This window comes from Erithacus rubecula, assembly GCF_903797595.1.
Source record: "Erithacus rubecula genome assembly, chromosome: 3".
Taxonomy (NCBI): domain Eukaryota; kingdom Metazoa; phylum Chordata; class Aves; order Passeriformes; family Muscicapidae; genus Erithacus; species Erithacus rubecula.
Genome location: NC_136689.1, coordinates 140600713 through 140671841, shown reverse-complemented (window position 1 = coordinate 140671841; position 71129 = coordinate 140600713). Strand labels below are relative to the sequence as shown.

General features: G+C 49.5%; 1 protein-coding gene across 1 annotated transcript; it reads right to left on the bottom strand.

The window, feature by feature from the left end:
* Positions 1-24035: 24035 nt before the first annotated feature.
* PTP4A3 (protein tyrosine phosphatase 4A3) lies at positions 24036-65770 on the bottom strand. Its single transcript, XM_079301416.1, has 6 exons — positions 65616-65770; positions 34245-35048; positions 32867-32959; positions 29476-29606; positions 29069-29143; positions 24036-28631 (listed from the first exon to the last, which is right to left on the bottom strand). The coding sequence occupies exons 2-6, from the start codon at positions 34347-34349 to the stop codon at positions 28514-28516; spliced, it is 522 nt and encodes a 173-aa protein (XP_079157542.1). The 5' UTR covers positions 34350-35048; positions 65616-65770; the 3' UTR covers positions 24036-28513.
* Positions 65771-71129: the final 5359 nt, after the last annotated feature.

Genomic DNA, 71129 nt, shown 5'->3' with positions numbered 1-71129 from the left:
TTGAATTCTGTGCCAAGGCCAGACCTTGTTTACTGTAACCCTTGTTATATGGCAGATATGCAAACACTTTAAGGAGAAATGTCTGTCTTTATAGGGAGGCATTTCTATCAGAAATAATTAACATCTGAAAAGACTCATCTACAATACACATGGGATGGTTAGTTCAGATACTAAGAGAAAAATTTGAACGATGGATTAATCTTTAATGCCTAACTGTTGGAGGCCTGTTGTAAAGTGAAATGAATGTTGCTCTCTTGTTACTGCAGCAGTGCCTTGTTTGTTTTCCAGATTTGGCTTTTATTCTACCAGAAAATGGTAATCTACTGAAAGAGAAGGACATGGGGAGATGGAACAAGGGGTGAACTGGAGGAGGACAGGTTTAGATTAGATATTAGCAACACATTCTTTACTGTGAGGGTGGTGAGGATCTGGCACAGGGTGCCCAGAGAAGCTGTGGCTGCCCCATCCCTGGCAGTGTCCAATGCCAGGCTGGACTGGGCTTGGAGCACCCTGGGATAGTGGAAGGTGTCCCTGCCCATGGCAGGGGGTTCAAAACTGGCTGATTTAAAAGATCCTATCCAACTCAAACCATTTAAGGATTCTATGAAACTTTGGGAAGCTCTTGTGAGATGCCATGAGCAAAACAGTCAACACTGCCTTGGGAAGGAAAGAGCTGAAACTGCAGCCCAGAGATTTGTGCTGTGGAGAAGAAGAATGCCTGCTTGTGCCCTCTTTCCTGTCAGATAACCAGCCAAAGAAGGTCTGTTTTGCAAGGATTAAAGGAAGATAATCTGGGGAGTACAAGCAGCAGGAAGAGCAGAAAGGAACAGTCTGAGAGGTGTCTGGGATTTCTAAAAGCAGGGCTGGGTGTTGGTGGGTGGGAAGCCCAGGAGAACAACTTTGGAGGAGGAGAAGCAGGGAGATGGAACTTGTCTGATCACAGAGGCAGCAGAGAACAGGTCTGCTGGTCACAGCAGCTGGGAACTGCTGTGAAGGGTGAGGTCCAGGTGCTGGTTTTGTGGGCAAACATGGAGCAAAGGCTGGGTGCCACTCTGGGACTCCTGGTCCCATTAGGAATAGCTCTACAAAGCTCTAAAGTTTGAGCCATGCTTGGGCAAGAAGGGCAGCAGATCCAAAGCCAACACATCTGCACAGGCCACTGATGCTTCCAACAGTAAATTCTGCTGAGTCAGGGAATTTCCTGCTACCCTGAGCTCTCTGGGATTGGCCAGGGCAGTTGTGGTCAAGGCTGAACACTCCTTATGTCCAAGATAAGGCAAGTTGTATGGTGGGAAAGCCTGGATTTAACTCCTGATTTTTGTGTTAGGGAATCATGTAGGAGAGTGCTGGCTGTGTCAGTGGTTTGACAGTATAAAAAATGACATTCCAGTGTGATCCCAGGAGTATTTTCCTGCTGACATAAAAACAGGGACTCTTGGGCTTGGGTTAAAGAAGCAGGATCAACTCAACTTGGCTGAGCTCTTGTGGGTTTTATGAAGATCCCTCTGTCCCTCTATCCCTCTAGTTATTCAAAGGTGGTTAAAAAACCAGCATTAGTTACATCAGGTGTGCAATTAGGGATTATTCTGCTTTCTTAGCTGCAAAGATCACAGGGTGCAAGCAAGGAGAGCCTTCCCTGGCTCTGGAGCTTTTCCCATTGCTGGTCTGGGACTGTGAGGCAAGGTGCAGGGGTCTGGAAATGAATGAGCTTTCCTCTGGAATTAATTTAATGCATGATGCCTTTTAAATCAGTCACTAAGGCTTGCCCAGGGGAGGGGCTGGGGCATCCCATGGTTGGGTGGGAGCAGGACAAAGCTCAGCTCTGATGGCAGCAGGGTCTCACTGGGGAATTAGAGCAGCATCTGTGAGCTTCAGCTCAGGCTGGGGTGGACTGTGAGAGGCTGACTGATGAACTCTCTGGTCAGATGAAGATCTCAAAGGAGGTCATCATTTCAATTGAATTGTGAGTTACAATGTGGGCTCTTCACTCAGCACATTCTTATTAGTAACTCCTTCTCCTGGCAGGTTATTCTGGTGGGTTCCCTCCAGAGAACAGGCCAGCTCACAAAACCTGCCTCTTCTTGTTATTTTTATCCAGGAGCAGCTGACAGTAAAAGTGACAAAAGAATTGATGAGGGGAAGTGGTCCAGAGCGTGAAAAATCCGGTCATAAAAGCCAGAGTGTTTGCAATAAAACATCTATACATAAAAGGAGGGGAGGGAGGGGGGATTAGAAGCAGGGCTGGACGGAAAGCAGAGCAACAAGCTGTGAAGACAGAGGAACAAAGTGTAAATCCAGCTGTCAGGGCTGCAATATCCATTGGCACCTTGGTCTCCTTTTCCTCAAGGGAGCTCATGTCCATGCCAGTGTCTCCCATGGGACAGTGTTGAGCCCACAGGGGTGACAGGACACCTTGGGGTGAAGGAATGGGCCATAGGCAGAGCCAGCAAACCCTTCTGCTGCTGTCTATCTGCTACAAAGGGTCTTTCCTCTAATGATGAGCAGGATTGCTGCAGGGGCTTGGGGTTGGGAAGATGGTCTGAGCTGCAGAGCAGGGCAGCAAAAGCAGGTCAGGAGGAAAAAGCTGAGTTAGTTAAATGGATACAAGTGTATTGTTCAACTGCCCCAGCTTTTTGGGGTTATTCTGAGTCCTTTGCAGGGTGAAAGGTTCAGGAGAAGCTGCTGTTTTCTCCAGTTCTGTTTGGGGACAAGGAAGGGATCAAGGGCTGGGAGCAGAAGGAGCAGAAGAGATACCAGCCCAAAGGGAGGTGAAGTGCTTTTTCACACACATCAAAGAACAAACTGGGTGGAATTAGACAACAGAGGGTGGGAAACCTCCTGGTGAGGTTTCTTTCAGTGCAATTCCTTGGAAATTGATGCTGAGTGTGATATCCCTCAGGTTAGGCTTAACCTAACCTTACTCTTCTATTTCAGGGATGGGAGGGGGCTCCAAAACATGCCTAGGAAAGGAGATGATCTCAGAGGTCACAGTGGTGCTGTCTTGAGATATCAAAATGGGAGTGAGAGCTTCCATAATCACACAGCATTGGACATTAGAGCTGGCACTGGGGAATGGATAGTGATTCCTGGTATCAAGCATGGGATTTTCAGTTTTGACTTGTGCTTCTGGCCTGTGCTGGATTGGAGATGCATCCATCCAGTGGGGACAGGGGAGAGAAGACTAATGAACACCAGAGAAGACCCTGAGGTGCATCCAGCCAGAAAAATGTAAAGAAAGGAAGGAAACAATTTTTTTTTCTCCTTTGGCAGCCCCTTCTAAACTGCAGGATGTTTAACTCTGAAATATGTGTCTGCTACACTCACATGGAGTAGCCTTGGCTGGGTGATGGGAGCATATGGGGGACAGGAGCTGTCTGTGGTATTTCTGTCAGCATTTGGGCTCTGCAGGCTGGGGCAAGTGGCCAGAGGGGTGGAATTCACTGGTCTGGAGAGAGAAGGAAAGCTGAAATGCAGCACAGTAAGGATCATGCCCCTGAGGATGATGTTTCCCACTTTACCTCATGTAACTGTGGTGTTTTAAGGCATCCTGCAGACACTGCCCTGTGTGTTTTAGGGCATCCTCCTGCAGGCATTGCCCTGTGTGCCTTGGAGCATCCTCCTGCAGACATTGCTCTGTGTTCTTTAGGGCATCCTCCTGCAGACATTGCCCTGTGGTGTGGATGGGCCAGCTCAGGTTTATCCTTCTCCATACAACCAGAGTGATGCTCCAGGCACCCAGAAGACCTCCTAGGCATCAGACTCCTGGCAAAAACAAGTGTGACGAATTCTGGGCATGCCCCAGACCTTGGGGCACCTCTGAGGTTCCCCTGAGCCACAGCTCTGCCCTCTGGGTGAGGCTGGTCCATGCCCTGGACCCCACTGACTCACACAGGTGGATGCTGCCTCTCATCTCAATAGCTTGGCATATGATGTCAGCTCTGTGGGGGTCCATGCTAATCAAACCAGCAGAGAAAGGTCTAAAATCTCCTGTTTTCCATGTGCTGCCACCATCCCAGGTCGAGTCTGTATCAACCAGCAGGAACCACAAAACTTGTCTGACATATTGTTCTTGTTTGGAGGCAAATTTTCTCCCCAGTTGCCTCCAAAAAGTGAGTCAGCTGGCATAAATCCTCCAGAGCAGGAGCAGATCTCCTCTCTACCTATGATTTTCAACTGCTGGGCTGCTGGCTGGGATTTGCTTTAGTGAAATAGGGTATCACAAGGGGTGGGAAGTGAGGAAAAGTTCTGGAGTCTTACATCAGTATCTGATACTCATCTGTGATAGAGCCATCTGTCTTTGGAGAACCTGGGATCAGTTCATATAATGGATATTAGAAAAACTTATTTAGGGAATGACAGGGAAAGAAACCTCAAGATGTTTTGAGATGGCACATCCTGTAGGAAGAGATAAAGCTGTCCTGTGGGAAGGGTTGGGGGCTCTGTGCTTAGTATGCACAGTATCCTGCTGGCAAGAGAGACTTTCTGCCTTTCTTTCTGAGGACTGGCTTTTCTTAGCATAGTTATTTTAGAGGACTTGAGTTATACTTTTCTCCAGCCTCTCAAAGCCCAAGTGGCTGGTGGATGCAAGAGGTGCATACTGCTCAATGCTAAGTGAAATTCACTCTGTATCAAACCCTCTCAAACCAGCTCTTGGGGCACTTCTCCTAAGAAATCCTCCCCTCCCTGCTGAAGGCAGCTCTGAAGGGAGAGAAAAAGGCCTAAGATCAAGGGAGAAGAGAGGGAGATGCACTGCTTGGCACTGGAGAAAGGCTCCTTGGCTTGCTCCCCTGCATTTGGATGGTGCTGAAGTGCCTGAACTCCATCAGACACCTGCATGGGCTGTGTGGGCACAGAGCTTCAGGGTCCTGTGAGCATCCAGAGATTACAGGGACATGAGGAAAACTCCAGCAAGTCTCAGGAGCTTTGCCAGGACTCTTTGCAATGCTCTGAGCATACTGGAAATTGATGTCCTCACAGGCAGGAAAAGACAAAAAGAACAGAACCCTGGGAAAGGAAAATCTCCAGAGCCTTGTGGAAAACCAGGAGCACAAAGTGATTTACAGCAGTTGAAAACCTGTTCTCCACATTCCATTAAATATAGAATTTATCCTTAATCCCCAGTCTTTCCTTGTCACCTTTGTCAATAAATAACTGCTAAACTCTGCCAGTGCACCTCAGCCTGCTGCCCCTTCAGTGGATCTGAAACACAGATGCCCAGACCAAGGCAGACCCTGCCTTTGTTTCTCAGTAATTTAGGAATTTCTTAATGTAGAAATCACAGCCGGATCACTGTGCTAAGTTATCCCAATGAAATTCCTCCACAATTTTTAATAAATCCTTTGCAATCTCTTGCATAATGTTTGCCTTCATGACCTCCTTTGGTAATGAGTCCCACAAACTAATTACAAAGCCCTTTCCATTTTCTGGTATCAAACCCTTTGCCTCTCTGACTCTGGATACTGGTTGGGTTCTAGCATGATCAGCAGTCAGAGAATATCTTTTTTTTTGCCATGTTTTGCCCTAACTGGTTCCCAGTTTAAGGAATTCCACCTCAGAAAACATAAAGCACGCAGGGCCTTATTTCCAACAATCTGTAACCTTCATTCATGACAAAGACTGGCTTTGCCATCTGAGGTAATTTAGGCTGAATGGCAGAAACTGAGCAATAGTGTCCTAGAAATCAAGAAATTTATGTGGAGCATTCACAGGAGAATGATGTTTTAATCACTGAAGCTTTTAAGTCTACGAGTAATTTGTGTTTATTTTAGCCTATCTTTATCCAATGAATAAATAACACTGGGAGGAAGGAAGTCTTTATTAAGGATTCAGCCTCCTTTCCCTGTTCAGTTGAAGAATTTAGAGATTGCAATAAATATGTCTTTGAATCCAGAAAAGGCTTTTCAGCAGAACAAAGACAGGCCAATACTAACACTCCTAATCAAGAAAAGACAGACATATTAAAGCAATCAATCCAAAGCCTTTCATGCCTTGTTTGCACATCAGAAAGATTTCTGGGTATAAACTGAAAGCCCAAATATCTTGATAATGAGAGACAAGTCTGCCATGAATGTCTTTCTTGGGTAAATATCAGGAAATTTGTCTAGATCTAACTGGAATGTTTTCTGATTGATTTTTTTCCCCCATAAAAATGCTGATATAATTGAAACAGAAACTTTCCATGGGAACATACCCATTTCAATGAAACCTCAGTTGAGAGAAATTTCTCAGGTCCCAGTCTGAATTTGGGGCCAAAACCAGCTAGGCAGAGAGTTTGTGTGCCATTTTATCAGAGCCTGGAGGATGTGAAAATCCCACAGCTCAGGGATCACAGTGGTTGAAAACCCTGGTGCTGTGAATATCAGCTTTTAGAAAGAGGAGCAACACAGACCTGACAGCAGAGATTCTTTGCAGTGATGATTAACCATGTACTGAGCTCTGTTATCTCAACTGGGCAAGGCTCTGAGTCCAGCTTTGGGAAAGGCTGGTAGCCTTCCAGACCAGGGGATTCTGGAATATCAGGGGTAAATACAGTTTTACTTGTGGCAGTGCTTGGAAGTAGCTGGGTTGGATGAGGGTGGAACAGAGATGTGAACTCTGCTAAGTGACCTGTGGGCTAGGCAAGCCAAAATAACCACATCTGTCCCATGCTCTCTGATTTTCTGGGGATAAAAATGATGATTTGACTTTTTTTTCGATCAGAAGTTTTGAGAATAAGGAAATCATGGTATTACCCACTCCATGGAATAGAGAGGAGAGACAGCTCTGTGCAGTATCCACCTCCCAGCTGCCTTCATCCTGCTCTCTGCTCATCCTTCATCTCTCTTCCCATGCTCAGATGTTTCTTATCCTGTCATGCAGGGGATTGACACCACCTGCAAACACATCTGTCTGACTGTAGGGATCAGCTGGGTCATGGCTGAGCTCCCTGAGAACTTCCAGAAGAGAAAGGTGGATGAATTCCCAGTGAGCTCTGTCACCAATTTATGTAGCTTGGATCCATAGCTGCTAAACAATGACTGATCAGGGATTGTTTGACAGCTGTGGCCTAAACCTTTGCACATGTTAATGTTAGGACATATTTTGGTTCTGATGCAGAATTCCCCTGGGATCAGGCTGTGCTTGCAGGTGCAATTGGGGGATGGAAATTTTTACTGGCTGTGACCTGGGATTTTAAACAATGGTAGAGACAGGTAGTTATTAATGCAGTAGCAATGGTAAATGTCATGTCCCAGTGAGGCCAGACTGGTTTCCTCAGCCCTGCTTTCCCCCAGAGCCCTTCTTCACCTCTGTACAGGAGGGAGACCAGGCTCCCATCTGAACAGGTAAATCATATTCACAGTCCTGTTCAGGTAGAAATAATCCATAAACAAATGCTGGACAGAGATGGACCAGGCTGGGAAGTTGCATCTTTCAACCAACTTTCATCCTGTGCACCCCAGTGTGATAATGGGGCCAGTCCCCTCTTGCTGCTGCTTTTCAGACCAGCACGTCAGAGATCTGTGCAGAAACAGCTCAGTTTTCCCAGGGAATGTCTTGACAGGTCTGTTTTGTGTCCAACTCTGCTCATCAAGCTGTTTTGTGTCCATGCAGGTGTTTCTGTGTGCAGCCCAAGCCCTGCTCATGCTGCATCCCAAACCAAGCCAAAGTACTGTCAGGAGATGAGTTACAGAGCTGGTGGTGAGCTCTGCCTCCCACCCTTTGGGCTGCAGGGCTGTGATCCCACCTGGACAGAGAAAAGGTGGCATGTGCAGGATCTGTCCTGTCACCCTGCCAGCACTTCCCATCCAAGAATGAGCTTTGTAAATCTGATTGCTCTTTACTGAGCAGCTCCCTGACAGATTCTGGGAGCACTGGGAACACTGGGATGGTAAAAATGCTCGTGGCCAGGCAGACTGGGATGGCTGCAATCTGCCTCTGAGAGTGGGCCCTTGGGAGCTGCTGGAGGGCAGACCCAAAATCTCAGAGACTACAAAATCTGCTCAACATCACTGCAAATTCAGTGCTGCAGCATGTGGGGATCACTGATCACAGACGTACATTTATCAGGGTTCTGTGCAAGCTGCTTTTAACCCACTGAGGTGGGAATACCTACACACCTATTTGAGGTCAGAGTGATCACAGACTGATAAGAACTCAAGGAGCATTTGGACAGTGCTCTCAGGCACAGGGTGGAATTCTTGGGGCTGTCCTGTGCTTGGCCAGGAGCTGGACTTGAAGATTCTTGTGTGTCCCAGCTCAGGATATTCTATGATTCTGATTCTATTGGGCCAGTGGACAGGACAGTTTCTTGATGGCTGGTTCTGCTCAGCCCTGACCTTGCTCTTGACAGCTTCCAGCCCCTTCTGTTCTGACCCTTTACTAAAGCCATGCTTTAATCTCTGTAAATGTTTCCTTGTCCTCAACACAGTGCAGGCTGCTTTCCCTCCCACCTGTCTGTTCCTCTCAGGATAATGGCAAGATAGAGCAGTGAATTCCTATGGGAACACACCTTAGCAGTGGGACGCCTGCCTGGCACAGGGATTTCAGCAAGTATCAGCCATTAACACACAAAAAACCCCAAACTAAACAATCCAGGGATGCATTGGAGTTTGCCTTTTCAGAGATGAAGCTGGAAATGGGCTGGCACTGCCATCTGGTGCAAGTTCCCAGAATTAACTGAGCAGTTCCAGCATGGAAATACCTGCCTGGGGCTGAAAAACTGACCAGAACAACCAGAACACTGCTGGGCTGAACAGCTCAAGGAGAGATGACCTTCATCCTCAGCATTTTCAGCCTGATTCTCCCTCCAGAAATATTTGGGGCATCAAAGAACAAGTTGATGAATGCTGGAATAGAGGAAAGAAAGAAAAGCAATGAGCAGTGGAGGCTGGATCTCTGTTTTTCATAGGGAGCATCTGAGTCTATGGGGTTGCTAAAAGTTTTCTAACTTACCTCTAGGACAGATGATATTTTCTATTTAAGATGGAGAACTGAGATCACATCAGAAAAAAACAGTTTTGCTTTCTAGTCATGGGGGCAAATAGCTGGAGAAGTTGTTATATATTATAACTTGGTAGCCAAACAGCCAAATTTTAATTTTCTTCAATCTCAGTGTTTTCATCTGCTCTTTTCTGTCCAAGCAGAAAGCAAAACTCTGTTTACAGGCACCACCAACACAGCTCAGCTGAAATAAGGATCTGGGGCTCTGTGTGTGTCATGGCACAAAGTTAAAAGCAAATATTTGGCACTAACCTTATTCAAATGAAGATATTTTATTTGAGTTTTCCGGGAAGAACAAACAAACAAAAATATTGGAATTATTTGAGCAAAACCACAGCTTTTTTTCTCACAGCAAAACTTGATTTTGCAAAACTTGTCTTTCCTGCTGAGCAATTGTTCCTGCAGACAATTCCTGCAGCTCTTTCAGAAAGGCAGGGGATCACCAGCTGGCATCTTCTAGGCTGTAGTCAATTAGTTCAAACCAATTAGGCAATTATTGGTTGTTACTGAACCAGAGTTAATTTCAACAAATTGGAAACAGCTGAGGAATTTGGCATCAAAAAAGCAAATCCAAAGGATTTCTCAAACCAGGCACTTTGTGTATTCCCTTTCAGGAAACTTACCTGTGATCTTGGCCTTGTGACAGTGTGAGAACATCACTCCCTTCCTAGGCAGGGGATCAGAGATGTGTCTGACTCCATCACAGAATGAGGCAGAAAATCCTGGCCTAAATCCTCTCTGCAAGGGTGGATCAGTTGTCCAGATTGCACCAGCAGGGGTGCAAAACCAGCCAGATTATTTGGAGAATAGACTGGGCTCCTAGTGATGGGCACCCTTCTGAACCTTGCTCTAAGAATATTTTCCCTCTAAAACATTCCCTTCCCTCATGTGGCATTCTTTCCAAACAGGAGCTGGAGCAATAAAAAGCAGAATTGATACTTGGAAATGGGGCTATCCCTGACTTTACAGTGCAAGGTACTAAATTGCATAAGTTTTTTCCAAGTTTCTGGGGAGTTACAGAGATTTATGAAGTTGTCTAAACATCTGGTACTGTTCAAAATACTCCAGGATACCCTACAGATATTTATGGAAGGCCATAAGACACCCATATCTTCTTGTGGCAGCTAGAGGTTGATGGGAACATCCCATCAGATCTGAAAAACCTGTGTTAGGACACTAAACTGCACCCTGAGCATAAAGGAAAGCCCATGTAGCCAATTCCATAGCCAGTCCTAGGATATCCTGAGTTGGAATGGACCCACAAGGATCCTCAAGTTCAACTCCTGGCCCTTCACAGGGCAGTCCCAACAATCACACCATGAGCCCCCAACCAAACCTGCTCTGTGCAAATGGGAACCTCATGTTGTGCTGGGCTTGGTCTGCACCCTGGGAAGGTGCAGAGCTGTTCTGGTGGGACTGGAGAAGAAAGCACTCAAAAAGAAGTTCTGGGTTTGATTGATCTGAAATGCAGGGAGGTTGAGCTGGTGCAGCAGACAAGCACATGGCTGTGTCCCAGCACTGACTTTGCCCAGGGTCTTCAAATGTCAACAAATCCTACAAAATCCCAAACATCTTCATCTTCCTTCTGATCTGCTGAGAATTAATCACTGAGATTTGTCTGAACTGAAGTTTGCAGTGGCAGATGATGGTTACACTCTGTACTGAATAACCTGTTTCAGGAAAATAAACTCAATCATTTTGGATCCAATAACCTGGTCTAGAGCAGGGTCCTTCACCATTCCATAACACACTGGGTGGCAAAATGTCTGTTGAAGGCAGTGGCATGGATTTGAATGGCTGTGAAGAGGGATTTTTGACAAGAGCATACAGGGAGAGGTCAAGGGCAGTGGCTTTAGGCTGGAGGAGGGTGGATTTAGGTATGAAGGAGGAATTCTTCCATGTGAGGGTGATGAGTCCCTGGCACAGGGTGCCCAGAGAAGCTGTGGCTGCTCCATCCCTGGCAGTGTCCAGGGCCAGGCTGGATGGGGCTTGGAGCAACCCGGGATAGTGGAAGGTGTCCCTGCCCATGGGACAGATAGTCTTTCACATGTTTCCCAACCCAAAATACTCCATGATTCCATGGAGAATTTGATCAAGTCAATATGTGACTGAAGACAAGAAACTTGTCCCAAAGTACTAATTTTCATGAGGGAGTCACCAGGGAAAAAGCCATGAAGGTTTGTAGTAAAACAGGCCACTAAATATATTCCAGCACAAAGCTGACAACAGCTAGGGCCACATGTGATATGCCTCTGGAATCCTAGCAGGGTTGATTTATCTTGGTGTTAGGCCTAATATACTTAAAAGCCCTTTATAAATAACTCAGGACCTTTTGCACTTGCTGTTTTACAGACTTGCTTTGTTTATTTGACTGGTTGAGCTGGGCCTGTAATTTTTAATGAAAATAAACTCCTTGTCAAGGACCTTTTCCTTTTGGGACCTTCCAAAGGACACATAGAGCAATTCTGTGCTTCTTCCCTGCTTCCCAGCAGTCACATTAGTTTTTATCTCCTTGGCTTATGAAAACCAAGGCCTGGGGAAAGGTTAACTGAGCCCCTGTGGGTTGTGTATCTTCATGCCCTCAAAGTGGAATCATAAAAATCATAGAATCACAGAAAGGTTTGGGTTGGAAGGGACCTTAAAGACCATTTAGTTCCCTGCCATGAGCAGAGACACCTTCCACTATTCCAGGTTGCTCCAAGCCCCATCCAACTTGGCCTTGGACACTTCCAGGGATGGAAATTCCACAGCTTTTCTGAGCAAGGAGTCTTCTAATTTTGGGTTTGTTATTTTTTTTTTTTTCTGAGAGGTAGGGATTCAACATGCAAGTAGAGCTCAAGTTCACCCCAAAGGATCAAGAGGAATCTGCAGAGGAGGGTGGGTGAGAGGCAGACAGGTGACCTTGGTCATGGCTTGAAAAGGGGGTAGGAGGGTAAATCCCATCTGTTCCTTTTCCTAATATCCAGCCCAAACCTCCCTTGACACAGCTCTAGCCATTTCCTCAGGTCATGTCACTGGTCACCAGAAGGAAGAAATCAGCTCACAGGAAGAACTGTATTTGCTACATCTTCATTTATCACTCTGTGTTTTACTCTTCTGCCCTCTGAACTTCAGGTATCCTCCATCTGGGAGGAGTTGGTTCATTTTTTGACATACAGCTGTTTTCCCACTGAACTTTGCTTATCTCTGGCACCAGCATTTTTCTCTGAACACATCCCTGGGATCAGCAGAGGGAGTGCAAGAGCAAGGAAAAGAAAAATGCACACCCTGAATATGAGGGGTTTGATCTGAGCTGCTCCATGAGCCTGGCTCAGGGATGAATGAGCCCTCTGCAGAGGAGACCCTCTGGCCACCTCTGAGTGAGTCCTTCTGCATTTTCACACAAAAAAGGGACATCAGACATTCTCAGTAATCTTTCTGCTCCTGGTAGGTATGAGAAAATCTCCTGATTACATTACAGCAGCAGCACAAAAAAGCAAATTGAGTACTAGTGAACTTAGGATCCAGGTTAAAAGATTTTCATACAGATAATTTAGAAATCAACAACATTCACACAAACACACACAGAAAAAAAAAGTAGAGACTTGTGAAATTCACCTAGTCAGCTACTATTTCACCATTTCAGAGAGAACAAAGGGGATGAAGGGCTTTGTGCTGGTCAGCAATGTGACTTGGTGACCCTTGGTTTGGCAATGACAAATGTTGTCTTTGTTATCCAAAAAACCCAAGGTCCTCACATCTAGCACATTGCACAAGGTTGCACTTAAGCACCACTGAGGCCAAGGAGATTTGAGCACACAGCTGAGAGTGCTCTGCTGAACCACAGCCCCAGCCTGTAAATATTTGTTAACTTAACCCAAGAACACAGGGAAGACACATTTTATGGATCCAATAAGTGGCTGGTGTAGCAGTCGAGGCTCTCAACCCTTTCTCTCATTTAACAAAACCAGAAAAAAATCAAAAGTACTTAACTATTCAAATATCTGCCCTTCATTAATCTTTTCCCAGTAATTATTAGCCCAATAAGCAAGCACATCATATGGTTACATATAAGCAATAAGGCATTATAGCCAATTCCATTTGCTTTGGAAAAAAATGCAGAAAAAAATTCCCCCAAAATCATTTAAATTGTGTAATAAAGATAAAGCCCAAAAAAATCAAAGGCCTTTTCTCACATCTATCTATATCACCATGTGATGGGACCATTTTTTCAGCGTCAGCTCCCCAAATAATGACACAATAGTAATGAGTATAAATGGCCTAAAGGAGAAAAAAAATCCCTGAGCCAACACTCACAAGGTATCTCAGGGGTTTCAGCTCCCCTTACCCAGTTTGGTGTAGACACCATGAACATCTGTCAGCTGAAAGGGTGCTTGGATATTTTGCTGAATTTGGGGTGCACCCACCTATGCTGTCTGATCCCGGGCTGGGGAAGCCTCTTTCTGTGCATGGCTGCTGAGAAATGTCCCTCAGGAGAGAGCTCCTAACTCCCCAGCCTCTGAGGAATACTTTAACTGGGAACACTGGATGTCTCAGGTGGGTGAGTGGCTGTAATAAAAGTAAAGTTCTCAAGATGCTGTGATTCTCCTCTTGGAAAACTTCTGGAAGAGCATTCTCCCTTGTGCACCCTCCTAGGACCAGGGCTCTGGAGACTCTTGGGCTTCTTAAAAGACAGGATCCAGGATGATTTCTTGGGCTGGCACTGACAGAGTTCATTGAAGAAGGGTTGGTTTCAGCTGCTGCAAGCAGTGGAGTTATTTCATGAACAGTCTCCTGTGATGATTGTGACAGAATCCTCTCTTGCTATTCACAGGGTTTGCCACCAGCCCTAGGGAATCTGCTCCCCTCCAGGCTGCAAAAGACCCTTCTGCAGAGCAGAGCCCAGGGAGCAGCAGACCTATGCCCAGAAAGATTTCCAGCCTGGGCTTGGCACTGTCTGGATCATCCTGGGGCTGTGTTTTTGACACCAGTTGGTTTTCCAGCACTAATGTGCTCAATTCTCCCAGAGCCTGGAGCAGCAGGGGAGAAACACTAAAGGAAATTCATTGCAGACCTGCTGTGGGTGCTTCAGCAGAAAGCTGAGAGCTCTGGAGTGTCAGGGGCTGGAAAAGGCCTGTGAGGTGCTGTTGGTTTCATTTTTATGTGTCTTCCTTCTCTTGTGTCCCAGAGCTGTGGTGCTGGGAGGTTTGGTTAACCACACTGGGGGCATCCACCTGAGCCAGGAAGGCAGGAGATGTGGAGGAGCCTCGTGACATTCCAGTGTCCAGGTGACCATGGCCCATCCCTGACATCCTCAAGCCACATGAGTTGTTACTCCCTCTCTGAGGGCCAGACCTGTTTTCCACTCACATTTCCTGACAGCACAGGATGGTGGAGGTTATCAACAATGATTGTTTGATGTGTTTAATTGGCCTGTAGTTAATTATATAATATTTATTTATAAAGAAACTCATGAGAGAGAGCTGCCAGCATGGCTGATGCATTTCTCATTCACATGGCCTGCCTGGGAGATGGCCAGGTTGGTCTTGCTCAAGTGTTTTAGGCTTGGCTCAGGAACAGTCCACTCCAGCTGGAGTTACAAAGACCTGCTCCCAGGTGTTCTCTTTTGTTCTAATTAGTCTGTTTTATTCTACTTAGCCTTTTATTTTTCCCTGCTGTTTTCTCCAGGGAGGTTAGTGGTGAGGAAAGAAGGAGAAGTGAGTTTGCATTGTTGTGAATTAAATCCCTTCTGCCTCCTCCTCTCCTCTAAGACCAGAGTTTGCCTTAGGAGCCTTCCCTGGCTGTCCCACGTGGGGAAGCCCAGGGAGTGATGGTGCTGCAGGGCTCCTGGAGAGCCTGCAGCTCTGCTACCCCAGGCATGTGTCCCAGCCAACCCCAGTGTTCCACTGCCCACCACAGCCAAGTGAAACTGTGCCCCAAAAAGGAGTCAGACTGCTGCAAAAGAGGACAATTGATTTACCAGCACATCAGTGGCTGTTTGAGGCTGCACCTCAAGCCTCCAGCCTTCTCTGTCTCTGCATCCATGCCCTCATCTGCTGCCTCATCCTCCAGCCTACAGTGGTGTTCTCCTCCCCAGACTGGTGGCAGGGTCTGAGATGCCTCCAGAAGGAACCAGATATTCCCAAATGTAACTGAGCATCACCATGATGCCACATCCTACAGCTCCTCCTTCCCAATTCAGCATGTATCCCACCCTGACTTAACCCCAAACCTGCAGCTTCCATCTTCCTACATCCTCTCTCACTTTTTATTACAGACAAGTCTGGTGTGATGTAAAATGCACCATAAACCAAAGCACAAGTGTACAAGGCTGTGCAGAAACTCCACAGGGAGGTGCCCCCTTTCTTTTCAGGGGTCAGAGCTGAGAAATGGCCATGAGCCCTTTTTATCCTCAGAAGGGGATGAATCCACAGCTTGTCCACCCTGGACAGCAGCAGGGCTGGGCTCAGAGCAGCCTGTGTAGGTCTGCAGAGGGGACATTGTTCTCCAGCACCCTTGGAGCTGGAAGTCCCCAAAACCATGACAGGCCAGTGATGGTTTATGGTCCCCCCAAAGTGCCAGTGACAGAGAGGGGTTGCAAGGCCCCAGGGAAGGCTTTGCAAACCCAGCAGGGATTCTCTTGGCACAGCAAAGGGCTTTGACACCACAGCCCAGCTTTTTTCTGTTGTTCTCCTAAAGAAGGAAGATTTATGTGACTAATCCAGGCAGTTTCAACCCAAATTATGCTGAGTAGAAGAGCCCTCGAGGAGATTTTGTTCCTTTCAGATTTGTAGGGGAAAAGCAGCTCCTGTCCTTGTGGCACTGAGGGGCCCCTCCCTGGGCTTGGCAGGATGGAGGACAGAGAATCATAGTGCAAAAACAGTCTGAGCTGTGCCTCTCCACCCTGAAGGATGTGCCTGAGGGACATGGTGACATCCAGAGGGACTGGACCAGCTTGGAAGTGTGCCATGGGAAACTCATGAGGTTCAACAAAGCCAAATTCTGGTGCTGTACTTGGGTCAGGTCAATGGCTGTCATCAATCCAGGTACACGACAGACATGGAGCTCCTGAAGTGGGTCTAGAGGAGTGCCATGAAAAAGATCACAGGGCTGCAGCACCTCTGCTCTAGACACAGCCTAGGACACCTGGGCTGTTCAGCCTGGAGATGAGGAGGCTCCAGGAAGACCTTTGCAGTGCCTAAAAGGGGCATATAAGATGAGAACAGACTTTTTAGCAGGGTTTGGTGATGGTTCAAGGGGCAATGGCTTTAAACTGAAAGATGGTCAATTTAGATTTGATATTAGAAAGAAATTTTTATACAGTGGGGGTGGTAAAACACCAGCACAAGTTGCCCAGAGAGTGGGTGGATGCCTCATTCTGCAAAACATTCAAGACCAGGTTGGATGGGGCTCTGATCAACCTGGTTTAGTGGGGTCTGGACTAGATGAGCTTTTAAGGTCCCTTCCAGCCCAAACCATTGTATGATTCAATGATCCATGGAAGCCCTTCTACCACCCAGCCTCCATGCAGGATCCTCCTCCATGCACACTGGCTTTTAAAGCCCATCCCAGTCTCCTGAGCTGGATCAAGGCTTGTGGAGGGGTGGGTGCTGGGCACCACCTCTCTTGGCTGTTCACAGCAGAACACTGACTTCCATAAATCCCATTTGCAACTGCAACAGCCTGTTTTTCAGGAGGGGACAGTGACACTGAAGTAAACCACGAGACCAGGTGGGTTTTCACCCAAGCTGTCTCTCTAACCAAAGTTGTGCTCCAGGCCAGCTGGAGCTGAACTTCTTCATGGCCCAGCAGGGTGGCCTCATGAAATCTTTCCCCTTCAGCAGGACAGGGATGCCGGGACCACAGGAGGACACAAAGGGAATGTTCCTCTCGCTGGGGTTCATTCCCCATGCGGGGGGGATGGCTTACAGCCAGCAGGAGATGATGGGAGCAGGCGAGCCCGGCCGTGAGTGATGGGAGGAGAGGAACTGGAGGGGCAGGGCTCTGGGATTGATCCCGCTGGGCTGTCAGTGCCAGGGGGGACAAGCCCCAGCTCGGCACTCCAGGGAGGGAAGGAATTGCGACGGCTGGCACAGGGCTCTGCTGATGGATGGGAGATGCTCCAGCTCAGCTGTGTCCTCAGCAGCTCTCGGGCTGAGCCGGGGCAATGCAAAGGGCAGAAAAAGCGAGACAGGCTCTGCTGGGGCAAGCACAGCCCTGAGCCAAGCTTTTCTTCTGGCAGCCGGCACCAGGCATTCACAGGGGGATTATCTTTTCTTTCTTCTTCTTCTTATTTTTTTTTTTTTTTTCCTCCTGAAGTGTCTTGTATGGGCCCTGGAGGGGAGACGATGATTTAAACCTGACGTGTCCCCTCTGGTCCTTCCCACGCTGCCACCCCCGCAAGGCTGCGGATGCTGTTCCACCTTTGCTCGCTGTTCCATCTGCCAGGAGCTGCGATCCCACCCTGCACAGAGCCCACCAGGCCCTCCTCGGATGGAGGAAGAGGAAGCCGCCCCCAGAATCCCCCCATTGTCTTCCTCGCTCCTGGGAAGCCCCAAAGAGGCAGCCAGGGAGGGGAGGGACCGCGGGCAGGATGCGAGGAGCGGGAAGGACCCGCAGCGCGGGTTTGCTTTGGCAGCCCCGCTCACACAATGAAAGGTCAGGCTGCAGAGCAGCTTGTTTTGTTGATTTTTTTTTTTTTTTTTTTTTTTAATTTCCCTGGCTTTTGTTCAAGGCTGTGTCCTTAAGGACGGGGATTCTCTACGCCGGTGGCAGGCTGAGAGCACGGGTGGGCGGCTGGGGCTTTGTCTGGCAGCGTTTTTGGTGTGCAAATGATTTTGCTGGAGCACAGGCTGCGAGAGGAGGAGGCTGGGCTGGGTGTGAGCTCAGGGTGAGGAGGTGAAACTCTGCACCAGGATTCGGTTTAGTTCTATATGTGAAGTATTTTCTTTTTCACACTGAAATTTTAGAGGTTTCCGGAAGATGCAAGCACATACGATGGAATAAAATCAGGGCAAACCACCCCCAAGCAGAGCTTGAGATGTAACAGGAGGGTCTGTATGGAAATGGTCACACAGGGTTTGACAGTGCTTCAGTGGTCCCAGCAGATCAGCTGCTTCACCTTTGATTTTGGGTAGGATTTGACATTTTTGAAACGCTGCTTCCTAGTCTTTTTGGGGCAGGGACAGTTTCCTAAAGCTGTGCATCCTAAAGCTGTGCATCCTAAAGCTGTGCACCCTCCACTGAATCACCATCCCTGTTCAGAAGACACTTAGATGTGGCCCTTGGGGACTTGGTTTAGCAGTGAACACAGTGCTGCTGGGTTCATGGTTGGACTCTGTGATCTTAGAGGTTTTTTCCAACTTTAATAACTCTGTGATTCTCTAATCACAGCCTCATCCCTGCTGTCCCACAGCACCCTGCTGTCATACACAAAGAGGTTTGCAGGGTCACTGTGGCTGTGTCCCTCCTCCAGCTCAGGGAGGTGAGTTCAGGTCTCACCTGGTGTGTCCTGCTGGGCTCCCCACAACCATCTCCTCTCCTTGGCCACTCTACAAAGACACACCATGAACTCTCATGAATTTAGGAGCTGCCATAATATCTGTTTTTTATCTGACATTCATACAAACTTCAGGATAAAGTAAGGAAACCCATTTTGGATGCTGAACAGCTGCCTCAGGCTCAACCCAAGCAAGCCTGGAGCTCAGATTTGTGGAAGATGCAAAGGCTTTGGTGCATGGGCCAACATCATCTCCTGGTCTCTGGTACCAGTGCTAACGTGGTGCTAAGCTTCAGGAGCTGCTGAGCAGAAAAACTGCCTTTGTGGGCCAGACATGTCTAGGGGTGATGTCAGGCTAGTAATAACAACAGGCTGATTGTTAATAAAAACAGTCTGATCTAGAATCTGATTCACGAAAGCATAAATAACAGAAATATTAAAAAATGCCAGTCTATGTGGTTTTTTGGAACAGGGGTCTTGTTGTACCAGCTTGATGTCATAAGGTTGGTCCATAAACATAACTGCATATGCAATATGCTTGTAAAATATTAGATTTGTACAGTGTGGTGTTCCAGTGGGGGGAAAGAGCACCACACATCAGTAGAGCATGTGTTAAATGAGCTAAGAGTTGGCTGTCTGACAGATCTCAAAAAGTGGTGATCAGTGGGCAATCACCAGGGCCTGGATCTGTTTCTCCAGTGGAAAATCCTTGGCCCAAAGTTGTGCAGCCTTTTCCTCCAGTGAGCTGGAAATAAATGTGAAATTGCTCCTGAAGAAGTTGTGAGGGGAGAAAACTGGGGTGGAAAAGGACAAACATCCACAGAAACTGGTCAGTCCCTCGTTCAGGAAACCATTTTACAGAATCATAGAATCATTAATGTTGGAAAAGACCTCTAAGTGCATCAAGTCCAACCATTAACCCAGAAACACCATGTTCACCACTGAACTGTGTCCCCAAGTGCCACATCTACATGCCTTTTAAACACCTCCAGGGATGGGCACTCCTCAGCTTCCCTGGCTGGCCTCTTCCAGTGCTTGATCCTTTCTGAAAATAAATTTTTCCTGATATCTAATCAAAATCTCTCCAGGTACAACTTGAGGCCATTTCCTCTTGTCCTGTCCTTTGTAACTTGGGAGAAGAGACCAACTCCCACCTGGAGTCAGCCACTCCTCATCAGAGCTGTTCTCCAGACTCTCCCTCATCTCTGCTGCCCTTTTCTGGACACACTTTGGACCTGCATTTCCACAGACTTCAGTCCATCCAGCTGGAAAGGACCCCAGTGGTGGATTGAGGGATGAAAAGGTGAGGGGCCCCAGCTCAGCCTCTTCAGGACATGATGGATCATGTGGCAGCAGCTGATGGAGCCAGAGACATCTTTCTGCAGAGCTTTGGGTGTGGTAAATCTGCATCTCATGATAGAAACACTCTGAAGAGAAACAGGTTGAGGTATGGGTGCATGTAGGGAAGTGTTTTAACTGCTTTAGATGAGTCTGAAATCCACATCTGAGGAGTTGTGGGTGTTGAAATCCTCTGGAAAGCTGTGGATGCCCCATCCCTGGCAGTGTTCAAAGCCAGGTTGGACTGGGCTTGGAGCAACCTGGGATATTTGAAGGTGTCTCTTCCCATGGCAGGGAGTTGGAATCGGATGATCTTTGAGACTCCTTCCAACTCAAATCATTCTGTGATCCCAGAATTCTATGAAACTGAGTACAACCACACTTCAGAGAGGATACTGAGCTGTCTGAGGGGGGAGCAGACAGCCTGGACATAATTCCCTCTGCAGCCATGGACATTTTAGCCAGAACAGACGGAGCTGGAGGAGACAGGTGCAGTATCAGGAGAAGGTACATGCCCCAAGGGGAACATTTCTCTGGAATCTCCTTCAGTGACCCAGTTTTGCACCCTACGAGCTATAAGACATCCATTTCTTCTCTGGGATCTTCACAGGATGATTCAGGCTGGAAGGAGGTCTCCTGCTCAAATCAGGGCAGTTATGGGGGTCAGCCCTGTTCCTTACAGCTTTACCCTGAAATATTGCCAAAAATGGAGACTGGATGGAACAAAGTGAGGAGCTGCAGACAGAAGGACGAGATTTCTCTTGCCAGATGTGTCACTTGGCTGCAGTGGGTAGTTGCAGTCGTGTCTCTCTGTGTTGTCTCGCCCAGCCTGGCAGATTTGCAACGCAGACAGAACCACAAGATGGTATTTGGCAGCTCCAGGTGAGTTTTCACCATAAGCCCTTTATCACAGCCTTTGTTTTGAGTGCTGAGCACCCATCCATGAAACCCGAGTACCTTGAGCTGGGCCCCCCAAAACCAGCCTGGCCGTCCCTGCCTGTCACCCACGGCTGCCCGAGCGCCGCAAAACAAGGCGGCGTTGTTTGCTTTAGAGATCAAAGCTCATTTAAATGCATTGCTTCTCCCCGTCTCCACCTGATATCCAGACGAGATGCCCTGGCTTAGGTGAGTCAGTGCTGGCTGAAGGCAGCCGCAGTTATCTCTGCGGGGCGGAGGCAGCTCTCGCATCGCATCCCGCTGCCAGATCCTCTCATCCTGCTGCCCCCGCCCCCGGAGCTGGACCGAGCCCCGCTGCCCCCGGCTCTCCCTGCTGTGGGAGAGCAGCGCTGCCTCCTCTGCCCCGCGGCCCCGAGGGAGATGTTGCAACAGAAACCAGCACCTGCAGCCAGGGAAGGGCATTTTCCACATCCACCGCTTCTGCACGGAGCTCCCCGGCTGCTGCGGCACATCCAGCGCCATGCGGGAGAGGCCGTCAGTTCAGTTTCTGCCTTTTTTTTTTTTTTTTTTTTTTTTTTTTTTTTTTTTTAGGATGAGCTGACGAAGCTCCAGGTGGCTGTTTGGCAGTCACGCTTTTCTCCCCAGTTGCTGACGCCGACAGCGAGTGACTCAGCCCTTTCCAAGCTCCCCGCAAAGCCTCTTCTCCTCCTGCCACTCAAATGTTCTTCCTCTCCGATGGTTAAAATGGATTCTGCCCCGAGGTCCTGCCCAGGGCAGCACAGCTCCTTGCTGTGGTCATGGCATGGAGCAGGGATTTGCAGGATTCCCTTTCTGGACCGTGGGTTTGCTGTGTGAGCCTGGGTAAAGGGTTTTTCCTTCCCCTCGTTGCCGTGTTTCCCAAGGAAAGCTCCCAGGGCAAAACCCACCCCTGGTGATCCACGTTCCTGTACCTTTGCCAAGCAGTGCCTAATTCCCTACTTGACTTTTCAGCTATATTTGTTGGGAACATTTTAATTTTCTTTCCAACCCAAGAGCTGCCCTACATTTTCATCCCTAGGAGCATGGGAGTTCCCAGATACTGCAGTGCCAGCAGGGCAGCACCTCCCACCTTCCAGCCCCATGTGCCCAGACCTGGCTCTGCCAGGTGCTGGGGGCAGGTGAGACCTTTATCCCTGCTCAGCTGATGGTTCCAGACTCCCTGGGCACAGAGGGAAGTGGGGAGACCCTTCCAGGCAGCAGGAGGTCCTCAGGTGGAAGTGTTGCAAAAAGGCTGATCCCAAGCAGGTAGATGGGATCAGTAATGAGAGCTGTGCTGTGCCTGGGAAGAGCCAGTGTTTGCTACAGCAGCCAGCAGCAGTCCAAAATAATCAAAGAAAGGTTTCATCATGGTTCAGAATGTACCAAGGCAGCTCTCAGAAAACATTTTAAAATCCAGTCCTATGAGGCTGGACTGTGTCTGGTCTAGATTTACTGAAGACCTGCAACCTTTGCCTCCTTGCTCTGTGGAGACCTGGCTTGCTGAGGTGGGTTAGGAACATAGAGAGAGAGCTGTGAGCCATGGGTCATCTCCCAAGGCTTTGGGGTCTCCAGTTTGGATGTGTTTGTGTGAGCTGAGAGTTCTGGGGGTCCCTCTGTGGTGGTGAAGCTCTGAAAGGAGTGTCCATGACAGTCTGAGATCAGTCCCTCCTGAATCTGTGGTGTTGTCCCTTGATCTCTGAAGACTGGAAAGGGAGTCAGGAATGAACCCAAGCTGTGGACACCCACCTTGAGAAGGAGGGGGAGATCTCTCTGACTCTCTTGTTGGCAGGACTGAATACACTGCAACATGGGGCTGTGATGGGCCTTGCAGGTACCAACATCCTCTGCTGAGAATGGTTTAAGGCACTGTGGACCATGGCACCAGCTGGGAAGAGATCTGGAATCATACAATAGAATCACACAATAGAATCACAGTATGGTTTAGGTTGGAAGGGATCTTACAGACCATCCAGTTCTACCCCTGCCTCTACCATGGGCAGGGACACCTTCCACTATCCCAGGCTGCTCCAAGCCCCATCCAACCTGGCCCTGAACACTTCCAGAAATTGGACATCCACAGCTTTTCTAGGCTTATCCCTGTGAACAGCCAACTTAGCCCTTGTCCAATTTAACGAACTTTCACACCACTCCTCTTAAGGAGGGCAGGGACTTGTGCATGGAGAGGCAGCAGCCTCACACAGAGGGTTGGGACCTGGGCTGCCAAGGGGTGCAGGTTTTTGGGTGACAGAGAGCAAGGAGGAATGCAGCAGGTAGGAGACTGTAGCATGTACAGGCAGGAGCAGGGGTGGGTGTTTCTCCAGCACAGTCGCTGTGTTCAGCAGTCCCCCTGGCCCTCCTGCTGGAGAGGAGAGGCAGCAATTAGCCTGATTGAAGGCCCAGTTGCTTCTTGCACAAGGAGGAGGCAGTGCCCCTTGCAGCTGTGTTCAAAGCCTGCAGGAGATAAGGATCAGCCGTGCTGAGCACATGGGAAGTACTGGGGGAATCCAAGGGCAGCTCTGGCCACACCACCCTGCTTCACCTCTTCTTCCCAGCTGGCATCTGGCTGGAAAGCCTTCCTGAGCTACAGCAGCTCAAGGGGAGTTCCCTCCCCACTCTTCCATGCAACCCTGTGTAATTACATGGGAGTCACACAATTTGGTGTCAGCTTTCCCTGCTTTACCAGCCTGTTTTTGCAAGCTCCAGCTCCTCAGCCTCCATGGAGACTCTGGTCTTTGTCTCCCTTGGTCATGGGGAGCAGAGTTAAAAACCCAGCTGATTTCATGAGCAGATCAGGTGGGGTGTGTGTAGTGTCTCCTCTGGTGTATTCCAGGGTGTCCAACCAAGGTTAGGCCACACTCTACTGGATATAAAATCACTGAATGGTTTTGGTTGGAAGGGCCCTTCAGGATCATGGAGTTCCAATTGCCCCACCATGGCCAGGGAAACCTTCCCCTATCCCAGGCTGTTCCAAGCCCCATCCAAGCTGACCTTAAACACTGCAAAGGATGGGGCAGCCACAACTTTCCTGGGCAGCCTGTGCCAGGGCCTCACCACCCTCACAGGCAAGAATTTCTTCTTTGTACCTAATCTAAACCCACCCTCTGTCAGTTTGAAGCCATTCCCTGTTGTCCTGTCACTCCAAGCCTTTACAAATTCCCTCTCCAGTTCTCTTGTAGCACTGGAAGGTAGTGTAAGGTTTTTCTGAAGCCCTCTCTTCTCCAGAACAAACTCCCCCAAACACTTCCACCCTTGGCCAGAGTTGAGCTCTGCCTTCACCTCCCACATCCTGATAATTCCCATTAGCAGCACCAGGCACACAGGGATGTACAAAACAGTGAACGCTTTTTATTTCGCTGCTGGAGTGTAACCACTGTAATTTCATAAAACTCAAAAAACCCCCCCAAAAAAAAGTGATTACCAAAGGCATACATTTTTTTTTTTCCTTTTTACACAAGACATTAAGTAAACAGACAAGTTTCTTTTTAAAAAGATTATAAAGTGTCAAGATCCTATACCTCATCTGCATATTCAAAGTGATGCCATCTGATACAAAAAGCATTGGGTACAATAATTTAGCTATGGCTCAGACCAAAAACAAAACAAAAAAAAAAAAAACAAAACAACCAAACTAAAAAGAAAAACAAAACAAAACAAAAAAAAAACAACAGAAAAAAAGTAATCTGGGCTTAATCTACACACTACTATGGTCACCCAGGGGGTTAAAAAGGAAAATATGCAGTTCTTTGTTGCACAGAAAGGAACAGCAGGGAAGTGGCGAGTTCATTGGGAGATCATGGTCTGAAGGGAACGCCCCCTCCCCGGGAATGTCTGCAAGAGCCCGGCCCAGGATCCCCCCCGTGCCAAGAAATCAGCCCCATTTGTCTCCCCCCCAGCCAGAATCCCATCCAAACCCACCCACCCAGCTGCACCTACCCAGCGTGCTGGCAGCAAAGAAGATCCAAGACCTTGGAAACTGCATGGAAGTCACGAATCTCCCTGTGCGCTTTCCCACTGGGACTAATAAAAACCAAACAAACCCAGTGAAAAAAATAAAAAAGGAAACGACTCCTTCTATTGTGGGTAGAGCCAGACTCTGCTTTCACGGGAAATCTGTTCCTCATAAACCTCTGAAGCTCCCAGCCCAAGCACCACAGTCAGCCTTACAGCAAGGCTCATCACATGAATTTACAAATGCAAAGTCTTTAAATGCGTGTCACCAGAACTTTCTTAAATGAAGAGCTGGACTTTTGTGACGGCCACATTTCCTGCCTTCACACCAACCCACCACCTCCATGTGCTCCATCTGACTGGAAAACAAACAACAGAGGGGATATTTGAGGGCATGTGTGTGCCATGTGCTACTGGTGAGAGGACACAGCTACAGATTTATTCCCTCACACGAGGCTCAGCCATGACTGGCTCCTGGATAAAGGTTCCAGGCTCTCGGTTTCATGGTTGGGGCACCTCTGCTTTGCCATCCCTTGGGTCTCCAAAGTTCTTGCACCAATTTGGAGCCTTATCCCTGCAAATTGTGGTGGCTTTCCATGGAGGGTGAGGGGGTGGATAGGGGAGAGAAATTATAAAACCCAGTTTGAGCCTTTGCTTCTGGAGAGAAGGGCAGAATGAGGTGCCTGGTTTGCAGCCAAAGCCATGGGGGTGTCTGCCCCCTGTGACATCTGCCAGGACTCAATGGAAACAACTGGAGCAGTGAAGCATTGGCAAATGGATCAGAATTTTAAGGCTCTCCTTTCAGCATCTTGGCATTTGAAGTGAAATGAGGATTAGTGTACAAGGAGAGAACCCAAGACCAGCCCAAACCATGAACCCTTGGCTGCTTAGGCCTCACTCTGATCTTGTCTACTGAGCTTCGACCTTCCCTCTTGCCTGTCTCAAGACTTTTGAGATCTTATTTGAGATTTCTAAACCAAATATCCCTTGGAAGACCCCTCAATTTCCCCAGCCTATTGTTTCTGTAACCTCTAGGCTGAAACATCGAGGAACTGGTACCCCAGAGGAGGGAGCCTAAGTCCATATAAAAAAAACCCCCAAATATTTGGCAGTCCAACCCAGAGAAACTTTTCAATTCAGCCCTCCATGCAAAACAGCAACTTTTGGGCTGCCAAAGCGTCCTTTCCATGGAAGCAGCACATTTTAGGGTTAAGGGGGAGGTATCTATTAAAAAAAAAGAAAAATATCTAGGACAATTAAATTAGCATGATTTGGTTTGCTTTTTCCTTTTTTTTTTTTTTAGTGACTCATAAACTGAGGAGGATCAAGATGCCACTCTGCCAGCCAGATGCCCTCAGGATTTGGCCCCGTGGTCAGATCAAAGACTGCTTTTATACCACAAGCTCCCTAATTTTAAGGTGATTGGGTTGATGCTACATAAAGCAAAGCTTGTCCCCCTCATATTTCCCCCCAAGCTGAGTGAAAGTCTCGCTCAAGAGTGGCCAAAGGAGGCTGAATTCAAATTCCTCTGTCCCCAGCCTGACTCCAACTCAAAGGCATAGTGGCTGAATCCCAGGAGCTCTTGCCCTGGGCAATATTCCAGGTGATGCTGCCATGAGCATGGGTGAGGAAAATTCATCTTGCCAAGACAGAAACGTCTCCAAGCCCAAAAAGCAACAGCTCCCACAAGGAAGGGCATGGGATCAGGAGGTTTCCTGGCTAGCAGGGATTGGGGCAGTCACCACCACAATTCCAAGCCACCTCCTATGTCCCTGGGGATGAAGCAGCACCTATTTTAGCAGCAGGAGGACAAACCCAAGCAGGAATGGGATGGTGACCCACCCAGCAGGATGCTCTAAAATATGGTCAGGCCTTTTAATCAGCCCAATCCACACTATTCCAAATCAACACAGACCCTTTGAGCATTGCTGCCTTCTCCACAAGTTATGGGAACCAGGGAACAGCCTGGGATAGAGCAGGAGAAACACAAGGGCCTGAGGGCTGTGCCACAATGCTGGGCAGACCCAAGGTGTGTGGGATGACAACTCCAGAGCCACATGTGGAGGGTCCCCACCTCACTGAGCACCACAGCTTATCCCACAGGATGACTTTCCCCAGCCTGCAGTGGGGTTGGCTGGAAACAGCTCCAAACACCCATGCTGCCCATACATGGTGGTACAAAGCAGTCCCCAACCTTCTGCAGGTACTGAAGGTGTCTAACCAGCTTTCTTCACCACCTGTGCCAAGGGATGAATGCCCTGAAGCCAATGTCTCTGGCTCTCTGTTTTGGAAAGCACACAAACCTTGGGAGAGACCCAACACAGGACACTGAGGACATCTCAAGCTGGTCAGCCTAAAACCCCAAGGGGTGGATGACCAGCCCTCCTTGTTCCAACAACTGTGATGCTCTGCAGCTGAAGGGTGAGCAGCAGAATGCCCAAAGAACACCTGGAGTATCCCCTGGGCCCCACCTATGTCCTGGTGATAGGGCTGGCAGCCAGCTGTGACACTGCTGGGGATCACTCTGGGGGACCATGGGTGACCTCCCAGGCTCTACTGGGTAGTGATGGGAGAAAGAAAGGCCAGAGGATGTGTGGAAGACAAACAGGGTATTAAGTTTTTTTTTCTCCTTTAATTAGCAAATTTCTTTTTATCCTCATTAAAAGAAAAAAAACCATCCCCACACCCCCTATGTGCCCACTGCTCCAGCTGCTGCAAGTGTTCAAAGGCAGAAAGTTGAGAGATGTTTAATGTCCCAGCTCAGGGGCAGCTCTGAGCCCACCCCAGCTGGGTGTGTGCTGGGGGTGCCAGGCGCCTCAGGACAGATATGGAAAAGGCAGGTGCAAAATTTGGTGATGTGCTCTTGCCAGGAACACCCAAAATCCCCTAGGAAAGCTGTAGCCCAGCCCCTCAACCAGCAAATGCAGTGGTGGTGGACATGGATATGCCTTGAGAGGCACCATGTGTCCCCAGGGCACTGCAGCCAGAACTGGGGTTTGTGCCACAGATCAGGGATGGGCACACAACAGCAGAGAACCCACCACTCTGGGCACTGAATTTGGAAGCTATAAATAAGAGCACCCCACACTTTGGGGGACCCAGTGCTGATGCAGCATCCCAGCAAAGCTGAGTGCCTCCAAGTCCTGCTCTGGTCCCCGAGGTTCCCAGCAGCTCTGCCTTCACTGGAGCACGTCCCCAGTGAGCCCCATCTGCAGCATCCTGGCTGACATTGAGGCAACAGAGAGGTGGTGAGCTGACAGAGGGGCCAGGAGAGAGGGAATGGTGCTGAGGGCCTTAGCTCAGCCCTTCCCCTGGTCACAAGGGTCACTGAGCTAAGGGCCCCTGTCACTTCTCCCTGCTATCACCACCTTCCTTCCCGAGGCCACTGTGCCATCCCCACCTTTGTCCCTGCTGCTGCAGCCCTTATTAATGGGGAAGAGGTGGGGAAAGGTTTTTCTGGGGGTGCTCTTCTGCACCCCATCTCTTCTGAGCTGGCACAGCCCTGCCTGCATCACCCCAAACCAAGTACCCTTTGCCCACCCCTCTCAATGTAACGGGGTGGGGGAAAGGAGGGAGGAGGATGGTGATGAAGAACGGTCACAGGAGCTCATTGCCTGCTAACACCAAGAGTCAAAGGGCAGTGCTGCCTTCCCTCCTGGGGGCTGCAGCTGGAGACAGCAGCCTTTTTTGGGGATCCAGCAAGACGAGTGTGCTGTGAGTGCTGAACACACCGGAGATGCTCCGTGTCCCAGCCCAGCCCGGCAGAGGGAGTGCAGGGCTGGGTGAGGAGGTGAGGGGGGGATGTGTGCGAGTGCCTGGGGTCTGTGCACGGGTTTTGGCAAGAGGTCATTGAGGTTACATGATGCAGCATTTGTTCTTGTGGTTATGAGGGTCCTTAAATCGGAGTCTCTGCTTTGGTCGGTATTTTTCCAAGTACGTCAGCTGCTTGCTGTTGATGGCTCCTCTGCGCTTCCTGTGGGGACACAGAAATACCAGAACAGTCAGAGGTGAGGCACGAGATCCCCCCTCCCCAAACCACCCCTCTTGGGGTGCTGAACCCCCTGCCTGGAGCAGGAAGGGATTTTGGAGACTAAAGCCAGGTGCACCCTCCAGGGATGGAGACAGGCACTGACCCCAGCAGCTTTCCTCACTCATCCCACCCTTTGAATCCCAGGACATGGAGAGCTGGGGAGGAAACGTGGGGCAGAGGAGGGGTGACTGCCAAAAGCCCCTCAGGGATGCTGCCAGCTGCTGCCCCAGCCTCCTGCAAAGGCACAGGGTGCTCCATGCCAAAGGAGAGAAAAGCAATCCCAGTGCCACCAAAAAAAACAAACCCTTGGATATGCCAGATCTCTCCATTCCCTCAGAGAGGGACTTTCTGCCCCAGCACCACAACACTGCTCCACTCACTGTCGGATGAACTGGATGGCATCTTCATACTTCATCCCACTCTCGATCAAGGCCAGCGCGACAAGGACGGGAGCGCTGAAAGGCAAAAGCAGTGGCTGTCACTCCCCACTCACACAGCCCAGAGGCTGTTACCCATCATTTAAAGTTCAAGGAGAAGCTCAGGTAGCAGATCCCCTCCATCAACATCTATTCCCCACTAAGGTTTCACAAAACCCTTCTCAAAGACGGACTGGGAAAAGGAAGGAGGAGCACTGGCATGGTTGTCCCTCCCCTGCCTTCGTGGGGAGGTGGCAGCTGGGACAAAACCCTGCTCAAAGCGGGGCTGGGGAATGGAAGAAGGAGAGCTGCCATGGCTTTTCCTCTCCTGCACTCATGAGAGGCAGCTGGGGTGCTGGGCTCAGACTCACCGCCCCAGGCCGGCCACGCAGTGCACAGCCACGCAGCAACCAGGGTCCTCGCAGAACTTGGTCTTCAACAAGTTGAGCCAATCTTCCACAATCTTGCTGGGAGGAGGTGCTCCATCATCAAATGGCCAATCCTGCAAGAGAGAAATGCTGTCAAGTCTCAGGGGAAACCTTTCAGGGGTTGTTTTTGACTCAGGGTGATGGTGTTTGAGGCCTCAGCTGCAGGGAGGCTGAACAGTGCCAGAACTGGGCTCACAGCATAGCTCTGTGGGAATACAGGTGGTTTTGTGGTATCATCTGGCATACAGGAATTCCCTATCTGCTTTGGCTTAGGGTTTGAAGCCACAAAAATCTAGGTCTGGAGTCTTTCCACCTGTGGACATGTTCAGCCTTCAGGAGCACCTGTAGGATCTGCAGCATGGTCCCCATGACCTCCTGCCTCTGCAGACCAGGATGGCCACCCCATGCTCCATGCCCATCCAGATGACCTCACTGAGCTTTGGGGTGATGCAGTTCCCCTCCTCCTCCTTGCCAACTCCTAATTCCAGCACTTGAGAGCACATTGTAGGGGATTTGTGCAAAGGTGGCTTGAAGATGGTCGAAATCTCAGAGCCTGATGCGGTGCTGAAATTCAGCTTCCTGCAACACATGGAGGGGGAGACCAAAAGATTGGTCTGAGGACCCCCACACACAGCTCCAGAGAGAGAGGTCAAAGGGAGGGACACCACTCCAAATGGGGCCATTTAAATATCATCCTTTAGGAGAGGCTATTAAGGGAAAAAGAAAAAAAAAATCCCATCTTCTGAGCTTCATCCTCAAGTTGCAGGGGTTGAAATTTGGAGCATGGTGAGGAGGTTGGTAAAATGGGTTCTGCACTTGATACTCCTCAGCCCTGGGCTCAGTTATGAGGTTAAGTGTCCCAAAATGGGGATTTCTTTCCCAAAACAGATTTGTTAAGAGGAGTGTGGCCACTGGCTATGAAGCACTGCAAGAGAGAGGCAGGAAGGGGCAGCATCACTTGCAGAGGAACGTGGCTGGGTGAGCCCTGAAGGGTGGGGGGCACCAAGCCCTAATCCTAGATTTTGAAGAGTGAGTCACTAAGCTGCTGTGCTGGAGTCATCCTTGGTGTGAGATGGCAAAATAAGCTGCTTCACTTCAGTGTTTGAACAGGTGGTGTGATTTCTGTTGGGATTTGATAGCAAAGGAGCACGTTGGGCTTCAGGGTATTTGTAGTGCTTGAGCCAGCTCCCCTGGCTGCCCTGTGCCTGTCCTGCAAGGCCATGTCCTCCTGCAAGGCCATGTCCTCCCTGCAGCCATGAGTGCTCAAAACAGGGATGACAAAGCACACCACAAAATCATCCTGAAGAATGATGGAATGGCTTGGGGTGGAAAGCACCTTCAAATATCATCTAGTTCACCCCTCTGCCATGGCAGGGACACCTTTCACTATCCCTGCTGCTGCAACCTGGCCATGAACACTTCTAGAGATGGGGCAGCCACAACTTCTCAACTGTGTCAGTGTCTCACCACTCTCATTATAAAAACCTTCTTCTTTACATCTCATCTAAATCTGCCCTCTGCCACTTTAAATACATTATTTAAATGTCTTTAAAGACATTTGTTCTATCACTACATGCCTGTGTAAATAGTCCAGCACTCCTGCAACCCCTTTAGGGACTGGAAGAGGCTTTAAGGTCTCCCCAGAGCCTTCTCCATATACAGACCTATATATGTTCTGTATACAGAAGCATAGACTTGCTTAGTTTGGAAAAGTCCTCTAAGATCATCAAGTCCAACTGTTAGCCCATGGCCAAAGCCACCACATCTACAGGTCTTTTAAACCCCTCCAGGGATGGTAACTCTACCACTTCCCTGGGCAGGGTGTTTCAATGCTTGACAACCCTTTCAGTGAAGAAATTTTTCCTAATATCCAATCTAAACTTCCCTTAGAGCAACTGGAGGTCACTCCCTCCCGGCCTGTTGCTTGTTAGCTGTGATAAGAGACCAACCCCCACCTGACTACAACCTCCTTACAGGGAGTTGTAGAGCAGATAAGATATTCCCAAAGTCTTATTTTCTCCAGGCTAAACACCCTCAGCTGCTCCTCATCAGACTTGTGCATCAAGATATATGTGTATGTCACATATATATATATATATATCAGGATACAGATAAAAAATATACCAAACTGTGAATACCAAATATAAATATATACCATGATATATATATCTCTAAAAATATATAGAGATTTGATATAATTATAGAGATATTTCTGTATCTGCAGAGATACATCTATCTATAGAAAACCAGGTCATAGACATCTCTTGATTTACCTCATATAGCTTCTATATAGTTATAGAAACTTTGATATAGAAGCTATTTAGTTTCCGTACAGTGTCTTGTATAGTTTCTCTAACCTTCTATACCAAACATATCCTAGATATGTATCTCTCCTCATAAGAGAGATACAAGAGATGTGAAGAGGTATGCATATCCTAGATACAGCAACTCAGACTGGAGGCCCCAGTTAGAAATGGGGTAAAAGCCAGAATTTGGTGTGTGAGCAGATTAAGATCCTCAACATATGGTTTCCATATATGCAGGATACAGTGATCTTTCCAAGATATATCCTGTAGAGACACAGATTGCATCTATATCTAGAGACATCTGGAGATGTCTATATCTACAGATCTGGAGGATCTGTATCTAGAGAGCCACGGGATTATCCACCTATATCCCTAAGGATCTGAGAAAGAGCCTCCACTCTTTCTAGCATATGCATTATACAGACAGAGCTATGTAAAGAGGTCCTACCCACAGAGGACCACCCCAGGAGACACAAGGCACTTCCAAACCCTTCCCTAAACAATGAGCAGAGCCTCACTTCCCAGCTGGAGCTGAACTCCCTGGCAGGGCTATCACGCCTGACATCATCTCCAATTACTTATCAGCCAAGATACAGCCCAGGCAGCTGCCTGCTCTGCCTTTCCCAGCTTGCTGCCTGCTCCCTTTCATCCCCCCCAGCTGCACCAGCCAGCTGCTGGAAGAGCAAAAACCCTCCCACCACCCCCCAGGGTAAGATAAGGCGGGGGTAATGTGAACCAGGCGCATGGTGCAGGTGGGATCAGCGCTCTGAGCCGCGCTGCAGAGCCCGAGCAGCAGGAGCAAAGGCAGCTGCCGACTCAGCCGGGTGAGTCACAGTTTCGGCTGCGTGGGCAGCACCTCTCTTTTTAAAGCACCAGCCTCAGCTCGGCTCAGCTGGGCTCTCAACTCTGCTCCTGCCTCAGTTTGATGATGGGTTGGGCTACCAGGGTGTTTAACAGCCCCGAGGGATGAGATATCTAAGGGGGGTGTTGGGGCAGCCCCGCCAGTGCCCATCCTGCTGCCCACCTACCATGACAGTGATGCCGTCCTTCTCCAGGGGGGTCTTGTCATAGGTCACTTCACACACTCGCACGACCGTGGTGGCACCGTATTTCTTCAGGTCCTGGGGAGGGAAGGAGAAGGAGGGGTCTGAACAGATCCTCTCAGATGCACCCCAGTTAACCCCAACACATCCGAGCCCTGCTGTGACCATACGGAGCAGTATGGACTCTAAAACAGTGCTGTGCCCCTTCTCTGAACCCTTGACCTGTGGCCCATTCAGCCTGGCAGGCACAAGGAAACACGAAATGGCACGACACCAAAGCCACGTGGCCTTGGAGGATTTCTAACCAGCATCTTCATGACTTCTCAGAGTCACGAGTGCCAATGGGGCCATTTATTTTTAAGCCCTGACAGCCACATCAGAAGGGATTTTACACCCAGGCAAAGAAACATCCCTGACATGGGTGCAAGTCCTCTGAAAGAGGAATTATTTGTACCTGGTGAGGTCACACTCCCAATGCAGAAATGCACGGAGGCAGCTGGGAGTGGGGGTGGGGGGGGAGTCATAGCATGACCCACCAGCCAAGCTCAGCATCTCACAGATGGCTCAGGGGCTCCTTCTCCACCTCACTGCCACATCCCATCATCACTCCAACACGCTGCAGGCTGAGGCGTGGGGCTTGGGCTGCCTCCAGCATGGCTCGGTGCCCGGCGCGAGGATCGCCCCTGGATTACGCGCCCGCCTCGCCGGGACCATGAGATCATCCCTGCCACTGATCCACCCCCTTTGTTCCCCAAGTGTGCTCACCAGACCGTGGTGAGCCCCACATGCTCAGCAGCCTGGCCAAAAGTCTATGAGACTAGAGGAAAGGGGAATTATTCTCCCTTCCCACTGGTGTGGTCCTCATCGCCTTGTGCACAACATGCACAGTATGGGGTGGCTGTCCCCAAATCAAAGACACTTTCCTGTCACCCTGAGGCAGTGGCACTCACACAGATGCTAGCAGTGCTCTCCAGCACTGCCCAACATACTCTGAGCACTGGAAATATGCTGGGGTATCTGGGATGAAAAGCCATTTTTGAGGTGCTGGGAAGAACAGGACAGGTTGTGTGCACCCATGTGCATTGCTCCAAAACCCTGTGACATGACATGCTAGTGGATCTGGCAGGGGATGCAATGAGAATGGGGAGACTCTGCTCCATCTCTGCTGTGCCCAAACATCACACTAGGGATCCTGAAAAACATCCAATCCCAAAAAGCTGGCAATGACTGGACCCACTGTTCCAGGATGCCACCAGGGGCTGTGATACCAAAGAGTATGTGCTCCCCTCTCATCAACATCAGCTTTCAGCCTCAAAATATGCAACTGGATCCTGGTCCCCACCTTCCAATCTCCCCTCCTTACCTCCAGGAAGGTGCTGAGCGTGGCATTGGTGGGGTTGTGGGTGATGAGGAACCTCATGTTTTTGTAGCAGACCTCCACGGGCGCAGGGCGGTTCATCCGGGCCATGGTGAGAACAGTGGGAAGGTGAGGTGATGCTGACAGTGGCAGGGGAAAAACCCAAGAAAAGTGTGGTGTGGAGGGGCAAAAAAAAAAAAACCCAAAAAATAACCAAAAAAAACCAAACAAAAACCCAATAACCCCTCTGCGCTTCAAAAATAAAAATAAAACAGAGAACTCAATATACAGACGTTGTGCAAATAATCCCAACTCCTGTGAGCGCGCCGGCTTCCTTGACACACCACAAGCCGCCCAGGGGGAAAAAAAGCCAGACGGAGGGGGAAAAAAATAATATTAATGATAATAATAATAATAATAATTAAAAAAAAAAATCCCTTTGCTGTAGTGTTGGCGTCCTCTGCGTGCGTGCGGCGGCTCCGGTGCCGCGCGCTCCCGGGCGCTCTAGAAAGGCCTCTGCATGTGGGGGGTGGCAGCGGGAGGGGGCCCCCTCACGTTACCCCATCGGGGTATGTGGAGTACTTGGGGGCGGCACGGGGGGCCGGGAGCCTACGGGGCGGCGGCGGCCGGCAGCGGCGCCTCGCTGGGGCGATCCATGCACGGGAGCCTTGAATGGTTGAGTCGGAGGGTCGGGGTGCTGGGCGGGACGAGGAGAGGCGGCCGGGGGCTGCTTCAGTGGCTGGGCTGCCGGGGGCTGCGGGGCTCACAGCTGCTGCTCAGCACCTCCATAAATCCCAGCGGAGAGCGAGGCTGCAGGGGAGAGAAAGGGAAAGGCGGCGGTGAGAGCGCGCTCCTCCTGCCTGCTGTGGGTGCCCCTGAAGGCACCGTCACTTTCTACATCCTGTACGAGCATCTCTGACCATCCTCATCTTCACAGGAGACCAGACATTAGAAAGCGAGGTGGTGTTTAAAGCTAAAGCTGGAATATCATCTGGAGAGCAGAAATGGCAGTGGAAAGCTGGAGGGGGTAACTCACATTTCACCGTAGAACGGAAAAGCACGTGGTTTATTGCTCCCATACGCCATCCAACATCTGCACCTGCTGGTGGACTTACATCCCCAATCCATGTCAGCTGAACCCCCAACACCTATCCAGACCCCCCAGACCTCACCTTTGTGTCCCCAAAAAGCACGTTGAATATCTCCACTCCGAATGCACGGGGCGCCTGAAACCAGCTGCTGCTGCTAATCGGCCACATGCTCCTGGAGCTGGGCTCATGTCCACCAATGCACCTCTAATGCTCTTAGCAGAATTAAGCTGCCTGCAAATGAGCTATCCTGGGGGGTGGGACAACGAGGAGGGGGTTGCATGTGTGTGGTTCTGCCAGGGTTAGTGATGGATCTGTCTCCCTGCCTGCTCATCCACATTCCCACACCTCTCCCAGTAACGGAGCCCGGCCCCTCAACCTGTGACATCTTTGCTTGCAGGGATGGCAGGGGGAAGAATTAAAAAGAAAATCAATTCCACTGTGGAAATACACAAATCCATGAGATGATGGGCCCAGCAGTGAGGCAAGGGCTCTGCAAGCCCCACTCAGAGCTGAGGGAAACCCAGCCAGAGCCTCCCCAGGTTGTTCCCCACTGGACTCTTGTTTTGAAGCTGGTCCTTCCCCCGGGTCAGCGGCTGCTTAATGCCGAGTGGCCAAAGCCTCAAAATAGACCATAAGCACATAAGTAACCCGAGCCAGGCCAGCAGGCACCCCCTTGCCTCTCCTCACAGCAGCCAGAAACTTTCCCCTCTGGATTGTTTCACCCTTATGCAATGAGATAAGGTGGGAGTAGAGCGATAAGCTGAGCCCTGACCAGCTCACCACAGCACCTGGGGTGCTGACAATGGGTTTGTTCAGGCCTGAGCATCATTTACAACATGTTTAACAGCTCCTGCTTCTCCAGTGGTACCCAAGAATGAAAAAGTTAAATGGCAAGAGGAAAAAAGCCAGGTGAGATGTCAGGGGAAGCACAGAGCTGTTCTGCTGAATATACCCAATTTGGCTGCTAAAATCATGGACTCTTCCCAACAACCATGTCCCATCACATCTCACTAATATTTTTGCCCCTAAAAAAGTGGATAATGTTATCTCAGAGTCCTCCAAGGATGTTCTATGAAATTCAAACCCTGCCTGGGCTGCAGGGGATGAGTGGGACATTCAGAGGGGAAGACTTTCCCCCATCATTCATGGGGGTGATTTTAGGTGGGATTCAGAGCAGCTCAGCCCACAGATGATGCTGAGCCCCCCAAGGTAGCTGACCCTCCCCACCTGGACCACAGCAGCTAGAATTTGTGCTCAAAGCTTGCAATGATCCTGCAAGATGGGCTGAGAACCTGCTCTCCCCACAGTGCTCACCATGCTTTTTCAGTGATGATCCCACCCATCACTTTGTGGGGTTTGCTTTCTCCCCAAGATGGTATCACCACGGCTGGGTAAGAACCAATTTGGTATTTCTGGAAGATCATTTTGGGCTGGTTTTGGCCATGTAGCTCCTACGTGTCCAGCTGCCAATCTGCTGGCCAGCACAGCCATAAAAAGAGCCAGCCTGCTGGCAATCCTCTCAGCAAGGTTCATCTTTCTCATTTTAAGGAAAAAAGGGCTTAAAACTCTCCAAAGAGATGGGAGGTGGAACAGATGGGCAACCACAGTTGCCTGCTCAAAGGGAAGAGCTGATGCAAAGTAGAAATTACCCCAAACCATCACCTTGAAAGCCCAGTTTCTCTGAAACAAAGGACTTGAGAATCTTTTGCTTCTACTTTTCATGCCTTTGCTCTTCAGGCTTCCAGTGTGTTTAATGCCATCTGTCCTAATGATTCGATCTGATCACAATGATCAATCTGATCTGATGCACAGCACCAGAGGTGCACAAGGGAAAGAATCAAAAAAATAACTTTTCTCACTCCAGACAACCTCATATCTCATTTTAACCAGCTGCCAGGGACATTAATACCAACTGTGCCCATGTTTACCCGTGTCCTGGATTAAATCCCACCCGCTGAGCAACCCCGTGGGACTGGGAGCTGCTGCCAGCATCCCAGCCCATGCTCCATGGGCACTCCGGATCCTGGACAATCTTTTATTGGCTTGGGTGTGCTCACTGCCAGGAACAGAGGCTCAGTGGGAACTGCCTGCCCACGAGAACAGCGAGTGCTCCTTTCCCACAAGGTCTCCTCTCCAGTGGAAGCGTTTCAAGTATTTTGGCAATCGCAAGTCCCAGCAATTCAGCCCCATAAATCCCTAATGGATATTCAATCACAAATCATCCCTGGCGTTTCAGGCTGAGATGCTGATCTCCATATTAAGCATGGCAGAACAATGTGGAAAAGGGAATTTCAGCTAATATTAATAACCTGCCAAGTGGAATATAAATCCTTCTGATTTGAGCGCTTCAGGGGATCTAGAGGAAGCATGTGAGGACACAGTGAACAAGCCCTGGATGAGGATGCTCAGCAATGCAGGGCTGGCCTGTCAGGCTCAAACCCGTCTTGGGGAAGCCTGATGAAAGGAGGTTGTAGCCAGGTGGGGGTTAGTCTCTTCTTCCACGTAAACAAAGCTACAGGACAAGATAAAACAGCCTCAAGTTGTACTAGGGGAGGTTTAGATTGGGTATAAGGAAAAATTTCTTCACTAAAACGGTGCTGAGACATTGGAGCAGGCTGCCCAGGGAAGTTGTGAAATCAGTATCTCTGGAAGTGTTCAGAAGAGGTATGGATGTGGCACATGGTTTAGTGGTGGACCTGCCAGTGCTAGGTTAACTCAGAGATCCTTCCAAACTTAAATGGTTCTGTGATTTTCTTTTCACCATGACTGTGGAAATTTCTGCTTCTTACACAACAATTTTGCAGCCAAGAGCCCACTGAGGATTCAGTATGAACACACACCAGTGTGGCAAGGGAGCAGTGAAGGATACTGCTCTGGGGGATGAGGACCACTGATCCATCATCCCCTTGTCTTACACCCCCAAAGCTGAAGGGATCACAGGGCTCTCTGAAATACTACTTTGCAGTGTGGCAAGACCTTTACAAATGTCTTGGCCTCATCCCAGATGTCCAGGGACTGAGCCTGCAACAGAGGGATGAGGCTGATCTTCCTCATGGCAACCTGATGGAAAATAAAGGTCAGATCTCCTTCACCCAGTGAATGGAAGAGCTTGGCTGGAGCGGAGAGCAGATGCTGGAGCTGATGGGTGTTGCTGGTACCCAGCTAGTGGGACACAGATGGTGCAGTCAGATTTTCCTAAACACAACACATCCCCAAGCAAAGGAAAAGGAAGCTTTGCAGAGCCAAAGTGTCGCTCCACACGGGCTTTAGGAGCAGGACTTGGAACAAAGGCTCTTACTCACCCACAATGTGCATCTCACCCGTATATAAATATAGCGATCTCAGAGTGAGCACATCTCCTGGTCAAAGTTCACCTTCAGAGAAACCCAACACAACACCAGCTGTGTCACACACTTGCTCGACCTCTCTCCTGCTTTCAGCTCACGTAGCAAGACACCAACCAGCCCTTTCCCCTTAAGGCTGATGAAGTCCTGCCCTCCCTGCTCCCAACAAGCACTTTCATTACCCCAAAAACTGAGCCCAAGTTTCTGAGTGTTTCCAGTTATCACCATGCAGAAGTTTCTGCACACATCCATTGCCACTGACATGAGTGATCATGGAGAGCAGATCTGTGAGGCTGAGCTGCTCATGAGATCTGTACCAGCAGTACCACCACTGTCACCACTGTGGGCAGCAAGAGCAGCACCACCAGTATCACCACTGCCACCAGTGTCACCACTGCCACCACCATCACTGCAACCAGAATCAGCACCACCACTGTCACACTGCCACCACAGCCACCACTGCCATGAGCACCACTACTGCCACCAGTGTCTCTACCACTGCTCTCAGTAGGAGAAGCACCACTGCCATCACTGCCACCAGCATGGCAGCACCACTGTCACCACCACCATGTCACCACTGCCACCAACACCACCACTGCCACCAGCAGCAGCATCACCACTGCCACCAGTGTCACCACTGGGTTCCACCAGCACGAGCAGCATCACCACTGCCAGCATCGCCATCACTGCCAGGAAGGACAGGTCCCAGGACACAGAGAGTCACAGTGCTGTCCCCAGCCTGTGACTGCAGCTGGGACACAGCCAGCGAGCTGAGATTTCCTCCAGTTGTATCCGCACGGAAGGAAACTGCAAAGGTCTGGGAGGAGAGCAACGGAAACAAAACCCCAGCAGGAGCCAGCATCTGCAGGGAGAGGTGTGAGCAGCCACCAGTGCTGCTCCAGGTGCAGAGCTGGACAGAGATGGCATGTCCTGGAAAAGCTGGGTACCCTGGTGGCTGTGGGGTACCTGCTGCCAGGAGCAAAGCAGTGCCCAGCACCATCTGCCAGGGAGGCACTGTGGGGTTTTTCCTCCAAGGGGTTATTATTTAAGTTGTTTCTCTTGCTGTGTGTGATGTTTTCTGAGCAAAATGCGACAAGGAGGATTAAAAATGCACAGGTGCAGGAGGGAGAGTGAAGGGGGGAGCTCTTGGCAGCCCATGAAAACACACCTGCAAGACAAACCAGGTCATGCATTTTTCCCCACATCCTTTTTGGTGTGCAGTAAATACTGGCTAACATAGAATTACACAGTCCTTGACTTTACAGCTCCAGTTGGACTTAAGGAGTTCGGTAGCATTTAGAGAACAGGGAAAGATGCCAGCATGATGTTGGCGTGGACATTTGCAAGCAGGAGGCACTCAGGACACCAGAAAGAGGGAGGAATGGGGAAGCTGAGGCAGTGAGCCAGCCAGATAAAGAGCACAGCCTTCCCAGCACTGTGGAAGTTGGGAATGCACAGGAGGCACTGGTAACGTGATCAACCCTTTCTTATCTTGTATTTGCACCTTTTGTCTTTGAAGAGAGGCTGAGGCACAGTGAGGAAAGTGTCTACAAAGGTCCTTTGGGAGTTGTTTTTCCCTCTCACCCAGATTCACAGCCCCTGGACACTGGACCCTGTGCCCACATCAGGATTCTTGTGATGCCACCAGTGTCAGAACTGCCTCTCCTGTCCAGAGCTCATGGGGCAATGCCCTGGAGGAAACATGATGCTTCAAGCACCCCTTCAACAGTCCTTTAGCTGGAATTTCAGCTTTTCCCTTCACATGCAGCCCCCAAGTAACTGGAATCTGAGGTCTCCATGGGCAGCTTTTTAACCTAATTCCCTCTTGTGCCAGAAGAGATTGAGCCATCAGAAGATCATAAAACCCACAAAAAGGCACTAAACCTTCCACACTGAGGGGAAAAGGAACCCCCCAGCTGAACACAGTCCCCCACCCATCCTTCCCACCCTGTCCCCAACAGGGGACAACTCACAGGCAGCCACTGGTGGCCCTGCTCACAGTGAGATCCTGGTTTTATGATCTGGGATATCCCCTCCACTGCCTTCCCCCTGCAGCCACGAGGAGCTTGCAGCCCCAGCACTGACATCAGAGGCTTTTCCTGGCTTGGATTTGAAGGGAAAGAAGGAAAAAAAAGAAAAAGAGGGGGGAGGAAGAGAGGCCAGCTCCACAGGGAAAAGTAATAACAGGCTTGGGGCTGGCTGCCTCCCAAATCTGCAGAGGGTGTGCCCCAGAGGGTTTTTTTGGGGAGGGGTGAAAGGCTTGGTCGTTTGGGGACAGATAGTCCCCACGCTCCGGCGCCTGATGCACAGGGAAGTCAGGCACCCCAAATACTGGGGGCCAGCTCCCCCCATCCTTCAGGGATTTCTTTTGGTCAGAAGAATCAGGGAAAAAAAGCAATTCTGTGTGTGATTGGGTATTTCCAGGCTTCAAGCCTTGTCCAAAAGTATCTTTGGAAAGAAAAGAATCCCAAAACAGCATCCTCACCCCAAAACACACACTGGAAGCAAACTGGATCCAGTGGTCCCCCCCAACAGGTGCCACTACCACGTGTCTCTCCCTCCCTGAAACTGGTACAGCTGAACATCTGCCCAGCTTTTTTTTTTTTTTTTTTTGTGGTTTCTCACAGTATTTCGAGCAAATTTAATACTTGTGGCAGGTGGCAAAGCTTGGGGTGTGGGTGCAGAATGATGCAGTTTTTTGGGGGAAGCAGGAGAAACAGCAGCACACTCCCGGGAAGGGCAGGGAGGAGCTGCCATGACCTCCCCTTTGAGGCACAGTCTGAGCCTGAGCCTGTGTCCCACCAGAGCTGAACTTTGCTATTTGCCATGTGGTGGGATTCTGATGGGAAGTTGTCCCTGCATTACCTGGTCTTGCCTTGTCAGGCCACCAGAGCCCTGAGCCAAGGCCACCCGAGCCCTGCCTGCGTCACTCTTGCACAACTCCCAACCCACACCGACTGCGGTGGCTTTGATGGAAGTTTGCTGATGATGAAGGGGGCTCCAGGGGACTCAAATCTACCCAAACAGTGGATTTTGACCTGCAGACAATGTTGAAATAGTGCTCTGTGACATGCTGGGGATGCAACACAGGACAGAACATGCTCTGCCTGTGATGTGTCCCAAGGAAAGATCTCTGGTGGCATCAAGCTATGGTCAGGATTGTCCAGAAAAGCCAAGCTCTGGAGAAAGGCAGCTCTTCCAAGTCAATGGCACCAGATTTAAATGATATTTGTGGGTTTCTGAGCTTCCTCCACTATCCACACCCTGTGCTGCCTGGGGTTGTCCTCCCAAACCATCTCACTTCTGCTCTGCACTATTTGGTTTACACATTTCACCCCAAGGAGACAGGTCACAGATATGACAGGCTGCTGGGAGGTGGCAGCACCACCAGCCCTCTCCTTGGTGGTGGACACCAAAGCCCTTCTGAAGGCAGCCACTAAGCCCATGGGGATGGTGCTGCACAGAAACCCCTGAACTGTCTCCTCCTCATCCTCCCCAGCCATGGCCATTGTCACTTTAACAGCAGACACTGCCCCTTGAAATAGCCCCTCCAGGGATGTCCCTTTTCCAGCAGATGGGACAGAGATGCTGCATGTAGGTGAGAAGTGTCTCCTCAGGACTATCAAAAACACAGAGAGATCCTGGGGGAAACATGACTGAGTGTTAGCCAGGATCATTAAAAGCCATGGAACAAGTGAAGGGAGATGTAAAAACAGGCTGCTCCTAGGTAGGATGTGGCAAGGTCTGGTCTGGCAGGGTTATCAAGACCCCCCAGCACATCACAATCCAGGTTCTTCCTATTAAGCCCAGGTCCTACAGAGGTGGTTTTCCCTAAAATCCTCCTCCTGCTGGAGAAAACTCCTTATCTTCAGCAAAAAGCCACAGCAGAGCTCCATGGTTGCCACAGGACAAGTTCTCTGCAAAAGCAACGAGTAGACCAAGCTCTAGGGACAAAGGTGGGAACTTCCAAGCTGCCAGTTTTGGATGCATGGCTACAACATGGCCTGATTTTGCATCCCCTCCTGCTCCCCTGCACCCTCCCCTGCCCTCCTGGACCCAGCCGTGGTCAGCAAGAGGGACAAAATCCTTTGGTCCTGCTACCCTTGCACAAAACCCCAGAGCTGTGCCAAGAGCTGTCCCCCACCCGTGGGAGCTTGCAGAGCAAATGAAGGTGGTTTTCTTTCAAATAAAAGATGAAAGGGCATGAAATGTTGAAAGTCACAGCTGTTCTTGCTGGAGGAACATAATGTCTCCACTTGCTCTGCAGAGCTTGCCTGGTGTGTAAAGCACTGCCTCATGTCCTCAGCATGATGTGCACCTTGTCCACATGGGAGACAGGGGACTAAACTGGAAGAAGGAGGAGGGAGGATCAAGCATCACTTTGGAGAAAGTTGATTAAGGCAGTACAGAGCTCAGATTGTTCAGGGTCTGCAAACCAGAATCACAGAACTGCAGAATTGTTCAGATTGGAAAGGATTTCCAAGCTCACCAAGTCAGTCCTCCAACCAAGTACCACCCTGCTCACCAAACCACATCCCTGAGTATCAAGTCTACCCATTTTTTAACACGTTAGGAATGGATTCCACCACTTCCCTGAGTAGCCCATTCCAGTGCTGAGAGTAAAGAAACTCTTCCTGATACCCAACATGAACCTCTCCTGAAGCAACTTGAGGCCTTTTCCAACTACAGAACTTCTGAAACTCAAATCCCTTTGGAAATGAACTTTGCAGCTGGGCTCAGATGGGTACAAAAAGGTGAGGATCTTTTTTCAGCTCAGGAATTGGTGGCCAGGGAGACCCCATTGCAGGCTTTTGATGTATTAAAGAGGTGTGGAAAAAAAAACCAAACAACCAAAGATGGAAGAAGACTTTTAATGGGCCCGTAGTGATACTATAAAAAGCTTTAAATTGAAAGAGGACAGGTTTATAAGGAGGAAATTTGTTATGATGGGAGTGGTGACACACTGAAACAGGTCACCCCCAGAAGCTGTGGCTGCCCCATCCCTGGAAGTGCTCAAGGCCAGGCTGGATAAGGCCTTGAGCAATCTGGTTGCAATGGAAGGTGTCCCTGTCCATGGCAGCACGTTTGAAACTAGACAATCTTTAAAAGTCCTTTCCATCCCAAACCATTGGGTGATTCTCTGAGTGCCTGATGGACAGGGTGGTTGGGTGTTATGACCTTTCCCCTGGCTTCTCCACATCAGCTCCCACCCAGCTTCCCACTTGCCTCTTCAGCAAGTGGAGTTCAAACTGGATTCAAGCCTAATCAAGGTATTAAAAAAAACCTTGCTGGAACAAGGCACTCTGAGAATTAGGAAAATGGGATGAAAAATCCTTTGGGCTGGAGCCCAAAAATACTGTGGCTTGGGACATGGTCCTGGATAGCAAAAATGGGCTCCCCATTTGCCATCAAGACTGTCCCTTTCTGGGCTGCACACCAGAAGCAGAGAGCAGCTGCTGCAGCCCCAGATAAGCACATTTTAAATCACATCCTCACTTGTCACACAGAGATGCTCTGGCATGCCAAGGCTCTCCTAACCACTGTTGGAGGCAAAACCAGCTAAAAAAAGATGGCAAACTATGCAGATTCTGGTGCTTCTTGAACTTAAATGAACTGTTTTTCAATACAGAGGATGAACAGTCATCCAATCCTGTTCCTGTCATTCACAGCAAGGATTTCCAGCAGTGGCTTTGTAAAAGCCAGCAAATGCCCTGGTATCTCAGGAAGGGAAATTGCAATAATTTGCATGAGCAAAAAGCTCGTGTCAGAGCCGCTGTGGGATGATGATACTTGGTGCTTTTCCCATCTTGTCAGGGAAAGCAAGGAGAAGGTCATGCAGCACAGCCAGCTGGCTCTGATGGACCATGCCCAGGTGATTTTGGAGACCACTGAAGGAGAAGGACCACATCCTCAGGGGAATGGCAGGATGAGAAAGAGATCCATCCTGTCTAGAGTGGAAACATCACCTGAATACCACGAGAGGGGATGCCACATCCCACTGAATGGTGCACCCAGGAAAAGCAAATACAACAGTGGGATGCTGCAGCCTCAAAGCACCTTTCCAGACTGATATTACTCTTGGGACAACATGGAGGTGAAGTGGTCACCAACAATTGTTTTTTGAACTGGAGGAACCTGTTGTCAGCACCTCTTCTCCCCAAAATGCCAAAAGGCTGGAAGGAGAGCGTCTGACAGTTCAGGAAGTGTCCAGGAAAGCTTACTTAAGAGCAAGCTTTGCCATTGACTTTCTTTCATCTAGATTTTTGCATAAATCCGGTGCTGCCTTTAGGGAAATGCAAATTCCCTGGAGAAGGGGAGTGTTTGAAGGCGCTGGCTGCGCCAGGCGAGGAAGCGCCGCTTTTATCACCTGCAAATTCAATAAAGGCTGAGATGTGAAGCCTCCCCACCCTGCTAAGCAGGAAAACTTCCTCAGCTCCTAGGGTTGGATCCAGCAGGGATGGGACAGGCAGGATGCAGCGTTTCATCCGTGCTCTGCACATCCTCCCCAGCCCCAGGGGTGAGCTTTAATGGCCTGGAGACACGCAAGCTGCTCCGGCTCCGCTTGGCTCCCTGGCTCCCGGGTGGTTTCTGAGGCATTCTGACACCCCAGCGTGGGTGGCATTTCCCAGCCACCCTTGCTGTGCTGGAGCAGGTTCTAATCAAGCTGAAAGCAAACCAGCTTCCCCGGGTAAAGGAAGCTGCAAGCCCAAATCCATCGTTTATGACAAAGCCAGCCGATGATAGCAAATGTTTCTGGGGATGCACATGCACATGCTCTGCCTCTCAGCAGGGGAAAAGTGAAAGAAGGTGAATGAAAAAGCATTGTAACAAGCTGTTAGGGTTAAATACTGGCTTTGAGATCTGCCCAGAGTGGTCTCTGTCCCTCAGCTCCCAGGGGCACATAAGAGTGTTTCAGCCTGGGGAGGAGGCAGACAGACATTCCCTATTCTGCTGGCCATGGGTGTGTCCTGGGAGGGTTTTTTTTCTCCATCTCTTTTCATGTTGCTTCCTAAAGAACAAGGCTGCTGCAAACAGAAAATGAAATACTGAAGAATATCTATGGAGACTTTGCAGAACACGCAGTGTTGACTTAAAGCTCAATTAATTCCCCTATTGTAAGCTCCTTTGGTACAGACAGAAAGCCAACTGAGGGCATTCCTATTAATATACCTGGCTCCATGCTGAAATCTACACTATTTCAGCTACTCTAGAAGAAAAACCCTACAGACACAGATATGTATAGAGTACTCATGCAGCCAGCAAAAAGGATGCTTTGGTATTTCACAAATAATTTATATTTGGTGTTGTATGTGACAATCAACAGCAAAACCAGCCTGGCATGGGCTGGAGCACAGTGGGACAGAGGGAGCAGAGCAAGAGACACTAAAGATGTTCCCTCCAGCCACAGGACATGGGGCTCATCTGCTCCAGTCCAAAGTCAGCAGGTTTGGCTCAGTCCTACCAGCACGAGGCCATTGTGACATCAATGGGTCTTGGCAAAGGCACCACGGAGTAGATCTTGTCTTGGGGGAGTTAAAAAAGAAATAAAAAAGTTTATTTTCAGCTTGATCTGTTCCCAGCTCATCTCTCTACAAACAGGCAGCTGTACTGGCAGGGCACTGTGGGCAGCACTGGGACAGGCAGCTGAGGGTTGCTAAATGAGCACTGTAATTCAATGCTGAGGCATGGGGTGAAACTCTGCTGTGTGTTCCCACATGGGAATTTCTCTGGCATTTTCTTTTATCAGCTGGTCGGTAAAACATCCCCATCCTGTTCCCAGAGCTCCTGTAAGTGTCATCTGTCACACAGATGGAGCACATCCTCTCTGCTGTCATTAGCACGTCCTGGGCTGGCATTTACTAGAAACACAGCACAGGGACTTCCCTCAAGCTCCACCAGATAGTGGCACCTAAAAGGTTATGGGGATCTCAGCAAGAGACTTCCCTGCAAGGTCTGGAAATGCCAGCCATGCAGAAGGACCCACAGTCTCCCTGTCTGAGCCTCCCAAGCCATCAGGACTGTGGAGATCTGCATCTGGATGGGAGCACCCATGGAGCCATCACCTAACTCAGGCACAGAGCAACACCTGCCCCAAATCTGCTCCCAGGAGAGTGGCACAGGGTAGGAATAGGAGCTTTTAGTTAACACTAAGGATCAGCTCTGAGCTCACCCACTCCATCAGCACAACCACCAGCAGGAGCATCATCGTGGCATTGCTGTCTCCAAAGATGCCAACATCACCAACTTCTCACCAGGAGCACATCCCAGGCACCCTTCCAGCTTGCAGAGAACCAAGGATAAGGAAGATTCACAGCATCTAGGATCAGCAGTGCACCCCCCTGATGCCAGATCATTGATATAACCCTGGTCTTTGACCTGACTGCTTCCATAAAAACAAAAAACAGCTCCATGAAATCTCCCCTAACTTTAGTGGACACCAATTTTAGCCCAGCTGCCTGCATGATGCCTCTGCTGCATTTTTAGGCCTAGCTTCAGGCACAAATTCTGATTTTTGTAATGCCTGAAGACGGTTGTGGGGAATACACAGACATTTTTAAAGCAATGGCAAAAATAAATCAGTGTTTAAAGGGAAACAGAGGGAGGAAAAATAGTCTTGTTCTGGAAAAAAAAAAAAACTACTAAGACTTGCTGAAAAAACCTACCAACATGTGAAATACTCCTATTCTGACTCCCATCTCTGGGCCATGAAATCACAAAGCTGGACCATGGGCTGCCCCTCTTGTCCACAGTCCACTGCCACTCTCTGCTTGTTATCTTGGGGAAATGGAGTAAGGTTACATGGCTGTCCTGTGCGAAAGCTTTTTGTAATTTGTTGTCATTCAGATGGGTTTAAATCTGATTAGTTTTCTCCAGCTTTCATTTTTGGAAGTGATTTATCATGCCTCTGCATTTTAGCAGAGAGCACTAAATGGATGGAGGATGCTCAAGAGCAGCTCTGGGATATACAGAAGATATCTCCATGTCACATTAACCTAGCCTTGTACAATATGGTAATTTGAGACAAACTTTGTCTCCAAATCACGCCTTTTTCAATGAGTTCATTTTCAGGAAGCTGTCCCATCCACTAACCTCAAAAAATGTCTCTGGCTCGCATCCACTAAACCAGATAAATGAGAGTTTATAAGTTCATAACTCGAACTGAAGTCAGAAAGTTTCGTCTTTCGTTTTCTAGAGCTGATTCACGGCCAGCCTGACCCAAATGTGGGCTTGCTTCAAGTCTTTTGTCATTTCAGGGTTCATTTACAGTTTAAAGTGATGCTCTCCTCCTGCCTTAAGTCTCCTGTGCTCTCATCCCAGCTCAGTGCTGGCACAGCTTCTCTCTGCACTCCCCAAAGCTTGTGTGGATGCACTTTTTGAACTTGATCAAGTGAAATGCTCCTGGATTTGCTTCTTTGCCTGAAATTCAGAGGGATGTCAAGCAAGGATTTTGGTCCTGGGGCTGCCCAAAAAATCATCCCTGATGCTGAGCAGAGGCAGACAGCACCACACTGGACTTATTTCTACCTCTAGAAAGACATTTGAGTTTCTCCAAATTGAGCTTTTCCCCTCTCTGCCACACCAGTACAAGAATTGTGAGTTTCCTTACTCCACTCCAACCTGGCTGTATTTCTGGTCTGCAGAGTCAACAAGAGGAGCAGCAGCTTTTTGGCTCCCTTGCAAACTCTGCAGTCCAAGAAAATCAGACGAAACATTTGAATGTGCTCAAGCTTGTTCGTCAACAGTCTGATTCTGAGGGACCTGACCCCACGTCCAGGCTGGCTGATCCTGCACCCACAGCAATATTTTTGGGTCCTGTGTGGAACACTCCTGCTACAGTCCTGATGCCAAGTCTTGCAAAAGTTCCCAGGCTGAGGAGCTGGATGTGAGGAGCCTCCACTGCAGGGTTCATGTGAATTGCTGAAGCATCTCAGCTCACCAGGGAAGGGTCAGAAATGGGGAAGGACATGCATCATGTTGGCTACAACTCAGTAAAAGCAACAAAACACCTACAGAGGACTGTCTGATATTTCACACTGACTGTCCCAGGAGGGCTGAGGTTGGAAGGGACCATCTCCAACCTCCCCAAGGGGTGAAGCATCACCATGGGCATCTCAGCACTGATGCCTTGGCACCCTCAGGGACACCCTGCAGATCAGATGGCCACTGAAGATGGCCACATTACCACCATGCCTTGATTGATGGATGAGATTCCTGGTCCAAGCTACTTGAACTGTGCTCCTCTGAGATGTAGCATCTAAAGCTAAAGGATGTAATTTCCTCCCTTTGCCCTGCCCAAGGTCACTGAAGGATGTGGACCTGCATGGAGACACAGATGCCCCTTCCCAAATGTCCTCCCTTAGCTCCAAATAGCACCAAATTCTTTCACTAGGGTCCTTCAGAGACAGGAAATGCACCCTCAACCCCAAAATGTGGTGATCCTCATCCACAAGCCCATCCAAGGCGTGGTGCCTGGTCATGGCCCAGGATGAGGCATCTGGCTGAGCCCACAAGGTGGAAAGTTCAAGTGGCTGCTGTTTATTTGGCTTTGCAGAGAGCAGTCATCCAGGCTGAACCTGGGCCAAGCACCTTCCCATGGCAGGAAGCACTGCTGGAGTCTTTAAATAACCACCAGTGGTCAGGGCTTTGGTTTGCAGCTTCTCTGGATGGAAAACCATCCCTTCTCTGTGCCTGCTCCAGCTCTCTCCTGGGTGTAAATGTTAACCCTTCTCTCATTACCTCCTAGGTCTTCATGTTCATATCCACTAGCTCCACGTAGAAGCTTAATAGAAGAAAGAAAAGTTCTCCAAGCACAGGCATAAAAACACATGTGGGCTTCTCACCCCTTGTGAAAGTTGAATTTTATGTCCTACAGTCAAAGCTTTCCTTTGCTTTCATGTAAATTTGTAGTTCCCTGGGGCTCTCCTCACCCTCCCCATCCTGCTTTAAGGTCCACACATATCTCCTCACAGTCCAACACTGAACTGCACCACCATAAGTGCTCCTCACCTTCCTGCAGCTGGACTGGTGCGTTACCAGCTCATAGGATTAAAATCAAGAATAAAATCCTTCCTCCAGTGCAACTACAAAATGCCAAGATCCCTCCACAAAGGCTTTTCTCAAGTATTCCCCTGGGGTACTTGAAATCAGAAATCTTGCCAAGAACCTGGGTAGAATGGGTCACCCAGCAAATCCAGCTTTACTGATGGAAAGTTCCCAAAAGCTGTTTCACTGGGAAGCCTGGCTACTCTGGGATTTGGGCTTGCCAAGACTGGGGAACATAAATGATTTTTATTTTTTTTTTTTTTTACCTATAGCTGTCATTAACATATTAACTTAAAATGATGGTTGGTCAGATGAAGCTCTGTAAATAAGCAAAATAATATTTTACAGTTGGAAAACAAGACCTTGTCCTGACCTCCTCTCTTGGGCAGATTCACTTTTGCACACAGCAAACCAGTATTTTATTTTAAACTGTGCTTGTAAAAAGTTAAAAAAAGCTGCTTCCTTGACACTTAAGTCAGGTAAGGACACAGCAGGCCAATCTGCCATATAAATAAGCCTGCTCTTGTATACACATGTGTTTTAAAATAAGCTTATGAAATGTAAACACATGGGCTTTAACAAAAAATAATCCAGTCTCACTGAAACCATTTAAGTGAGACTGAGCCAGGCCTCAGAGATCTGCACAGGGCATGCTAACTTTGACCCAAAAACCCTTAGAGACAAATAAAACACCTCATAAACATGCAAAAAGGAGCAAAATTCAGTATTTTTCAGAAGGATCATCCCTAGAGCTGCATTTTTGTCTTGGCTATAGGAAGAAGAGAGTGGGAGGGGGAAGAGTTTCTTCCAGTTCATATGAGCACATTTCACACTCCCCACCTTTGTATCAATGAAATGGGCAATTTTTCTATTTATCTCTGGCCTGTATGCCCCAGGAGAGGAGCCAGCCATAAAGAAACAGGGCTTTAAAAATAAAACACAGCCTTGGTTTCAGAGGGGCAGGTGCAAGAGGAAAAACTACTTTTAACCTTCATTCTGCAAGAGGGAAATGCTGGGACCCTTCTGAGTGGTGCTTGTCTGAGTTTAGAAGATTTATTTGGAGGCATCTGACTGGTGGTTAATCCTGGTGCTGGGCACTGGGGCTGGGGAAGAGGACATCAAAGCATTCCTGCATCTGCTGGGGAAGGGAGAGGCAGCAGACAGGGCTCTGCTCCTCCCTGCAGGCAGCACAGACCTGAGCATGGGGCTCCCCAGGACAGAAAAGCTGCCTAGGTGTCTGAGCAACCCCCTGAGGATGGGTCTTCCCACTTTTTCTGGGCTCCCATCCTGCTGCAAACACAAACAAGAGGAGATGCTCCAGCCCCCTGGAATTGCTCTGAGAGATCCATGTTTTTCTCATCCTGAGGACCCCAGTGCTGGGCACAGGTCTCCAGGTGAGGTCTCACATTCCATGATTCTGGGAAGGTGAGCTCCCAGCAAGCTCATGAGACCAGTGGCTGGTGTCCCTGGATCCATCCATCCTGGGGTCTATGGTGGAAGCTTTTCCTACCAGTGATGGAGGATGGTTGAAACCTCCCTTGAGCTGGCTCAGCAGCAATCCCAGAGTTAGCATGGCCTGGAGATGAAGAGCACATTAAGGATTTAGCAGGACCTGACAGCTCATAACGGGTGGCCAAGGTAACTTTGTCAAAGGCTGGCTATTCAGCCAAACAGCCTCAGGCAAGCTGTCTCAGGGGAGTTCTGGGTACACTGCATAAATCTCCAACCTTATTAAAGCTCCAAAGACCACAGAATCCAGCTCCTGACCTTCTCCGGAGCAGAAAATGACAAAACGTTTCCTGTTATTTATAGCAGCTGGAGAGCCTGATGGGAAAACCCTACTTGTGAAACGTGGGCTGCTTGCCATGGCTGCTCTCAGGGAACGGTCAAGCTGCTCTGAACTCCAGCCTGCATGGACATTTCATCTCTGGGGCACTTCAGCCTGGGCAACACCACGTCCAGTGGCTGCACAAGAGGAACAGGCAAATGGATCTTGTTCCTGTGAGCTCTTCCAGGTCATGTTTGCACGGCCCAGCTTGACTTAGACAAGGCTGAGCATCCCAGAGAGGTGGCATCACCTGTGGGCTACAGGTACATGGCCACCCTTGAGGAGCACAGTTAATCTGTGTGAGGCTCCACCTGGATGTGGCTGACCTCACCTAGGAAAGGTGAGGAAAAGGCACAGCTCCTTTGCCCACCCCCATGAGGTGCCACCCCCTCCTCAAAGCACAGCAGGACAGGCACTGGCATGTTTATCTGCTGGTAGGTGGATTTCCACCACTCTGCCATGCATGGAAGATGCTTTCCAGCATGTTCAGCCAGGCAGGTGCAGGGAATCTCACAGCCCAAGGTGAGCTCTTCCTGCACTGGGGCTTTGCTGCCGGGAGCCTCCCAGCCCTGGCCCTGCTGGAGAGGAGCCTTTGCTGTCCTGCTGTCCAGGAGGATTCCCAAAGCTTCTGTCTTGGGCCAGTGCCAAGCTGGGTGTTCTGTTCACTCCCAGGCCCAGGGAAGCAGCTGTTTGTCAGCAGGGCCATGAGAGGCTGTGAAGGAGCTCACCAGCCACGGGAGCAGCTGGCTCTGGAGCTGCCATGACACTGGCACCCAGGGCCAGGCACTGACCACTGCCCTGCCACAGCCAAAAACAAGCCACTGGGCTGAGGGTAGGGTGGCAGGGAGTGTCATCATGTCAACAGTGAACAGCTGCTGGGATTTAGGAGCAGCACAGGTCACACTCAGGAATTTCACCTTCATCATCAAGCTTCTGCTCCTGTCCAGGTAGTGATGCCTTGTGTAGGATTCAGCTTGAGTGCAGAAACCTGAATTTAGGGACCCAGGAGCCTCATTAGAGTCATAACAAAAAACACAGAACGGTTTGGGTTGGAAAGGAACTTCAAATGTTATCCAGCCCAATAATATTCAGTCCTGCAATGAGCAAGGAGAACTTCCAGTAGATCAGGAGACATTTTCAGTCATCTGGCTCCAGGCTTCTTGACAGGCTCCTCCTGTCCTTCTCTGCTACAGCTCTGGTGAATCTGTGTGGCCCCATGGCCAGTGTGGGAGACTGAGACCCTGACACATCTTACCCTCAACACAAAACCCCAAACCAGACCCATGGCCAAGGCCTAGGCACATCTCAGCCCAGACAGATCTTCTCCCAGGGATATCTCAGCCCTTGCAATGGACGAGCTCCTTCTAAACATCCCCAGGCAGTTTGCCTGCAAGTCCAATTAATAACACTGTATTTTGTCAACAAAGTCAGGTCAGCAGCAATTCCTAGACTTCACGCTGGTTAACCTTTTCCCACCAAACAAGCCCAGGGATATTTTGACTCTCTGCCCTTGAGAAGTTTATTTGTGTAGGATCCATCCACTTACCAGCTTCCGGCAATGAAAAGACACACAAGGAGCGTAACTGCTTTCTAATAGTTGGGGAAAGACTTGATGGCTGTGGCCAGGGCTCTCTGGCACTGGCACTAGAAAAGCAGAGCACTTGCCAAAGCCACCTGAGAGAGTCCAAGAGGCTTGTAATTAGCCTGGGAGAGAAATCAGAATGAGTGCAACAGCCCAACCATTGCCCTCAGATGCAACAAGATCTTCTGCAGAGAACCTGGAGGTGATCTACTTGCTGGAGGCAAAATGTGTGGACTGGGATTGTGGAATAGTGAAAGAAGACTCAACAGAGAAGAAACACCAGAGAAAGCCATCCCTTCTTTCAGCCTTGTCCACATGCCACCACCCAGGAGGAGATGACTCAACACCAAACCACTTCAAGCTCCCCCAGTGCTTTTCACTGCCCAGGACCACATCTCATCATCTGATGCTCACAGGATTTTGAAGCAAAAGCAGATGAGTGGGATCAAGGAAAAGGGCTATCTATCTTAGCGTTGGCCTGGTGAGGATTTTGCACCTCTTAGAAGAAGGACTAAGGAGATAGATTTCTCATTTTCCTCTTGAGACGTGTGGGATGCATCTCTCAGCCCAGGATCACAGGCTGCTGCAGCTCACAGGTTGTTTCAGCTCCGGGTAGCCCAGAAACCTTCACTGTGATTCAAAAGGATTGGCCAAAAGGGATTTAACTTGAGACTCCCTCACTTGCCTGGGCTCTCCTGGCAAATGATTAACAGATGCTGGACTGGCTGGGAGCTCTTCACCCAGACAGAACAGCATCTGGCAGGCCCATTACTGCCTTGTGTGGCGGGTGTGCCCTGGAGATTTATTGCCCAGATACAAAGTGACTGAGCTCTGTCCCAGGAGCACTGAGAGGAAAAAGCAGAATTTCTTCATAAAAGAGCCTGCTTATCACAATTTCAATTATTTGCACATAAAGGGGAGGCCAGGAGGGCAAAGACACCCCAGGATGATATGGGGAGATGTGGGTGCTGCCAGCTGGAGGAGGGTGTCTGGTTTAGTGAAGGAAAGGCCATCCTGGAAAGGGGTAGGGAAAGCTGTGCCTTTTACCAGCATTTGGGATATTTTCTTCAGCACATTCCCCTCCCTTCAGTAATCTTGTGGGAGCCTGGAAAGACGGGTTGTGAAATGCAATTTCTTCCTGCCAGCAGCTCTGTGGGGATGCCAGGAGCCAGAGCAGCCTTGCATGGAGGCAGAACCAGTGTCCATCCCACTGCAAACATGAGACACTGATAATTAAACTGGGAGGTGAAGAGAAAGCCTTTCCCAGCATACAGCTCCTCCCTGGCCTGGCTTGCCCCTGCACAAGGATGGACTCAGAGTGTGTCAGACTGGGGAAAAGGATAAGGGGTGTGCTCATCATGATGCAATATTTACCTACTGAGATCTGGGTGAGGTCATGCATTTGCATCACTTCGGGCTCTATTTGCTCAGGGATAGAGAGTAAAATCCTTCAGGTTTCAGAGTGAATCCCAGTTTGGAGCAGTAACTGGGAGAAGAGCACAGTGGGATGCACTGGCTCCTGGGTGGCTACTCCAGGCCATGTGGATCTTAATGTTGCCTCAGTCCATCCCATGGGTGGGCAGAACACTGGGCTGTATCTGGCAGCAGTTTGAGAGGACACTGGTCACAGCCACGTGTTGGACTGAGCCATGCACACCGTGGTGTGTCTGTGTGACGTGCCTTCATGCAGCTCTGCTTTCAATTAAAGCCACTTATGATTTTAGCAAGAAAAGACTGAACCAAGTGCATCCCTGGCAGGCTCGCTAATGCTGGCCAGATGTGCTGCTCCTGGCAGGTGCCAGAGTGGTTGCAAATGTGCAGGTGGCTTTGCAAGGATAAAGTAAGAAAAAAAAAAAAAGTACAAGAAAAATGGATGGATCATTGCCATCAGACCAGATCTTTCAGAAAAACTGAATGGAGCCGGTCCTGGATGCTTTGTGGTCTGGGCTTGGGCGAGGCCCCAGGGCTGTAATGGTTTTATTTAGGGCATGCAATAACCTTTGGCTCCTATTGTATCTGGGTTTGCCAGAAAGGCAGTTGGTTTGGCTGGATTAAAGCTGGCAGTAATTACATGCCAATGCCTCCTCTGTAGTGAGGAAGGGCGAAACCTAAAAAGAAAACCACATGTGCATCCCACTATTCATGCCACTTCATGTGGGGACACCCTTTAACCTCCCAGGAGCAGAAATCCAGCTCATGCCCAGCATTAATGCTTTGAAAACTTATTGACAATGCAGTCCAAAAAAGAGGAGAGATGTGGGAATGCTTCTGGTGTCAAAATACATTTCATAAGTGACCAGACTCATCCCCTGAAGGACACCCTCTGCCTCAACCCAGCCACCAACCCACCCAGCAGCCTTCCAGCCTTCCCTAGTGAATGTGCCAAATACAAACCAGATGCTCCAAAAAGCCTGCTTGAAGACATTCCCTTTCATCTGGTAATTGCTGCTTCTGAAGGAAAAGATCCAAAGTGGTCCTCAAATCCTCTTGAGTAACCCAGACACCTATTTTTGTCCCTTTTGGGCTTCTGACCATCTTTGGCTTTGGCTTATGAGTGACCCTGCTGCTCCTCATCTCCTCTTCCCAGCAGCTGATGGCCAATTCCAGCCTCTTTGACAGCTTTTGCACCCTCAGGACTGGTTTATTGCCACCCACCTGCCATCAGCCACGTGCAGTCCAATCCTACTGTATGGAGTGCCATGATTCCACTGAGATGGGCACCACTGCTTCCCCAGCATCAGATGGACATGGTGCAGGAAAGTCAGGCTGGAGGGTGCAAAAATGAGGTGCAAAAGGCAAAATTAAGATGCTGTTTGGAGCAATGGCAGTGATAACAGCTCCATCTAAAACTGCAGCAGGAGGAAATCCACACCCCCACCTCCAATCTGACCTATACAAGTCTAAACTTAAATGAGGTACATGTGCATTGAGGATTTTCTCTTGTCCTCTTCAGTCACTGCATTTCTAGCTTTGACAAATAAACAGCCAGTCCTCAAACCTCAGGCTTTTTATTGCTTGTGGTTCCTTCCCCTTCGCTTCTAAGAAATTAATAACAGAAGGAGAAGGTTGCAAAACACACACTGACCTCTCCTTTAAATACAGTGAGAAATCAAATAAACAAGGAGAGAGGAACAAGGAAGATCGACTGCAGGCAGAAAATGCCCAGCTGTACCCACTCTGAGTGCTGGAGGCTGTGGATGCTGATTTAGGCAGTGAGAAAACACGATGCACAAAGCAAACCCAGAGATGAGTGAAGAATGTGATGCACTCCTGTTCTGGAGCTGCAGCTGTGAAGGAGCCCACGGGCTGCTCAGAAAAGATTCAGGAGGGGAAGTTAATGCCCAATGTGATGTGCTAAACAACCATGGCCTGGAGGAGAAGAGCAATGGGGTCTGCTGGTTTCCTCCTGGTATCTGCTGCTGATGCTCAGTGCCCCATCAGCATTGCTCTCCCTGACAGAGGAGATGAGCATTAGTGGGAATTGTGTTACACCAGCCCAGCAACTACACTGGAAACTGGGAGAGGAGAATAATCCTGCTAATAACTGCAGAGGCCAGCTCCTTCTTGATGATGCTAATTTACATGTGGTTTAACGAGGGCACAGAATGATGGAAGGACACTGCAGGGGAATATAAAATCCTGCCTCAAATGGACACATGCTGGTGCAGTTTAGATTAGGCAGAATGAAAAAAAAAAAAAAAAAAAAAAAAAAAGAGTTCTTAACTAAAGGGAAACTTGGAGGAAATAAGGAGCTGGGGAGCAAGGGCATCTGGAACATCCTTCCTTCCATCAAATGTACCAGTCAGGTTCTGCCAAGGAGAAGGCAGGGGTCTAAATTGGGATGGACAAGAGAGCATCTCAGCATCACCAAGAATAAGCACAGAGCTCCCAAAGAAAGTACATAAAAGGCAAAGAAAACCCTGGCAAAGATGCAGCAGTGAAAAGTATGGCAAAAAATTATCATCCTGAGGGGAAAGCAAATACATTGCAGCTCTTCCTATACCATCCTGGATGGTCCAACATCTCCAAAAGGGGACCACTGGTATGGAGCCACGTGTGTATTTTGACCTGATGAACTTTCACATTTTAAATCCACTTTAGCCTTTGAGCAAAGTGCCTGGCAACAGCTGTGCATGGGAAATGTCTTCCCCACAACACCAGGGCTGAGATTAGCATGGGCAGGAACATGAGCCCTGGCACTACCAGAAAGGAGAGGGAAAGGTGCTACTGAAGGCTGCACCAGGAAAAAAAAAAGCATATCTTCTGCCAAAATGGCTTTTGCATTGCAAAAGAGAAGTGTGCTAATGAAATTAGATAATGGTTTCAAATTGGAGAGCCTTTGTCAGTGGTGAGGATGTTTGGGGTTGTCCTTCTGCAGGCTGGGACCATTCCCAGTGGGAATGGCATGGTGGATTTTCCTTTTCAATGGGTGAGCTGCAAATCAAACTGCTGGGGCTGTCTCCAGTGCAGGAATGAGGAAGCCTAGATGCCCTTACACCCCCCCAGCCATGCTCCACCAGGAACTCTGGGGTTATTTAGGTTGGCAGACCCACAGTAATTGGTAGAGCCTGCCAGAGGATAAACAGCAGAGCAGGGAAAGGAGCCATCCAAGCTAAAAGCCAGTGTGGGTACAAGAAGAACAAGGCCAAATGGGTACAAGTCATCCACAAATAAATTTAAGCTGGAAATGAGAGCAGTTTGTATCCGTGCAAGCAGCAAGGCTCTGGCAACAGCTTTCCCAGAGGACTTGCCAGGGTCAAACAGCTCATTAGTTTCAAGAAGGAAGCTGGCAGGGGGTTTGTGTCATGGCTGCTTGTAACAGTGGGGGGGGGACCAGCCAAAAATTGATGGTGGCCCTGGGGCTGCCTTCAGCAGGACTTGGGTCTGCAGCCACAGCCACATCCCACCTGTGCTGGTGGGATCTGGAGGGATGCAACAGCATCTGCTCAGAGAGAGAGGGAGAGGCTGCACGGCGAGGAAATAAAAACACAGCTCCGCTTTTCCAGCTGACAGGAGCTTAAACACCGGCTGGGAACTGGGCTCAGGGCCCTGTGTGAAATTCAGCTTGGCTTGTCTTGAGACAGCAGCTCTACTCCCTGAGCACCCCAGGAGCATTTTGGTAATAGCAGGGGGAATCAGACCTACTTGTCAAGCGTGTTGCTATTTGTGCAAACGCTCTGTACCAGAGGGAAGCTTGAAGAACAAGTCCCCTTTTTATAGCGCGTTGGATGCTGGCAGTGAGCCTGCAAATTAGAAGGAATTCAGAGAGGAGCAACAACAACAACAACAAAAAAGCCTAAGGGGCTGGAGGGATTAGTTTGGGAGGGAAAAAAAAAAAAAAAAAAAGGAGCTAAGTGTGTGGTCCAGGGGATGTGACTTTGGGCTGGGACTGTACCCAGTGTTGTCCCATCCACAGCAAACTTCCCTGTGCAGGTTTCCCCACCTGATGTGTTTTCTGCCACCTCAGGAGACAGCTCTGTCATGTCCACACAGAAAAAAGAATTATTTAAAAATAACATATATGATAGAAAGTGCAATAAGAAGCTGCCAGAATAAAGGTCAGCCCATGAACAAAATCAGTTTGAGCTCGGAGGAGCTTAGCCATTGCAATGAAGGGTGTGTGGGGAAGAATCCCCTGCTACAACGTTTTTTTTTTAGGGTGGTTTTACCCCAAATTAGCTCAGTTCATCCCCAAACTCACTGAATCACTCAGAGAGGTGCAACATCCCCAGCTGGATGTAGTTTTGCTATCCATATCCTTATTTTCTGGGGCACTGAGGGGGGCAGGAGTGACCTGGATCATGGGTTTAATCATCAGCCTTCAGCCTGGCTGCACTTGCACTGATGCCAGGGCCCTGGAGAGGGGACTTGGGCAAGAGCCCAGCACTGTCTCTGCAGGGAAAAGCGTGGCTGTCCCCAGCTCGGGGTACTCAGCCTCATGGGGACATTCCCATGACCAAAAAATTGCACCAGCCGGGATGCAGCAACACATCACCCTGGGGAGCACCAGCACAGGGACATGGAGAGTCTTTCAGGGATGAGACCAACTTTCCAGTTTGTTGATCAAACCTCCCACTTTCAGTGCCTGCCACACAAGCACGGATGAAGCTGGAATTTGCCATGATGGGATGTAGGAGAGGAGGGAACACAGAGGCTGGGACAAGCCTTCCCTTAAATGCCCCCCTAACACCACCTTAAAAAATAATGAACAGGGGGCAGTGGAGGTTACTGGTTTGGTATGAGAATTTTCATGAGCATGAGAAAAAGAAAGACCACATAGCTACAAAGTTTTTTGTTTTGTTTTGTTTTAAAGCAAGTTTCAGGGGTTTTGGGAGAGCAAAGCTTACTGCAAAGTTTGTTTTCTGTTGTGCCCATGTTACCAAGCAGAGCTGGCCGTGGAATGTGCAGCAAGGGGCACCCGGCTGTGCTGCACCCCTGCTGAAGCACTGGTGGCCAGGTAGGATGGCACAGCCCAGGACATTGCCCAGACACTCATCTTCCCAGCTCAGCACATCTTTGCTTCCAGCACTGCCCCATTTCCAACAGTTGTGCTGCACATGCAGCTAATAAACAAACATCATACAGACATCAAAAAGTGGTTTTTAGATCTTGGGATAATCAGGGCATTTGCCTGGCGCCTTTCCCCGGCATGCCAGGGTGCAGTGCAGTAGCCAGCAGCTCCCAAACCCTTCTCCGGAAAAGTTCAAACCCTCAAATACTTGGAATTGCTCTTTGAGGGAATTTATTCTAAAGCCGCTTTAACGGCAGCTGGGAATTACCAGGGAGGCACTTTGCTCTGCTATTTCCCAGCTGCTGACCCTGTTTGCATGAAGGGGGCCCCAGGCTGGGACACTTGGGGACATGTGCCGAGCCAGCGCTGCCTGGAGTTGCACCCAAAATTACCCCTGTCCCAGCTCGCAGGAAAAGCACAGAGAGGGGCTGTTGTGCATGGCAGGAGTGAGAAAAATGAACTCCCACATCCAGCAGTGAAGGCATGAGCTGGGATGTGGTAGGGTTATCTTTAAGACTCTGTTCCCACGAGGGCTGAAAATTGCACCCAACCATGTTGATTCTTCCCCAGAGGAAAAGCAGAACTGGGAGGCTGTGAGCCTCCCAAAAACCAAATCAACATCCCAACCCATTGGTGGCATGTTGTTTTTAAGAGTAAAATGCTGCTTATAAAAGAAACAGGTTATTGAACAACATCAGTGTCAGCAAGTCAGAGCTAAATGTCATCAGGACTGCGAGTGACAGGTCCTGATGGAAGGCTGGAAAATGCCACCACCAGAGCTGTGGCTGTTCCTCCTGCAAACACCCTCCATGTCCCCATTTCCCTGAGAGGGTTACAGAGCCCTTCTTCCCTCCACACTTAACACAGAGACTGTGGCCACCCCACCTGACTCAAGCCCTAGGGATGAGCCTTGGCTGGGTTGTGTCTGGTGGCAGACAGAGGTAACTCCAAGCGCAACAGCTGCCAGATGTGAACCCACCTGCAGCCACCAGGTAACTGAAGTGATGGGGCCCCCAAAGCCACAGGCAAGGGTTGCCCTGATAGGATCAGCCCCCTGCAGCACTCGTGGCTTTCTTCTCCCTCTGTCACGCTTGAAAAACATTTGCGGAAAAACACAGCAGGATGAAGAGGGTTTGAGTGGCAAGTTGGAGAAGGAGCTGGGGGAAGAAAACAACTTGGCAAGGAAGGAGGAGCTGAAGGACACAAGAGTTCCCATTTTGGTTCACAGCTCCCAAGGGTGCTGCTTGGAGCGTTTATTGACCAACTCGCCTGCCCTCGATGAGCTGGCCTTGCAAACTGTGGCAGGAGGGAGGCTATTCCTGGTCAAGGCATGTACAACAGCAACACTTTCTTAACTCTATAATCAACTGGTGACACACAAAACACACAGTCAAGGACTTTCCTGGAGAGGGCTCTGGCTCTGCAGTTACTGCACCTGCAGCATCACCAAAAAAAGCCATCAGGTGCTGTCATGAAATGCTTCAGTGGTCCCAAAAAAACAGGAATAAAAGAGCTTAAGTTCAGCGAGGCAGACACAATCTGCTTAAAAAAAAATCAAGGTGCACCCTTGCAATGCAGCAGATAAAGAGAAGTGAGCTGCCTCTCTCGGTATTAGAAGAAAAATAATCATTGTCACTATAAAAAAATGAGATGCATGAGGTCAAGTTCATTAAGGGTGAAAGGCAATGATTTGACTCCAAACCCAGCTGTTCTCCCCACCATTGATACGATCTTCCCAGCACAAGTCTGCACGGGAACTCGTCATCCCCCCACTCCTTGCAACACGATAACACAGCACATCGCCCCCAGCTCCCAAGTCAAACATCTTATTAACTGCAGTGACGTAAAAGAGGAAATCTCCGAGAACTATCGCAGAGATGAGAGGGAACACATTTACATCAATAGGCAATGATACTGCTGCAGAGAGATCTGCACATAAAGCAGCACCCAGCCCCTCCTTCCCCTCCCTCCTCTAATCACTCCATGTCATGGGAAACTAAACCTGACATCCAAACAGCCTCGATACGAGACACTCGCTGTAAAAATATTTTTAAGATTGAAAAACAACAAAAAAAACTTGCCTTCCAGGAAACCATTTGGATAGAAACCCTACGCAGCTGCAGCCACCCTCGGTGTCGTATTTATCCCTCCTGCTTTGGCTTAGAAATCAGGCAGGGTGAGGAAACAAAAAAAAAGGATGGGGGGGGGGGGGGGAAAGAAGCGATATTGCAGCTGATGAGCTGCGAGAGGCTGTTGGCAAAGTGGTCCAGCAATCATCTGAAATTCAGACGGTCACGTGTGGGCTCTGTCTGCAGCTCCCGAGCAGCCCGGGCTCAGCACTTCGCCCAAGTGCACACGCAGCAATTCCCCGCGCCGAGCTCTCCCGCCCCACTCCCACACGCTCCCCAGCCCGTGCCCCATCCCAGCCATACCCAGCAGGTTTTGGCACAGCACGGTGACCCAGCTGCTCCGGCTACAAAGGTGGATTTCTGCCGTGCAAGCGCAGGGCACGCTGAAAAGCATCACTAAGCTGCAAAACCACCCCCCCCACTTGGAGCTTCTCCACCCTAAATCCCAGCCCTGCAGGCAGTACTGTCTTCTCCACCAGGTGTGCCAGTGGCCATCACCCCACTACATCATCTGGGGGTGGTGGGGGGTCCCCTTGGCCTGGAGGAGTGCCCAGAACATGCTGTACCCGCTCCCGAGGCCAGCCTGTCCCTGGGCAACCCTGGGCATGTCCAAAACCAGCCCCCGAGCTCCCTGAGCTGCTGGGGTTGCATCAGAGAGCAACGGGTGAGCCCAGACACCTTCTGGGGTGAGGTGGCAGCCAGCTTCTTTCTTTCTTTCTTTTTCTTCCCTTTAATTTTCATCTGGGACATTGCTTTAGAGCCAAGGGATGCTTCAGGCTGCATCCTGCACTGCCCCACAGTGCAGCAGCTCCTGGGAACTCACCAGGGCCAAGCAATCATCAAAGGTACCTCTGCAAAAGGCCATGATGTGGCTGCAGAGATCCAGCCCCACCATCCCGTCCCCAAAATCCTTCAGGACAACTGAAACAAAATTATTTTTCTCTGCTTGCACCCATCCCGCACATAAATTAGCAAGAGGAATCAGGAGACTGAATGTTCCACACCGCCTCGGCTTCACCGCCCGGCTGGAGATGCATCGCATGGCACTGAAGTCAGGCAGATACAGTGGGACTAAAAAAAGAGCATGGTTGCTTTTTTTTTTTTTTTTTTTTTTTTCTTTTAAAGCCGGATTGCCTTTCACGGTGACTATATTTATAGGTAGAGCTGTTGAAATTTTAAGGGCTCCTTGCCACAGGAATCCGGTCGTGTCTCGTGTTCGCAAAGTGGCGTAACTTGGCAAAAATGAACATTTAATAGGCCAATGGGTGCTGCTTCCCTTCCTTAATTTTGGGTTAAATCAGAAAGGGAAGAGGACAAGATGTAAAATTAGCCAGGCACGCTGCTGCCATGTGCCACAGTCTGTATTTTCCCGATTAGGAGAGTAAGGAACACGGGACTTCACACCCGCCCCTAGACCGGCACTTTCCTTTTCTGTCAATGACCAAAAAAAACCCCCAGCTTTCCGCGGGTCTTTATTTTTGCTTTCAGTTTGGCTATCCGTGGCACACACCGAGCCTTCTCTGCACTTTGCTTTATGGTTGAAAAAATCCCGTCAGGGTTCAGCTGCAGAGTGGTAAAACTCGCTCTCCCCGTCCAAAGACGCCGGGGAACATCATCCGCCAACACGCCGCAGCACACGATGCCCAAAAACCCCACAGTCTCAGCCCAAAAGCTGGCAGTTTTCTTACACAGCAGCATGCTGTGCTGCTAAACCCCTTTTTTATTTTAATTTATGCTATAAAAGCATGTTACACCCCGTCCAAAGACTCTACCACCCCACTGAGCACGTCTGAATGCTAAACTTTGATTCTCTGTGACAATGTGTGTCTATTTATGACAAAACCCAAACCATAATTAAAGTTATTGATAGGAGACGATGTTTACAGTTTGCTATTTTAACATCAAGTGCTGCTGGATTTCAAGCCACTGATTTCCATGGCTTGCAGGGGATGATGAAGTTGGAAACATGCCTTAATGTTGGGGTTTTGGATGTTTCTCTGGGCGCTTCTGCTGTCAAATCAAAGAAATGCACTTAACAGGCCAATCCCAGCAGACACTTCTCACCCAGGATTGCCTTGACTGGAAGTTGAGCGATTTTTTTGAGCTATCAAGGCACACATAAAAATAAAATAGCAGTAACAAAAGCTTTTTGCTTCTGCAAGCAGCCCTCTGCCTAAGCAGAGCCAACAGGGTGATGGCTCAAGGCACACACCTTTGACACAAGTTAACCAAAGCTACACTTGTAATACCCCCAAAGAAACAAATTTCAGGTTGGAGCATTTACCAAAGGTTAAAAGTCTCTTCACGTGCCCAACTGTGAAATTTGGTGGCATCTGAGATCCCCAGAAAGTGGCTGTGTCAGGGACTGTGCTGGACCAGCCCCTGCCAGCCACCATCCAAGCTGTTAACTCTGAAAAATGACAACACTCTAAAGTCCCTGGATGTATATAAATATTGGTGCAGAACTTGGTGAGCCCACAAGGTCCTCAGCTTTAAATCCACCTGCAGCATTTTTAATGTACACTATTAGCAACCATGTGATTAAAAAAAAAAAAAAAAAAAAATCAGTAATCCTTGCAACAGTGGAATTTAAATCCAGCTCACAATCTGGTAGGGAAATTCATAACATTTTGTATACAAACAAGCCACTAGCTCCATTTAGCCACATTACTCTTCTCCCATTGCTGCCAATAAATATATGACTTCATTAAGATTCGGTTTCCTTGTTGATCCTCCTTTGTCCAGAAGGATGCACATAAACCCAGCCCAGCAGCTCCAGACACTTGGTTGCCCAGTTTACATTTCAGTTCCTTTGAGCAGAAAGATGAAGCTGTAACCAAATGAACTGGAGAAATTGGCAGCAGCACAAACTTGACAGACTCCAGCTAATTGCTTGGATTAGTAATTCCAGTCGCATGCAAAAATCCACTTTACCTACGGCAGAGAAAGGCATGGTATGGGGTGTCCTCCTGCTAGGTGACCTGCCCACCCAGGGAATGGGAACTACTGGCATTCCCAAGCCCCCACGCCATGGCAAGGCCAGGAATGGCTTGTTAGCCTACTGAGTACATGCTCAAATAGGGAATCACTGAATCATCCAGCTTGGAAAAGACCTCCCAGATAACGAAGTGCAACCATCAGTTCACCACCACCATGTTCACCACTGAACCATGTCACCAAGTGCCACAGCCACATGTTTTCTGAACACTTCCAGGGATGGTGATGCCACCACTTCCCTCGGCAGCCTGCTCCAAACACGACCCGGCAGAGGCCATCCCTGCCGCAGGGCAGCCCAATTCGTGTGAGGAAGAGGGACGGCGAGCCCGGACAGCCCGGAACACGGCGCTTCCCCCCCGGGCCCCTTGTGACACCGATCGCTGCGTCCGGCCCCGGACGGGGGTGGAGAGGCCCCGCGGAGCCCCGACAGCGGCCACGCCGCATCCCACCCACGGAGCGCGGCGGGCTGGGCTCTGCCGGGCTGCTCCGTGTCCGCACCGCGGGTGGGGGACTGCGGCACCGCGCCTGGGCTCCCGGCGGGGCTGTGGCGGGGAGGAGCGGCGTGCGTGAGCCCCGCACAGCGCGGATGAGCTCCCTCCCTTGATTTTGGGTTCAATCTGAAGGTGCCGCAGCCTCGCTGGGGGCCCCCACCGCAGCCCCAGGATGGCTGCAGTGGAGCCATCACCCCGCTCCGGGAGGACATCGCACCGCGCAGCCTGCTCCGCACGCCGCGGTGGCCCCGCAGCCGGCGGGCACGGACCCCTCCCGCCCGCATTGTTGCGCGGGCGGACCCACGTGCGGCGACCGCCGCCGCTTCCCCCCGCCCGCCCGGCCCCGCTCCCGCGCACTGACCTGCCCGCCGGCTCCGCTCGGCTCCTCTGGGCTGCGCTCGCCCTGCTCCCGGCTCCGCTCGCCGCCCGCCCGGCCCCGCTCGCCGCCCCCCGCCCGCACATGCAGCCGCTGCCGCCGCCGCCCCGAGCGCGCCCGCGCAACCGGCCCCGCCCCCGCGCGCGCCGCCGCCGCGTCACGTGGCGACCGCAGGAGCCAATGGGGAGGGAACAGCCGGCTGGGGGGCGTGGCCTCAGGATGGGATGGGCGGGCCCGGGAAAGGGGCGGGGCCTGAGGCAGGGGCGGGGCCAAGGGGTGAGGGGAGCGTGAGGGAAGGGGGACAAGGAACGGGAGGAAGGAGCGGAGCGAGAGGCGCTGGGGCCGCTCCGCTGTGGGAACAGCCGGGAGAGCTCGGGGTGATCAGCGTGGAGGAGAGAAAGTTCCGCAGAGAACTTAGTGCCCCTTCCAATATCCAAGAGAGCTGGAGAGGGATTTTGGACAAAGGAGTGGAGTGACAGGAGAAGCGAGAATTGCTTTAAAGTGGAGAGGTTTAGATGAGATATTGGGAACAATTCTCTGTGAGGGTGGTGAGGCCCTGGCACAGGGTGCCCAGAGAAACTGCCCCATCCTTGTGTCCAAGGCCAGGTTGGATGGGGCTTGGAACAACCTGGGATAGTGGAAAGTGTCCCTGCCCACGGCAGTGGGCTGGAACTGGATGATCTTTACGGTCGCTTCCAGCCCAAAATATTCTGTGATTCTGAGAAGAAGATAATGAAGATGATAAGAAAAGGAAGAGGAGGAGGAAGAAAGAACATGGTGATGAAAGGAAGAAGAGGAGGAAAAGAAGAAATAAGAAGGAAGACAAGGAATAAGAAGAGGAGGAAAAAAGAAGATAAAGATGAAAAAAGTGATGAGAATGAGGAGGAAGAACATGAAGAAGAGAAAGAAGAGGGAGAAGAAAGAAGAAGGAGAAGTAGAAAAGAAGAAGATGGAAACAAAGATGACAAAGAGGAAGCTGAGGAAGATAAAGGAGAGCCTGGGGCAGAGTCAAGGGCAGACAGCACAGCCTGGGCTCAGTGCAGCAGTGTCCCTGCCCTGGGGGGGAGATGCCCTTAGTCCCCTGGCCCATGGAGGGAGGAGGCTGCCCATTCCTGAGGCTATACTGGATATATTTAACATCTCCCACTAGTGAGTACGTGTGAGGCACAGAGGTCAGAGCATGTCATGGACTCAAGCTGGCACAGTTCAGGAGCTGCTGTCACTTTATAGCCAAGGGCCTCACCTCAGGTTGTCAACCTTTGTGTCTACAACCCATGTCTTTATCTGTGGTGTAAAAAACAGCCATAAATTCAAAGGAAGAGGAGCAGAGCACCTGAGGCCATCGCAGGTTTTCATTTATTTCTAACTTGTCTAGGACTCTCTTAGCAGAAGTCACTGCAATGGCATCCAAGGGCTTCAAAAAATGAAAAGAATAATAGGGGGCTTGGGGTCACAGTCACAGAGGGATGAGGTGATCCCTCAGGAGACACAAGCACATAGAGATGAATATCAGGAGATCCTCAGATGCTACTGCATTTTAAAGATATTTTTACCTCTTCCCTGGAAGGTGCTAAACTGGTGTCCTCTAAACCAGAATGGTCTGAGAGTGCTTTATGTTTCTGAGAACATTGTTCCAAGTATGCAGTCCTCCTCTCTGGTTAAGGGATGACCTGGAATCATAGATCACAGAATACCCTCAGTTGAACTCCTCAGGAGTTCAGCTCCTGGCCCTGCAGAGGACAAGCCCAAAAATCACACCTGAGAGTGTTGTCCAAATGCTTCTTGAACTCTGTCAGGCTTGGTGCTGTGACCACTTCCCTGGGGATCCCATTCCAGTCCCCTGGGTGAAGAACCTTTCCCTAATATCCATCCTAAGCCTTCCCTGACACAACTTCAGGCTGTTTCACAACACAGCCTTGACATCCCAACCTGTTAGGACCTACACCAAGTCCTCTAGAAAGACTTGAGGAGGGCTGATTTGGCATATGACAGTTTCAAAAGAGTAAAGGAAATAAGTAACATTTACCAAAGTTTCTTAACACCATGAATCTTATGCAACTAGCAGTGTTATATGTGTAAATGCATAAAATGGATCCTTGGATAAAAACTTTGGAATCTGTTGATTGATTTCAAAGGATATTCAAGACATTTGGTGTCTGCAAGTTTGAAACACACTGCTGGATGAAAGGGATTTTAATTTTCTCCTTTCCCTTCCCCTTTCAACGCAGAGCATAAGTTCAACCTTGGTTAGGCATCAGCAAATTCACACCTTGCAAAGAAGTCTGCTGAGAACAGAAAAAAACCTGTGACTTCCCTTGCTATTGACATTTACATTCTGCTGTCTGACTCCCTGCTACTTTTTCGAAGTGAGAAAATGATCTGTTTTTCACGTCAACATTTTTTAATGAAAACTCAGAGTGTGACTTTTGGTGGTGCTAAAATCAGTCTGGCAAAACCCAGGGAAGGCTCTGGAGGGCAGAGGTCCCCCTTCTAACACTGGTGATGGTGGGAGCCACAGAGAAGTTTGCCTGTGACTGCTTTCTTTGAAAGCCAAAAAAACCCCTGAGAACTGAAACAAACAAAAAAATTCCAAAGAAAAATGTGGCAGTTGCTGCATTTGGTTGGGTATTTTTGGTGAAATCTTTTCATGTTAGAACAGCATGATGCCTTTGCCTTCCACGGGGATTCCCAGGCACGATGGGGAACTGTGCTTGGCTCTGAGGGAATATGTTTGTTTTTCTGCATCCTTTATTGTTTGTAAAAACGACAGACCCGCCTTTCTCTCAGACACAGCAAATGTCAGTCATCTGCTTTTTATTTAGCAGAGAACCTGAGAGCGGTGGTTGGCAAAGCCATTCTCTTGCTTCCCCATCTGAAATGTCACATGGCAAATCGTGGCGCTCGAGCACAAGCTCAGCTTGACAGCTCTGGCAGAAGAAAAAGGGCCAACAGCATGAGGCTCCACCACATTCCCTCAGAAGTGCTGTCAAACCCAGCGTGATCCCTCTTGCATGGGTGAGGCTGAAGGGTTGCTGTGCCTGGGAGTGTTGCTTCTTGGCCAAGGGGTGTAAATTCAGACCAGTTTGGCTGATGCTCTTGGGCACCAAAGAATCAGAGAATATGACTAGGGGAGCTTTTGTCCATTGTGAGCTGAAGGGGAAATGAAGGCATTAAAAATTGATGGGCAATGCAACTGGGGAACACCTTCAGGTCTCCTGGCAAGCCTGAATCCATCTTCAGTCAAGCCTCTGCCTTGCTTCTTTGTATTTTAGAAAAACAAGCAGAGAGAAATGTTTCTGCAATCAGGTCACAGCTTTAAGAGGATCAAGTAGGCTTCATGTTAGCTGTAATTTCTCAGTTTGAATGGATTTTCAGCACAAATATCAACAATCTCCTGTGCACGTGAGCATCCTTGAGCATGTTTTTCAGCCTAATGCACTGAAAAGCAATGTGGAAGGATTGTAACCTCTGCACAGATGCTAATCCCAGTGGGCTGTGTTTGCCTGTGTTAGTGCCTGGCTATCTTTTAATGTGTGCTTGTCAAGCTGCTTGTATTAGAGCTGGGACACTTTCCTGGATCTAGACCACGCAGCCTCCATGTTTGCAGAAAGAATAGAAATGCAATCCATACACCTGCTTTGTCTAAATTTCTGTATTCTTTTTTTCCCTGCCCCTTCTGTCATTTCCATTTCAGCCAAACTCAACTTTCTTCAAGCCAGGACACCATTAACAGTGAACTGATGGAAAAAATGACTCTGCTTTTTACCACCTGCAGACAGCACTTCTCACAGCTGCTGTGTTAGAGAGGGAAGCACCAGAAGAGTGATAATTCTAGGTTGGAAAGGTTGCAGGAGAAACCACTCCCTTAAGGTAGGAAGTGAAACATGAATTCTTGAGATGTCAGTGTTGATGTCCCAGCACTGATACCTCCTTCCCATCCACTAAATGTTCAAGTTGAGCAAGTCCTCCATGGAATTTCTCAGCCACTGGAGCTTGTGTCTTGACCCTCTACACCACATATTCTGGTCCTTTGGAGAGGCAATTACGGCATCATGTTCCTTTGGGGCTGCAACATCTTGGTGAGGTTTCCTGACTTAGACATCACATTCACAGGCATGACAAGCAACCTGGATTTCTCCAGCTTGCAGAAGTCCCAGAAACTGGTTTGTGTTGACTACTGGTTACTTTTTCTTTCTGGGAGAGATTAAAAAGTTGAAAAATGTGAAAAAACCACCCCAAAACAACACACCAAAAAACCCAACCCCAAAGTCTTTGCAATAGTTCTGATTCAAATATTATTTTTTAAATTTAGCTTTTCCTCCAGTAGAAGCTAAAAATGGAGCACTTAGCTTTTCAAGAAGAGTCATGTAAGAGCTGGACCAGCACTTGGAATTCACTTGAAAGCACTGACTAATTCAACATGAGTGAAACTGAAGTTCACTCATACGTGGTAACGCCTTTCTTTTTCCCACACTCATCAAAACCTTGTTTGCCTACTTCACAGATTCCCCAGGTATTAATAGCCATGAGAGCTTCAGAGCAGAAAGAACTCAGTCCAGAGACTCCAAGATTGCACCTGCATGTGAAAAAGATGGAGAAGGCTATGAAGGGAACTCTACCACCACTGCAGATATCCTGGTTCCTTACAGCTGCCCTCCTACACAGCTGAAGCTCAGTCCTGCTTTCTCAGGCACAGGGCACAGTCCAGGGCTCTCCTCTGGGTGATAAAATCACTAAATCTTTGCAGGCACCACAATCTGGAATGGCATTTTAACCACATCAGGGAGGGCGGGGTGGGTCTCCCAGGGCAGGGCTTCTTCACATGCTGTCCCTGCACTACTGGTGGTCCCCAGCGTGCCTGAAGGTGTCTGCAGGATGATTGCAATTAAGAACATGAAACCATACACGTTGCATTCCCATGCACACGAGCCAGCAATCAGAGAGGAGGATGAAGTAACAATAACAGATAAAGATTTTGAGTTTTAGGTCCTGGTGATGGTTCCTTCATTGATATTGTCCTCAAATGTTGTGTCTTTTTTTTTTTTTTTTTTTTTTTTTTTTTTTTTCTGTGAAAGCAACTAAACTGATCATTTGGTTTAGGAAGGTTGGTGTGGGGCAGCTGGTTGCCCCATTTCATCTGGCACTGGAAACCAGGACTGGTCCATGCTGCAAGAGCCCTGCTGCTGCCAGAAGTTCCCTGCAGCCAACCCCACATACCTATTCAAAGCACCTTCGTTTTCCTCATTACAGGACATTCTTGCATAATCTTCCTCGTATGATAAGGAACAGTGCCTACTTTCTGTCCCACACCCAGGCCTCCAGACTGAGCCAGGCCTAAGGAAAGGACTATTCTGTGTAACCAGCTCCACCTGGGAGTGTAGACACATCCTAAGGACATGATGCTATCTGGGTGGGGGGAGAGGGTGCTGCCCCAGGCATCCAGCACTGGGCCTCAAGGGCTGGTGTGGAGACAGCAATTGGAAAAGGGTGAGAAACACA

Bases quoted from the DNA above. Each gene is read 5' to 3' on its own strand.
- PTP4A3 (XM_079301416.1), bottom strand. From the start codon at position 34,349: ATGGCCCGGATGAACCGCCCTGCGCCCGTGGAGGTCTGCTACAAAAAC. The intron at 29,144-29,475 runs GTGAGTCTGAGC...TTTGCCTTTCAG, and splicing joins TGCGTGGCCGGCCTGGGGCG to CGCTCCCGTCCTTGTCGCGC. The intron at 28,632-29,068 runs GTGAGTGGAGCA...GTGTCCCCACAG, and splicing joins GCCATCCAGTTCATCCGACA to GAAGCGCAGAGGAGCCATCA.